Source organism: Nothobranchius furzeri, chromosome 9, assembly GCF_043380555.1.
Source record: "Nothobranchius furzeri strain GRZ-AD chromosome 9, NfurGRZ-RIMD1, whole genome shotgun sequence".
In the NCBI taxonomy this organism is placed as follows: Eukaryota; Metazoa; Chordata; class Actinopteri; order Cyprinodontiformes; family Nothobranchiidae; genus Nothobranchius; species Nothobranchius furzeri.
Genome location: NC_091749.1, coordinates 23,498,517 through 23,569,609, shown reverse-complemented (window position 1 = coordinate 23,569,609; position 71,093 = coordinate 23,498,517). Strand labels below are relative to the sequence as shown.

The 71,093-nt window shown below is 44.7% G+C and overlaps 1 protein-coding gene and 3 long non-coding RNA genes across 7 annotated transcripts; 2 read left to right on the top strand and 2 right to left on the bottom strand.

Annotated features, from left to right (window-relative positions):
- Positions 1–12,759: 12,759 nt before the first annotated feature.
- kif13ba (kinesin family member 13Ba) lies at positions 12,760–64,919 on the top strand. Of its 4 annotated transcripts, none has more exons than XM_015977303.3 (38): positions 12,760–13,058; positions 18,959–19,052; positions 30,275–30,287; positions 32,466–32,526; positions 32,850–32,942; positions 33,241–33,421; positions 33,981–34,068; positions 41,943–42,077; positions 45,613–45,725; positions 46,969–47,080; positions 47,160–47,372; positions 47,441–47,551; positions 47,634–47,768; positions 47,876–48,006; positions 48,724–48,810; positions 48,905–49,095; positions 49,176–49,446; positions 49,522–49,684; positions 49,882–50,037; positions 50,112–50,261; positions 50,456–50,581; positions 50,677–50,850; positions 54,659–54,816; positions 54,899–55,031; positions 55,104–55,259; positions 55,342–55,441; positions 61,066–61,192; positions 61,297–61,352; positions 61,423–61,547; positions 61,628–61,903; positions 61,978–62,130; positions 62,210–62,287; positions 62,363–62,413; positions 62,604–62,742; positions 63,292–63,386; positions 63,553–63,612; positions 63,849–64,404; positions 64,499–64,919. In XM_015977303.3, the coding sequence occupies exons 1-38, from the start codon at positions 12,989–12,991 to the stop codon at positions 64,693–64,695; spliced, it is 5,328 nt and encodes a 1,775-aa protein (XP_015832789.3). In that variant the 5' UTR covers positions 12,760–12,988; the 3' UTR covers positions 64,696–64,919. The 4 variants fall into 4 exon arrangements, with proteins under 4 accessions (XP_015832789.3, XP_015832788.3, XP_015832787.3 ...); XM_015977302.3 differs by having other exon boundaries at positions 63,550–63,612; XM_015977301.3 differs by having other exon boundaries at positions 63,259–63,386.
- Positions 35,394–36,633, top strand: LOC139071745 (uncharacterized). The gene is made up of 4 exons (XR_011521563.1): positions 35,394–35,489; positions 35,729–35,835; positions 36,316–36,424; positions 36,497–36,633. It is a non-coding gene; the product is annotated as an uncharacterized lncRNA (long non-coding RNA).
- Positions 37,475–38,186, bottom strand: LOC139071746 (uncharacterized). Its single transcript, XR_011521564.1, has 3 exons — positions 38,004–38,186; positions 37,792–37,901; positions 37,475–37,567 (listed from the first exon to the last, which is right to left on the bottom strand). It is a non-coding gene; the product is annotated as an uncharacterized lncRNA (long non-coding RNA).
- Positions 38,478–40,874, bottom strand: LOC129154748 (uncharacterized). The gene is made up of 3 exons (XR_008559996.2): positions 40,796–40,874; positions 39,854–39,918; positions 38,478–38,555 (listed from the first exon to the last, which is right to left on the bottom strand). It is a non-coding gene; the product is annotated as an uncharacterized lncRNA (long non-coding RNA).
- Positions 64,920–71,093: the final 6,174 nt, after the last annotated feature.

Sequence of the window (71,093 nt, the reverse complement as noted above, 5' to 3'; positions counted from 1 at the left end):
AGGCGCTATAGAACAGATCTTTTCTTCTTCTTCTTCTTGATAAGAGAATGTGACATTTCTTCCCATCCCATGCATCCTTCCAGCTGGTGCTGGTGCTACACCAAGGCTTGTAGGTGGAGGTGTGTGAGGAGCTGGTGCTGGTACTACCCCAAAGCTTGTAGGTGGAGATGGGTGAGGAGCTGGTGCTGGTGCTACCCCAAGGCTTGTAGGTGGGTGAGGAGCTGGTTCTACCCCAAGGCTTGCAGGTGGAGATGGGTGAGGAGCTGGTGCTACCCCAAGGCTTGGAGCTGGTGCTACCCCAAGGCTTGTGGGTGAGGAGCTGGTGCTATCCCAAGGCTTATAGGTGGAGATGGGTGAAGAACTGGTGCTACCCCAAAGCTTGTAGGTGGAAATGGGTGAGGAGCTGGAGTCGTCTGTGAGTTGGTAGAGGCAGACAGTCTGTGTGGTACCCTCGGGTTTTTCTCAAAGTGGAGCTTCAGGTGGTCAATGCTGATCTTGGGAAACAACTGACCTTTGGAGTCCATGATATTCACACTTTTTCCGTCAGTCTTTGATACTGTAATATAAGTTTCAGTGGGAGCACGGGCAGAACATCTTACCCTCCAGTCAGAACCCAAAAACAGCACCAGTAGGCAGCAACTTATCCAAAATATCCTTTATTACCACAACCAACAATAAGACACTACGGCCAAGTTCCTTCACAATAAAATCAGCTGAACAGCATGAATAAAATCAAGCAGTGGGTACTTAGCTGGCCCAGTCGATGCGACCCCCTCCCCGGGGTCTGAGCTTCTGACAATGTCCAACGTCCCAGGTCTCAGCTTGCGAGGACGGCGGGTAAGTCCACGGCCTAGGTCCGGCTGCCAGAGTCTGCAGAGGCAGATGTCAGCGTCGTCTTGGCACCAAACTACTCCCACCCCTTGCCACCTGAAGAAGGCATCAAGCCTCCCCTCCTAGCGCTGGAACACTGCCCACCTACTCAGCTATCTTCATCGCCGGCGGTCCTAACCAACTGCGAACTATCCCACTCCCCAGAACCGGGTGCCGCAATGACAGGTCAACCACACACACACCTTGGTAGATCTGCCACCCTTTTCTCCTTTCCGGCCCCATTAAGTGTAACAAGGACCAGCCGGCGTCCATTTGCCATGGCCCCAGAGTCTGGCAACTCCTGTCTTCTGTCTTTCACAATACTTTAAAGGGACCTAAGAATTCTAGGTCCAGCTTACCACCTTTCCTCTGTTGACTTCTCACATTCCTGCACCACACTATGTTGCCAACTTGGATGTAGACGTTGTTTTTATTTTTTATTTTTTGGAGAGCTGTCTTCTTGTTTGTTGCTGTGGTTTTTCCATGTTTTCTTTTAAAATGTCCATGACAACCCGGTGTCTTCCAATGTCTAGAGATCAGGGCCGGATTATCATTGCAGGGGCCCCTGGGCACAATGTGCTTAGCCCCCCCCCCCCCCCCCCCCCAACATTACTGCCACCCAGAAGCACTTTTTAGACATTTCATAACATTGTCAATATTAAAACTCACTTACTTATGTTGATACAAGGGTTAAATGTCTGCATGTTTTTTGTTTGTCTCCTGTTTCCTTCCTCCCCTTGTCTCCTGTCTCCTTCCCCCTCTTGTATCCTGTCTCCTTCCTCCTCTTGTCTCCTGTTTCCTTCCTCCTCTTGTCTCCTGTTTACTTCCTCCTCTTGTCTACTGTTTCCTTCCTCCTCTTGTCTCCTGTTTCCTTCCTCCTCTTGTCTACTGTTTCCTTCCTCCTCTTTTCTTCTGTCTCCTTCCTTCTCTTGTCTCCTATCTCCTTCCTCGTCTTGTCTCCTGTTTCCTTCCTCCTCTTGTCTCCTGTCTCCTTCATTCTCTTGTCTCCTTCCTCCTTCCTCCTTCCTCCTCTTGTCTCCTATTTCCTTTCTCCTCTTGTCTTCTGTCTCCTTCCTCCTCTTGTCTCCTGTCTCCTTACTCCTCTTGTCTCCTGTCTCCTTACTCCTCTTGTTTCCTGTGTCCTTCCTCCTCTTGTCTCCTGTCTCCTTCCTCCTCTTGTCTCCTGTTTCCTTCTTCCTCTTGACTCCTGGCTCCTTCCTCCTCTTTTTGTTTCCTCTTGTTGGTCTCCTCTCTTGCCTTCAGAACAACTGCTTTCTGGCCTTTCTGTTAGTAAATTCATTTACAATGTCACCAAAGTCCACATTCCTGACAAGCTGAGATTCAATAGACACAGTGACAGTGCACTGAGGCGTTGTTGAGTTTGTGTTCTCAGTTCATTTTTTATTCTTGCCATTTGTGAAAATTGTTCCCCTTCACAATTTGTAACTGGTAGCAGGCACGTTGCAAGCTTGTCAAAAGTGGGGGGGATGTTGTCTGTGCCTAAAATAATTTTATGTTATTCATCTTGTTAGTTTAATTTCCACAATAGCTGAGCAGGTGCGAATTTTAGACACGTCACGCATTTTAAACATTTTTAAACTGTTCAGAATACAAATCCAGGCTCTGTCTCGTTAGATTGGTGTAACTAAAGTTTGTACTGAATGACACTTTACATTAAACCATGTTGAAAAGGTAAGAAAGGATCTGATTAAATCATTTTTCCCCTCATTTACTGTCACGGAGTACAGCGCAGTGCGCATGGCTCTGGGGTTAATCAAGTTTAATTGTTTCTCTTTGCAACAATCTTCACAAGAAGGCAAAACAGTTGAATGGCAGCTTGCAGATATTTCCATTTGACTGTTTATTTTGACGGATAAACTCAAGGATGTTGTTTTGAAAGAATTACCCCGACGCACACTGATGCGCACACAGATGAGCTGACTTTTTTTTTTTAACATTATGTTTATTGAAGTTTATAATACAGAACACTCAAGAATAATAGTACAGTTAACATGGGATTTATATTAAAGAACATAGTCCTCAAAATAAACAACTATATATATAAAAAACAAAAAAAAACAACAGTAATAAACAACAAAAGAAAGAAAAGGGGAAAAAATCTATATATATATATATATATATTTATATATATATATAATCAGCACCAAGTATCACTTTCCAGATTAATTCACTTCATAATGTCTCAGAAACTCGATTAGAGGTAACCATATTTCTTCAAAATATGCCCCCTTTCCCCTGACAATATAAGTAAGTCGTTCCAATGCAATACATGATGCCATCTCCTTGACCCACATATGGCTTGAGGGTACATCCATTTTCTTCCAATACAAAGATATTAAGCGCCTTGCTTGCAGGAGTCCAAAATCAATTAACTTTATCTGTCTGATGCTAAAGTCACAGTTCTTTGGATATATACCCAACACACACAATTTTGCTTCAACAGGTATACTTGCTCCAACAATCTTCGATAAAGTTTGCGTGATTGATACCCAGTACTGTTGTAATTTTGGACAGCTCCATACACAGTGAAGCAGAGTGCCCTTCCCATCTAAACATTTACTGCAGCTATCTGGAATGACAGGTGACCAGCGATTCAGTTTGACTGGGGTTATGTAAGTTCTCATCAACCACTTATATTGTAGAAGTTTCATCCTCGTATTAATTGATTGTCTTTGGGCTTTTAAACATGCAGTTTCCCAGTCCACCTCCTGTATCTCCTCTTGGATGTCAGCTCTCCATGCGTCCAACTTGTCAATGGCAGATTCCTTATCATGTGTTAATAGAGCTGTATAAACTGAGGAGATATGACCTCTACCCACTGGCATTTGAAGTATAACATTCTCCAAGTGTGATAATGGTGGCTCAGAAACAATCTGTTTATATTTTGACATAATGAAATGTTTAACTTGTAAATATTTAAAAAAAAGTTTTTTGGGGATGCCGTATATTCGGCATAGCTGATCAAATGTAAGAAAACTGCCATCCTTATAAAGATCTGCCACCTTCTGTACACCTTTATCTGCCCAGATTTTGAAACCCCCATCCGCTCTTCCTGCTTTAAAACATATGTTGCCCCAAATAGGTGTGAAACGAGAGATAGAAGACTTATCTCCCATATACTGATGGGCCTTATACCAAATATCTATTGTGTTTTTTAAAAAGGGGTTATTTGTCATTTTTTTTAAATTGTTTAAGCTTGCAGAATATAAATACAAATTCAACTGAAGATTTGTTACTGATGTTTGCTCAATTTGTAACCAGGCCGGGGGTGTCTCAGTGGAAAAGTAAAACATGGCTGAGCGCAGTTGTGCAGCCCAGTAATACAGTCTAAGATTAGGGAGTTGTAATCCCCCTCTGTCATACGGCAGGTACAACAAGCGAAGTCTTAGTCTAGGTTTTTTGTTATTCCAAATAAATCTATTAAAGATACCATTTAGCTTATCAAACAATTCTTTTGGAAGAGGCAGAGGAAGTGACTGGAAGAGATATAAAAATTTTGGCAATATATTCATTTTAATCATGTTAATACGGCCAATCACTGATATGGGCATTGTCATCCATTTATTTAAAGATTCCTCCACTTCACTTATCAGTGGATCATAGTTTGTTGCTACAATGGTATCAATGTTTGGGGTGATTTTAACTCCAAGATACACAAATCCTTCTTTTGCATTAATAAACGGGGTCCGCATAATAGGATTTAGCCTTTCATCCTTATTCAGAAATAGAATTGAGGATTTTGAATCATTTATGTTATAGCCAGAGAATTGTCCGAATACCTCCATTTGTTGAATTAATTTGGGTATACTAATGGACAGCCTAGTCATAAACACTATCAAGTCATCAGCATACAGAGCCAATCTATGCTCCTGATCTCCTAACTGGACATCAAATATATCAGTTCTCATTCTAATTGTCATCGCCAGGGGTTCTATAGCTAAGATAAATAGCATTGGAGATAATGGGCACCCCTGGCGAGTGGAACGCTCCAGTGTGATGGGGTTAGAAACTATGTTATTTGTTAAAACATTAGCTTTAGGATTTGTATTCAAAAGTTTAACCCATCTGAGAAAATTGTTTCCTAATCCATATCTTGGGAGAAAAGTAAATAAATATGACCACTCTATTCTATCAAAAGCTTGACGAGCGTCAAGTGATAATAATGCTGTATCTTTAGCATCAAATTTCTCGTGAATTATATTTAGAATCCTTCTTATATTGTGAAACCCTTGACGTTTTGGCACAAAGCCATTTTGATCGTTATGAACTAAATGTGATATATAGGGGTCTAATCTTCTTGCTAAAACTTTACAAAGTATTTTAGTATCAACACTCATCAAACTTATTGGTCTATATGATGAACGCTCTGCAGGGGGTTTACCAGGTTTCAGTATCAAAGTAATCATTGCCTGCCTCAGAGTGGGTGGGAGAGCCCCATTTTGATACGCTTCTTCATACATGTTAAAAAGTGGAATTAATAATTTGTCTTGGAAAGTTTTATAAAATTCAATCGGGAAGCCATCTGGCCTAGGCGTTTTACCACTGTTAATGCTTTTGATAGCTTGAGATATTTCCTCAATAGTTAGACGTCTGTCTAATTCCTGCTTTGTGTTTTCTGTTACCGTCTGAAACTGAAGTTGATCTAAGAATATGTCCTGTTCTTCTGAGGTTTGAGCGCATTCTGATTTATACAATTTTTCATAAAATTCTCTAAAGCTGTCATTAATTTCCAATGGATCTACCGTTACATTCCCTGAGGAGGTCTTTATACTATTAATTGCTCTTTCACTCTGCATTTTCTTAATTCTCCATGCCAAAAGTCTACTGCTTTCTCTCCTTGGTCATAGTAAGATTGCTTCAGCCACATTAGACTTTTTGCTGCTGCATCAGATGATAATTTATTATATTCAGTTCTCAAACTTAGCAACTCACTTTGTTTTGTTGAGTCATCGCTAACGTTTAATTCTAATTCCAAAGATTTAATCCGTTTATCCAGGGTTTCCATTCGCTTTCTTTGCTGTTTATTCTTTGTACTCGTAAAGCTAAGAATTTCACCTCTAATATATGCTTTGAATCCTTCCCATCTCACTGAGGCAGAGGTTTGATCTGTGTTTAACTCAAAGTAGTTTTCTATATTCACCTCTATAAATTTAACAAATTCCGGATTTTGCAGCCATTTTGTCTGAAGATGCCAGTGGGGGGGGGGGGTATGAATAAACTTTCCTAGATGGATACTCAATGAGACAGCCGCATGATCACTGATCACTATGCTATCATACTGACACTGTTTGATCCTTGATAAAAGTTCCCTTGAGACAAGAAAGTAATCTATACGCGAGCGGGATTTATGTATACTTGAATGACAGGAGAATTCTATTTTATCAGGATTTAGTTCCCTCCACACTTCTACCAAATTGATATCTGATATAAATTGATTCATTAGTCGTCTGGTTTGCGCTTTATATGCATCTGAGCCTGTTGAGCGATCTATACTCGGATTAAGAGTACAGTTAAAGTCTCCACCAATTATATACAGTCCTTGCAAAGCAGATATAGTAAGAAACAGATCTTCAAAAAATTTGGGCTTATTTTCATTTGGGCCATAGAGACTCACCAAGTTTAAAGTAATAGAAAGGATGGTACCCTGAGTGATTATATATCTACCAGCAGGGTCTTTTATTATTTTCATCAGTTGGAATGGTATGCTTCTATGAATCTAAATAATTACACCTCTCGCATAATTATTATATGATGCATGGATCACCTGACCAGGCCATCTGTTCCTCACAGACTTTAATTCACAGTCTGTCAAATGTGTTTCTTGAAGAAAAACTATTTTTGATTTCAATTGCTTGATCCTGCTTAGAGTCTGCTTCAGTTTGATTAATTTCCTGAGACCCCTGACATTCCAACTAGTAACTTTTATATCAGAGATTACAGGTATATGGTTGGTCCATACTTGGAAGTTTTGTTCTGTAATATTAAGATAACAACACGTGATGCTGGTGTCGAGTAAACGAAAATAACAAGTGAACTTTGAACAAAATAAAATAGAGAAGAGAAAAAAAGAAAAAAAAAAAAAAAAAAAAAAAACTGGGATTGAACCATAACACAAGTCCCCCCCCCCCCCCTCCCTTATTCAGAATAGTAAACTAGGGGCTGTGCTATTCCACTACTAAGGGGGAATAGCTGAACTATGAGCACCCAACCCAGCGCAAGCAACAGTGGTGTCCGTCAACCATGCACACACCATATGCAAAGACATAAACATAACAAGCCCACATGTGTTAACATATCAGATCCACGGCCGTGTCCTTTTAGTGACTTACAGAATCCCTCTTGAAAAAATAAAAATTAGACCAAAGTAGATAACATTGTTGCAGTCAAGATGAATTTAACTGAGCGAAAGTACAGATTTCTTACAGCCCGTCTATCAGCTACGAGCAGTTGGTTTTGCAGTTCAAGGAGTGAAACACTCACCGCTACAGTTAGTCCTGTCCAGTGTGTCTATAGTGAAAATCCCTGGCCTCCTTTGGAGATGAAAACAGGTGGATCTTCCCATCGTGGAGGATCCTCATCTTGCATGGATTATATTGAAACCCGCGGAACATTCCTTTATCGGCGAACAACTTTCTGATCGCGTTGAACTCGGTTCGCTGCCGGATGGTCTCAGCTGAGAAATCCTCGGCAAAGAAGAGTGCGTTTCCATCGTGTTTGATGTTACTGTGTTTTGTGAAGCGGAAAACAAACTCCCGATCTTGGAAGTTCAGAAATCGGATGAGGACAGCTCTGTGTTGGTTTGGCTTTGGAGGTGCTAGAGTACGGTGAGCCCTCTCAATAATGAACGATCTGTCGGTCTCAAGCCAGCGCGGTAACATCTTCCTTATAAACTCCAACAGTGGTAGCTGACCCTCGGCGCCCTCCCGGAGGCCAAATAGCCGCAGGTTCTTCCTTCGGCCCCGGTTCTCCAGGTCGTCGGTCTTTGCCTCCAGGTAGGATATCCGTTTCATGGCCTTGCTGAGATCAGCCACGCTCTTTCCCATGAGCTCCTCCGCCGACATTATTCTGTTTTCAGCTTCCTCCAGTCGTGTAGCGTTTGCAGCAACATTTTGCTTTACCTCCGTCATGTTTTTCTCCAAAGCAGCAACTGACTTCGTCATTTCGCCCATACGGTTATCTATGCTGTCCAGTTTAGTTCCGAAAACACTGAACTCGGAGCGCAATGAGCGAAGTTCAGCTAACACCGTGCTAAGCTCACTCATGCTACTAACGCTAGCAGCTCCCTCGTCATCGTCAGGCGTTGCCAAAGTATCGGTTTTAACTGGTTTTTGGGAACCACGTTTTCGGGTGAAAATATCACAGTCCTTGAGATTAGTCATTTTTGACATTTTCCAATGACAGTTAAGTTTCTAGTTTTGGGTTGTTCTAAGTCTTTAGTGCAGGTTACACGGAGCAGCCACTTTATGCTGCCATCTTGGTCCACGGCTCCATAGTGCCCCCCGATGAGCTGACATTTTAATCGTTATGCACATCGTGGAGGTAACTAAATCAATCAAGAAATGATTCCCATCAGAACATCAGAGCTTTATACTGGACACTGTGCTCAGCGCAGCTCGCAGCGTACACGGTGGACAGTGAGCTGAAGATCTGTAGAGGGGTTCGCAGCGCAGAACCACAGCGATGCGGTAATATTTCCTCCCACTGAAGCGGTCTGGAAACCCGGTCTCTCTGAGGGATGTGTCACTTGGAAAAATGTTATCTGATTATGAAACTTTGGCTGAATAGCGCTTGTTCTCGTCTCTAATGGGCCACTCCCATCTGTACCGGGTCGGCCCGGGCCGGGTAGCCCCAGTCGGCCCCAGCCTGGCCCGGTTGATTCCACACATCCTTGCCTTAAGCCCATGTGGGCTGATTCTACCCACCAATCAGAGGCTTGCTCTAATGGAAGGTGTGAATTTGCTGTCAGCAGTGGGTGTGTTGGCCCTGGTTGGCCTGAAGCAGACCCCCTCGAGAAGAGGGCTGAGAGTGAGCCTTGGTTGGCCCGGAAAAATACCAGGCCACCCAGATATGTAAACAACCTACGCTACCCGGCCCGGGCCGACCCGGTACAGATGGGAATGGCCCATATTATGGAGACGCATGACACATCCAGTCTGTCTGAGGCAGAATAGCCTCTTCAGCTCAGAAAGCACCTGTAGAGACATTTGATCACGCACAAAGTTTATGTGGAGCAGAAGCGGTCGGGCCGCGGCAGGTGAAATGTTCCTAGCCTACATGAAGTGAAACTGTTTAATTGTAACATTAATATGTTACTGGACACACTGGTCTGGTTGGTTAGACCAGTGTTTGAAGTGGAACACACACACAAACACACACACACACACATACACACAAACGCACCAATTAAAATAATGCTGATAGCGTGGACTAGAAGACAGGTGATGGTTTACGTATTTAAATGATGATCAGGCTGCTGTAAAATATAATCTCCATCCACATCCAGACAGAATTATCCTCTATTCTTTCTCTATTTGCTCTGCTCTTGTCTGGGCTGACGTAGCTGATGGTGCGGTACCCTTATGAACGGTGAGAGGTACATATAAGAAGTGCAGGTAGAGTTAGAAAAATCTGCAGGGCCACAAACACATTAGGGAAGATGGACTGTAGACCATTTTTTAGCCCGTAAATGATCATGGTTCTATTTATATTACATTATTCATGTGGACTCTGCTGGTATTATTTAGAGCTGAGAGGCACAGAGCTCTGATTGTTGACACGCTCCAGACACATGCGTCCTGAGAACGGCCACAGTAACATTCTCAAAGTGTCGCCATCCCAAAAACAAATTTAACACGTGATCGTTTATGTCAGCTCATAACCTTTTATGTTTTCTGTCTTTTATTTGTGCCTGATGTGTTTTACTGCTGCGGAGCGGCGCATAACCTGTTTCGTCCTCCGGTGACTTCACCTCACCGGTGCAGCCGGCGCGCACTTCACTATTTTTGCAGTCGGTAGATCTTTTTTAACTGCAGTTCAAAGGTAACTCATAAGGTGAATATATATGAAGCCATGTAGCCATTTTTCTTCAGGACTGAGAGGAGATGCAGGAAGATAATAAACAGGCAGGACAGAAAAATAGTCACATAAAAACAAGTTAGTTTTTGTACCTGCTGGTTGCAACAAACAGACACCATTGAAGGTAATCAGAAGTGAGGAACAGAAAATTAAATGACTCTTTCAATGTTTGGATCAGCAGGAACTCTGAGAGGCTCCAGGCGCATCAGTGAGTTTGCAGCCACTGCGCATGGGGAGGGGGGAGAGGGCTGAAGCAGGATTAGTAAAGATGCAAAAACTACCGTTGTTAAAAGAAATGTGTGTTAACTTAGAAAATGTGGAATTTTAATTACTTCTCAACATTTTTCTCCAAGGTTAAGACTGCTGCACAAAAAAAAGACTGCTGCTTGCGTGAGCCCCCTTGGTGGCAGTGGGACCCTGCGGGCCTGTGCCCAGTTTGCCCATATTAGAATCCGGACTTGTTAGAGATACTTTCTTTTTTAAATGTTTCCTCAAAAGTGCTGTCCGCTTGTCAAAAATGAACAATATTAAATTCACTATTTGGCCATTCAACCATAAATCCTGTTTACAATTGTGTAATAAAAAATATAAGAATTCCAAAATGTGCTGTATTGGTGTAATAATGTCACCTGATAATGTTCCGGTATCTGTGACGGGTATCTCGCCTCTCAACTGATCATCAGAGGAACTTGAGAACTGGGTTGTTAACTGTTTTTTGGTACAAGACTAGAATGCCCACCAAAAACCACCGCACAGCAGCAAATGATCTGTCACCTTTGGTCTTCAGCCTGGTGAAGCCCCAGACTTAACCAGTAGGCTTTGGTCACTGGACCTCAGGGACCTGCTGGGTATATAAGGACTGAGAAGATCACCAATTTAAGATAGTGCTTAATCATATAAGGTCCTAAAGACCAGAACCAGGATCTTGAAATGGACCCTGAAGTTAACTGACAACCAGTGAAGCTGATGATCAAGAAGTTCTCACTTTATGACAATAACTAGATACAACTCTAGGTACCCCTCTGTTAAAGAAACACATCTCCACAAACATCACTCTAATAACTTGAAACTACTGGTTTTCATACTTTAAACTAATTTTTAAAACTTATTACTATTACTGTTTTTATCCAGTCCGTTAATGAACCAAGAGGTAGGCCTTATGTTAAATATTTGTTTACTAGAACCCAGGCACAGAAGTGAGATATGAGAAATCTAAACAAACCGTTGCAGTAACAAAAAAAATTGGCTCTGGTTTTGTTAGGAACATGACCAGACTTTACTCTAAGTTCAATAATCATTGACCAGTAGGTGTCAGAAACTGGTCGTCCTTGAGGGCCACAGTACATCATAAACGTGTTGAAAAGTTTGGTTCATGATGGAGAGATGCGCTAAACTTTTTAGTTTCATTACAATATTGCATCATATTTCTGAAATATGAAGCTGACACGATCAGTTTATTCTGACACGATAAACATCACATCATTATTGTTATAAATGAATAATAAAACCTGGGTGAACTGCTGTAGTTTTATTATTTTAAACGTGCCACAAACAAAAACGAGTTATGAACTCAAGAATTTCTAAATGAATGGTTTAAAAATATTTTACATATTAATCTTGTCCTTTGTAAATAGTTCATTATGCCACAACAGAATTTAATCAACCGGGTCTTTATTTTGAAAACCACGGTGGACACCGGAAGTGTCATGTGACCCACCGACCACATTTAGGAAACAGCTATTTTTTCACCGTTGTCCTTCCTTCGATGTCTCATCAAGTAAAGTGTGTTGCTGACAATATAACACATCGACTGATTTTTAACTGTTTGAATGAGATTCTGATTCCGTAATTTGCCGCTAACGGGTCCCGGCTGGTGCTGCTGGAGTCACGTTCCGTGTGGAAACAGGCGTGCGACCACAGGCATTTCCCCCTGTCTTTGCTTGCGACTACCTCTGCTGAAAAATGGATTCAACGTTAAACCACCAGAGGTGTAAAAACAGCTCATTTGAAATGTCTTACTAGAAAGGTCACCTACTGAAACAAACTATATAGAGTAATCAGACTAGTTGTGTTGGGTTTTACCATACAGTACCATTTATTTATAAAGCACATTTCAAAATGTCATACCAGCTGACTAAAGCGCTGTACGAGCACCAGGATACATGGTTGGTTATGCAGTTGTCTTTTTTTTTTAATTTACGTGAAAACAAATTGTACCAGCCGTTTTAAGTACTTATTGCTTTTTTCGTTCTTTTTTTCAGGAGGGAAGGTTGGGTGTCGTGGGTCCATATCGTCTACTTGGATTTTTAATCCGAATTCTTCCCAGTTTTCGACAGAAGCGTTTGTGGTTTGGTATTTTATTTTGAAGGGCATTGTCGGCGGAAGGGCGGATGTGCTAGCTGTTTGTAGCTCGACAGAGGCGGAGGGCAGCGGATTCCGTTGGGAAGCTGTAGATCACCGTCCGTCAGCCTGTTCTTCATGGCTCTCTCGCTGCTGTCTCCATAGGTTAACGGTGTCACCTCCGAGTTACATCCGCCCGGGTAAGTAGGTTGGTGGTTAGGTTATGTCTGGTGATGTCGTGCTGTTTAAATATCAAAAAGGCTCGGGAACTTGTCCCCTTCCTGTCTCTGGTCCTTCTCAGTTTGCATGGCAAATTAGCTGGCTAGCCGTTTTTCTCGTCTTTGCTTTGCAAATAGCAGATATCGTTTGCCATGTAGAAACATGCTTGACGTACTTCTTCGATTTCTCTTTCAGCTTTTGCGCCAGTGTGGATTTAATGTGGCCTGAAATATGAACAGAAAAGGAAAATAAGCAGTGGCGACTGGCTTCCTGCGGAATTCTTCCCAGGCGTTTCGTTTCTTCCCCCCCGTGGACATGTCTGACTTATGGAGGATAGCTGTGAGAGACTAGCCGGCGGACAGCTCGGCTAGCGCATCATTTCCAGGCTTTAGATGACCGCTCGACTGCGGAGCTGATATATTTTGGACCAGCGCTGCTTCCCTCCCAGGAGGAAGGAGTCAGCATGGGGGAGCCCAGCCTGGACGACTCCAATGTCAAGGTGGCTGTGCGTGTACGGCCCATGAACCGGAGAGGTGAGGAGGGTCCACTCTGCCCGGATTTGTGTTAATAAGAAAAAAAAATCTAAAAATGAATACAGACATGCACAGAGAGTTTGTTTAATAAGGCATGTGGGTGGCACATGAATGGTTTCAGTTCAAACAACATCTCACTGAGACGCTGTCCATGTGAAACGGCCTGTCTCTCCTGGTCAGTTTATCCTAAGAATGTGATGGCAGTCAGAAATCACTACCCATTAGCGAAATGAGCTGCTGCACTACATAAAAAAAGCTTTAGCCTGATCCAGTCTGGATGGCATGTGTTTTTACAGCACTGCCATGGGGCTTCCCCTGTCAGTCTGCCATCCAGCAAGATTTAAAGCCAAGCTGCTGTGTGAGATCTGCTGTTGTAAAAGCTGGAGGCTTTTGTCTCTTGCTGGCTAATGGGGATGCCGATAGCTTCTTGATTTCTTTTACCACTCACTGAAAGCTTCGGCTGAGTCAGTATTTCAAAAGGAGTGAGTTTTGTCTTCAACATTCATGTAAGTCAGACATTTCCGCTGCTAATGAAGCAGTATCAGTGTGGATGGTGACATCTTCTGACAGCAGAAGCTTTCTTTAGCTCCTGTTACAAATGTCTAAAGTCACCCTGCTGCCCCTGCATCCACAGAGCTTCATGGAGCTGCTGCGCTTTGGTTACATCCTTGTGTCCAATTTCAGCGAAGCATCGAAAACAAAGGAACTGTGTCACACAAGTATTCATTCACGCTCTGCTGCTTCGTGCAATTATTACTGCTGCTTTCCAACATAGCATAGGGTGGCTCAGATGACATTTTCTGGTTGTTTGTGCCGTGAAAGGATGAGGAGGAAAGCTGTAGGCACAGTGGTTGACCGGCAACTGGCAGAATGAATTTCCTATGGGCAGTGCCTTACTAAGAGTTTCTGCAGGTCTTCTATCTGGTTCTCACACAGGCTAGAAGTCTTTCATCATATTTCTAAGACAGAAAAAATGGCCCCTTAGTTGCTGTTTTCAGGTTTACACCAGCTTTTGTATTGCTCTGATTAACCTTCAGCTTTCTTCTGTCTTGTACTGCTGCTCCAAGATACAAATGGTTGTAGTGGAAGAATTACAGGTTTTTTGTTCACATTTTTCCAGAGTGAGGTGATGCAGACCTGCAAATCTGACAAACAGGGAGCTATAACCCAGAGGCCAGTGTCCCAGTGTATACCAGGTTAAGAGGAGAGGTGGCGTTGCTGCCTGGCTGGACAAAGACAGGAAGGGAGTGAGTCAGAATGAGTATTTACTAATGTTGCATAATGCTCCATGTTCCCATGGTGGTGGCCTTCGAAGAACAGAGCAGCCTTGGGCATAGCAACAGCAGCACCAAAGCCAGTGAACTTCCTGGCTGGTTCTGGGGTCGTCGTGCCAAACCTCGCTGTGGTCGGTAGCTCAAGAACGAACCGGAGAAAAGGCCAGTGGAAAGTGGGAGCTGGTTATGGAGCAGCCAGAGGCCCGTAACAATGGCTACATTTATCCTCTGAACCATACTGAATCACACTTTTCCCCCAGGCTGATCAGGAAGTGTGACTGGAGCAGTACAGCAGGGGGCATGTGGGTATTGTAGGCAGAAGTAAAGGTAGAAACAGAAAAAAGTAGATTTTTTTTAACTTCAGGCTCTCTGTAAACCAACATTATTGTCAGTGTCGTGGTTTCTGTTCGGTGTTGTAGTGACCGATAGCAGCTGAATGGGGAAAATCCAGAATACACCCGAGTTCTCGAGGTTCTAAAGATGTTCCTGGGTCTGGGCGATATGGCCTAAAATCAATATCACGACATTTTGAGGATTTCACCTCGATAACGATAAATGGACGATAACTACAGGTATGCGCAGAAACAAAAGTTGTCCACTAGATGGTGCTGTCATATGTATTATGTTAAATCACAATTTTACTTGACTCAAGGTGGTACAACTTCTTAAAAAGACATGAACGTTGCCAACCTACACACTTCTTTTCATGTTTTAATTTTAAAACGTATTGACATGCCCTGTGATGGACTGGCTCTCTGTCCTGGGTGTACCCCGCCTGATTGCCCATTGACCGCTGGAGATTGGCACCAGCCCCGCAGCCCTACGTGGACAAGCAGGTTCAGAAAATGGATGGATGGATGGATGGATGGATGGATGTATTGACATGGGAATGTTATCTCGATAAAAGTCAGAAATTTCAATAATGATACATTTTCGATTTATCACCCAGCCCTAGATGTTCCTACTAGAAACATTATTATTTGATGCTCTATGCTTAGCAACAGCTATGCTCCATCACCAGTGATGCCAGTAACACATTACTTAATAGCGCATAACTATAAAATGACTACTTTTTCAGTAAGGACTAATCTAACACATTACTATTTCCATATCAGTAATCTAATTAAAGTTGCTTGTCAAACACACTATGCGTTACTGGTTACTATTTTTGCTTAACTGTTTTTATGATTTCCAAAGATGGCAAAATCAGCAGTAGGATTAGCTTGTAACCAACAACAGCATGCATAACAGATTCAGAACTAGCAGCGTACTGAGCTACTTATTGACCGAACAGCACCGCTGTCCCATTCCTTGGAATGGATTCGCTACTCACGGTGGAAAATTAATGCCAACCAAAAATGGCACCACCAGAACACTGAACAAGACTAACAACATCCAACACAACGCTGGCAACAAAACCCCAAATAAACACACCAGAGTAGAACAAACAACTGGAAGCATGGCTACCCACAATGCACCTCGCCCACTGCCTCTCCCATAGTCACTGTTGTCACTAGTGACCCGCATACTGCGGAACAGACAACAGGAGAGGTGCATTGTGGGTAGCTTGTTTTCGGTTGTCTGTCCTATTTTAGTGTGTTTTGTTGGAGTTTTATTGCTAGGCTTGGATTGGCTGCTGTTTGGTGTTCGGTGCTAATTTTCGTTGGTGCTTATTTTGCACCAAGAGTAGCGGTTCCCTTCCGAGGAATGGGACCCCGACGCCGTTCGGCTTTTCAACAATGTGGCTCAGAGTAATCTTGGGTTACAACAAGGTTGTGCATGCTAGCGGATGCTAGCTTTTAGCATACTGTCTGGCCCAAGCATTGCATTGGCATAGCAAAACTGAATGCTGGTTTTATGTTGAGACAATGGGTTTATTTATTGGCAGCTGCTGAGAATAATTACTAACTTCTAATCTAATTTAGTTACTTTAACATAAAGTAATCAGTAAAGCAACTAAGTTACTTTTGGAAGGAGTAATCTTTAGTCAGTAATAAATTTACTATTTCAAGGTAACTGTGGCAACACTGTCCATCACACAGCCTGGGTCATCAAATGGCCAGTGACAGGAAAATTTGAATCTGGCTAGTTTTACTTGCTCATTAGCTTGTCAGCCAAATACTGAATTATCTGTATATGATGAGAAAAGCTCTAATGTCTGATATTTAGGTAAAAATACAGAGACTGCAGTTTATAAGTGTTGCAGTCTGAACCTTTCTTTTGTCAGCAAGAGTACAACAAGCAGTCTTTGGATCAGATCATTGCACCTTGAGCAAAAGTGTTATGTAAAACTACGTGTCCTGGATGCAACTTGTCTGTTCAGATGCTTGTGATGAGCAGCTGTCATCTTCACTGTGTCTCACAAGAACGACCCTGCCCTTTGGTCGTCACATCTACGTCATAAAAGAATCTGCACTCTGTCTGTAACACAGACAAAAATAGTTGTAGTTGAGTAGAAACCACTGATTGCTTCCTGTCCTGACTCGTCTAATCAGGAACAACGCCCTCGCATGCTCTTGTGTACAAACTAGGATTATTATAGGCACCTTTTTGTTTATGTTGGGGAAATTTCATACAGCCTCCAAACACATGGCTAAATGCTGATGAATATGATGATATTCAAATTAGTTGGCAAACAGCACACCTTATGATGCAAATGCAAGCAGGTTGACTTGTGGGAAACATGACTTGCATTTTTAGGAAACGTTTATTAAAAGCCGGTAATAATAGGGGTTCAAGTTGAGCAGGATGGATGATTGCTTACATGAGGGCTCCGCACAAGTTCCTACAGCTGAAGGACAACAGTAAATATCCTTAAGACAAACACTAATTTGCAGCTGAAAGGGGGCAGTTCTCACACTGACCTATTTAACTCAAAACACCAAGAAAAGTAAGCATCACACCTCAGCTGGAGTGGGTCGGTTTTTTGTATGATCTTTGGGGGTAACTGGATGCATCAGTTTAAACCCAAACTACACTAATTTAGTTAAACACATACATGGGACAACTACACTGAAAACAAACAAGTGAGAAGAATTAGGTTTAACAGTCGTTGACAAATGATTCGATTAGTGTGAAGAAGGAAGTTCCAGCAGAAGGGACAGACGAGGAGCTGGGCTGGGCGATATGGCAAAAATAGAATATCACGATTTTTTATCCATGAATAGCATAACTTCAATTGTGTATTAAAGAAGAGAAACATTGAATAAACAAACATTTATTCATATTAGGGATAATCAGCACAGTGCTAACACACTTATATTTTAAACTCACACCAGAGATGATAAAAGCCCTGAGAGAAACAAATACAAAAATCAGTTTTTCTCGTTTTTCAAGTAACTTAACATAAATTAAAATCGTAAACATATTTAAAGTGCAAACATGTCAATTGCAAACGTATTGTGCAAACATTAACTTGTTCAAAATACTATGTAGCTCCCAGTTGCTCATGTAGTGGATAGTTAAGCTCAAATACGGCTCTGATGTGCGGCTGGACCAGAGATCGCTTGTGGTAGCAAATAACAGGGCATTCTGAATATTTTCTGCAACAAGTCTCTAAATAAAGTAAAATTTTCCAGTGCAGAGTGGAGACAACCCATAGAAGCACTGATTTGATCTCATTTCAGAGAAAAATAGAACAGGTTAGATGTACCTAATAAATAAAATTACTAAAAAACTCAGAAATCTTTCTTTGCTTCACTGTTCTGGTGCTGAGAATATCACTAATGTGGATCAAAGGAGATACACGGATGAATGCATTCATCCCCCCCACCACAGCTGGAAAAATTCCTAGGGGAAACACTGTCTCTCGGTCTGCTCTGTTGCCTCCTGCACATGAACCGAGCGCATTGACTGTTAAATAAAAGTTGCGCGACATGATCAAAATGTTGCGCAACACAACAAATTGACAACGAAATGCCTCGCCAACGCACTTCTTCATCGATTTGTTGTTCCAGCCCTATTTGATAACTACTCAAACATCACTAAATTCAGCCAGATTATTCTTGTAATCCCAGACTTCACATCATTTCCAAAACACCTTATTAGACTCTTAATAACATCCAAGGTCATGTTTCATCAGAGTTGGTAATTGTCTCAGTTGATAGTACCTTGAATAATCATTCCCCTTCAGTTATTAGTCGTAGAAATATAGTAGTAAATAGACTATATTTTTGCTTCTGTGTCAAATTATTAAAAGTTTTGGTTCCCTGGCTACCCAAATTACCCATTTACAGAGTCAGCCGGATATTAAAGGTTCAACAATATTAATGATTCATATTTTTATGGAACATTATACTTTGTTGAATACCTTTCATATTTTTTTTGACAATTCATTTGTTGTGACCACTCACAAAACATTACATAACCATGTGACCATTTTGTAGATGAACACACACACTCAAAAAATGTATAAGATCACGTCAACAGAATTTTTGTATAAGAATTTTAATTGAGTGTAGGCCGAACAATCACAGCTCCGGACTACACCATTTGATGATGTGATCTTTGTTTAATTTGTCTTTATGAAGAAAAATGTGCTTCCAGAATTGCTTGTGAAGGCCTGCTGTGATTGGTAACTGAGCATCAGTTTTGTGGTTGTAACACGATGTGTTTTGTGATCTTCAGAAAAGGAGCTGAACACAAAATGTGTTGTGGAAATGGCAAAGAACCAGACAATCCTCCATCCTGCTGGAGGGAACCTTGGAAAAACCGACTCCAGGTAAGTGTGTTGGTCTTATTGCTAAGCAATAACGTTTTTAAAAACGTATGTTTATTAAATACCTACTTACTGCTTATTTTCTGCACTGCACTGGTGTTTCTATATCATCCTAGAAAACACATCTGGATAACCTATTCTTTATGAAATGGTTCATCATCATCATCATGGTGGCTGTAAACAACTCCTAGCCTGTCCTAACAATCAGCCAAACATGCTCCAAAAACTGTGGACGCTAGTTCTTATTCAGTCTTGTTTCACATCGTTGTTGACTCAGATTCTATAGTTTGGCAGACATGGGAACTGATATGTGACAGTCTCTTTCTCTCATGATCCATAGTTAGGCATTAATATGGAACTACAGATGTGGCACCACATGCTTTTACCCTGCAGACACTTTGATGGTAGATGTGTATTTTTTGGTCATGATTCCTGCTCTCTGAGGCCTAGTCCACACGTAGCCGGGTTTAAAAAAAAAAAACGAATATCCGCCCCTCCAAAAACTTGCATCCACACCACCTCGTTTAAAAAAAAACTCTGTCCACACGTACCCGGATAAATACGTTGTTAAGGACATGCCAGACCTGTAGGCGGCAGTACTTCCCCCGTTCTTAACCTCGTCCTTCGTCTGTGCTCTTCCGCAAGGAGCAGTAATTCAGCTTGCAGAAACAAACAAGCAAAAAGCGCTTGGACAATTGATAAAGCGAGCGCAGCTCTGAGGGCATCCATGCTGTCGGCTAGTGTAAACACAGGTCGCACACATGATGTCAGCATTTTTTTGTCGTGGAAAGTGACGTTGCGGACCTTAAAACTCCGGTTTTGTCCGTCCACACGCAGACACCCAAAACGGAGAAAACGCAGATCTTCACTTTGGCCGGAGTTTTTAAAAAGATCCGTTTTCATGTGAAAAAACTCTGTTTTCGTGTGGATGACAGGCCAAAACGTAGAAAAATATCTACGTTTTGGCAGATCCCCGGCTACGTGTGGACAGGGCCTGAGACACACAGACGCATGTGAATGTTTTATATTCTGTTCCCTTTTTATTACATGATCTCACGTTTCTCTTTCTAAAGTCGTTGACCTCTTAATGTAGTTTTTGGCAGGAAGTGGACAAACCAAATCTGTTGGATTTCATCCCACGTCACCTGCTACTTCTCCCTCTCTTGGCTTTTAATTCCTCATCTTGTTAACCAGCTGTTGTTATTGAGTTCTGCTGAATTGTACTCGGTTTCGAGTCTTTTAATCTTCCCACTGAAGGAGGCTTAATGATTCATTAGATCCAGTTATAAGGCAGTGCAGGAATGTGGTCTGGGCTAGCAGGTTATAAAGGTCATTCCAACTTTAATCCTAAAGCTGCCTTTTTCTGTCGTGCAGTGATCCAGATTCAGCTTTTCTAGCACAGGCCAGTGATGTTGAAGGAAGCCAGCTGCGATAGAACAAGGATCCCCCTGTGGCTGGTGGAGCGGACTGCTGTCTGCCTGATTAGAATCAGTAGAAAAGGCTAGCTTCAGGCGCAGACATCAGCAGCAGGTGTTTATGTGGGTGGGTGTTAGAGATGCCTGGAAAATGGACTGCAGTATTGAGACACGGACAATTGTGCGTAAAACCACAGCGTCTGCTCTGATCTTTTCTTTCCTCACCCTTCGTCCATTTTTGCAACTTTTCATTGCCTGGCTTCCTCCTTTTTTCTCTCAACTTTTCCGTTTCCATGGCAGCCCAGTGGGGGGTTAACTCTGGGTTGCTGCTGATGAACGGGGAGCCCCTTCCTTGAGCGAGGAGAAGATGCAAGAGGGGGAAGAAGCTTCATTTACTCAAGCATCTGTTGGCAATAAACTTTCCTTGGTGACATTTATGGAGGACTGAACAAGAGCGTAGCTGTAGGCGCTCTCTCTGTTGACCTGTGACAAAGAGGCAAGGCAGCGACAGCAGGATGAGACGACTGACTGCTGCTCTCAGCGTGCAGATGCTGTTTTAATGTTTGCTTGTGTCCAGCTCACAATGACAAAGTATTTTGCACAGTTGTTGGTGAAATGACCAGACTGGGTTCATAGAGGAAGTGTGTGTGTGTGTGTGTGTGTGTGTGTGTTTTACAGGTACATGTTCACTTAAGCAAACTGTCACTGGGTAATCTTTTGATAAACGACTCATCTGTAAAAGAGAATGAATATAAGAGAGAGGGTGGCTAGGTTACATTTCAGGGTTTCCCCCAGTGCTTTATAAGTCTGACATCCGCTAGGCTTTTCTTGGTCACCCACCAGGTTAAGCGTCACTTATTTATTTATTTTAAATAGCTTTTAATGCACAACATTACCATTTAAAAAAGGGGGTCTTTAACCTGCAAGTATGAATTTAACTGCATCAGGTGATGCAGATGAGAGCGCAATAGCGCCCTACACCTGACCTCTCAGTCAGGTGTGCATTTCCAGCACGTCCTTGAGGCAAACACCTGTAGCCGCGATGGTGAACATCGAACCAGCAGATTCAATCCAATATGATTAGCTGACCCTAAATTAAGTGGATGGCTCTTCAAGACTGAGTATGATAAACATGTCAATTAAATTTAAAAAGTCCATGTCTATATAATATAATATAATATAATATAATATAAAGGCTAGAAACAGACTAACAAAGGCTAGCATGAAGATCTGCAGCTTATTTGTATAGCAGGCAAATGAAAAGAAGAAAATATTTCCTGTTTCACAGTCTGTGACATTTGACTTTAAAGCAGAGGGTACTTTAGAGAGCGCACTATGTGGCCGTTGTATGTATGTGTGTTAGAGGAACTACAGTCAACAAAATGCGCACTCCAGTGACGTTCAAACCTTTTTATTATTATTTACTACTGTCTTATACTCAAGTAACATAAAAAAGCTGTGTTTGGTGGGAGAGTTACCATATGGGCATCGGCCGATATTTGTCCTTAGTAAAGCCAATTTAAATTCAGGCACATCCTCAGGTAGCCTGGTGTTGTTGCAGAATTTAAAAATCAATATTGGCCGACTTAACTTAGTCTGGGGCCAATGATGGTCAGTAGGTTAGTTGGGGAGAGCACTGGAAAAACCTGTGAAATTTTGTATTCCGCCCACCAAACCACAACGTCCTGTGTAGAGGTCAGCAGCACACCTTCCCCAGTATAAATAGTGTTGGTAGAACACTGCTTTCCCCTCCTGAGGCACTGGATGGTGGGCCAGAATCTCCTCACAGCCGTGCGAAAAATCTTGTTCCATGGTCTCACCAAACTCCTTCCACATCTCCCGGGTTTTTGCCTCCGTGACCACCCAAGCTGCATCCCTAACCGCCGGAGTCCACCAGTGGGTTTGGGGGTTGCTGCCCTGACAGGCACCAATGACCCTGCAGCCACATCTTTGGTTGGCCGCCTCAACGATGGAGTTAAGGAACAGGGCCCATTCAGACTCGGTGTCCCTCGCTTCCCCCGGAACGTTTTGGAAGTTCTGTCGGAGGTCAGCTCCTCCTGACAGGAGACTGCCAGGCATTCCCAGTAAATCCTCACAATATGTTTGGGCCTGCCAGGTCTGACCAGCATCTCCCCCCACCATCGACTCTAAGGTATCCTGGTGCAAAGAACACTTATGGACACATTTATGACTGGTGTGAACATGGTGTTCATTATGGACAATCCATGACTAACACAGAAGTCCAATAACAAAACACTGCTCGGATTCAGCTCAAGGGGGCCGTTCCTCCCAGCTACATATCTCCAGGTCTCACTGTTGTTGCCCACATGAGCATTAAAATCCCACAAGAGAGTCACTGGAAGGAGCCCCCTCCAGCACCCCCTCCAAAGTCTCCCAAAAGGGCGGGTAGTCTGAATTGTAGTTTGGTGCATAAGCACAAACCACAGTTTGGACCTGGCGGAGGGAGGCTACCCTCCCGTTCACTGGGGTAAGCCCCAACGTACAGCTACCAAGGTGGAGGGCAACTAGTATGCCCACCGCTGCTCTGAGCCTCTGAGTGGGAACAACTCCAGAGTGGTAGAGTGTCCAACCCCTTTTAAGCAAACTGGTTTTGGAGCCAGAGCCTTGCGTCGAGGTAAGTTTGACTGTATCTATTCAGAACCTCTCAACCTCGCACACCAACTCAGGCACCTTCCCTACTAGAGAGGTGACATTCCACGTGCCAAGTGCCAGCCTCTGTAGCCGAGGATCAGACCGCCAAAGTCTCCGCCCTCGGCTACCACTCGTCACACACTGCGCCTGGCGCCTTTGGCCCTTCCCATGAGTGGTGAGCCTGTGGGAAGGGGGACCTACTTTTCCTCTTCTGGTTGTGCCCAGCCGGGCTCCATTGGTAAAAGCCAGGCCACCAGGTGCTTGACAACGTGCCCCACCTCTAGGCCTGGCTCCAGAGGGGGGCCCTGGTGACCTGCATCTGGGCGAGAGAACACTGTTTCCATGTATATTTTTCATCATAAGGGGTCTTTAGGCTGCTCTTTGTCTGATCCCTCACCTAGAACCTGTTTACCATGGGTGACCATACCAGAGGCATAAAACCTCAAACAAGCTCCTACGATCATTGGGACACTCAAACCCCTCCACCACGGTAAGGTGGCAGCCCAGGGAGAGGCAGGATTGAGTATCTGGCTGATTAACTGTTGCTTTCCAATGAGGTTGTTTTTGCTAGTGTTTTGCCATGGTAACCTCAAGACTGAGCCGGTTATTTGATGTGTGGTGTCACTTCCCTTTGGGGCACATTAGAAGAATAAGTAATAAAGAGACTATTTTGTCTGGTGCGTAGCCTGGCTTTATGGAGACCTACTTTATAGAACAATAAGACTTTCTGAAATGATAATTACCTAAAACATTTTAAAAGCTTTTGACCAAAGATTCTGCATTATTGAATCCCTCAGCTATGGGAACAGTGTGTAGTGGTTCTCATCATGTTGACACATTTGTGAAAATACCTGGAAACACTCCAGGAATAAACTGAAGGAATCATTTTTATAAACTGACGACCAGTGAATAAGTGTCGTCTTTTTTTAATATATATTTTTCTCTTATGTTTTGACATGAGGACAGATATTTTTCCATATCCAATTTACTGAAAACCCCCTTTTCTGTTTTTTTTTTTTTTTTTTGCCTAAATGACCAGACAGGATCTTGCATTCAGTTCATGGGTCAGGGCACTTTGTACTGGTCTCAGATAAGCAGACGTTTAACCTCCCTGCAGCTGCATGTTCCGTTTGCTTGATGACCTGACGATGTTTGCTGTGGACCAGTGGAATTGAATGTTGACATACTCTGACAAAGATCTGTCTCATGTTAGTGATGCAAACACAAGCAGCTGAGTTTCCAAGACGATAGACGAAAGAGGCTGTTTTGTCTGCAATTGATGCTGTGTGTGTGTGTGCGTGCACGCACGTGTGAGCGTGCATGTGTGTATGTGTGCACCATATTAAGCAGCTCTGTGTTCCGTCTAAATGAGCCCTGAGGCTTTTACATGTCCTGTTGTCATGCACCATTTGTGTGTAGCGTGTTACACCCGTGACCTTTATTCTTCAGCTTAAAATTCCAGTCTCAGCTCCAGCCTCACCTCTCAATCCCATCTACCTTCAGCCTTCTTTCCATTTTACACTCCTTGTTGCTTCCTACACAACCGTGGATGCTGCGGTGTGAGAATGAAGGGGAAAAGAAGAATGGAATAACAGTAGAGAAAGAATGGGGAGGGGGAAAGCAATCATGCGTTAAGTTATTTTTTAAATGACGGCGACAGGCTGAAGAGAGAGGAATGAATAGAGTAGTTTCAGGGCAAAGAGAGGGCGGGTTAACCACTCTCCTGACCGTCTCGTTCTGTCTTGTGATTGGTCGGTGAGGCTCCCAAACTCTGTTAATAGGTGTTTGACCGCAAAACATGGGTGACCCCTCTCTCCTGTAGCCTCTGAAGCAACTATGACAGCTGTCATCAATATGCATGTCAGAACCTGCCATTCTAGCTTCTTCCCTTAAAGGAGACGTGACTGCAGGGAGATCGTCGACGGGGAGGGCCTTCAGACACACAAATATCTAGAAAGCAGTTGGCCTTTAGCAGATGATGGGATGTAGGTTAATAAGGCTGAAACCCTTTTTTTGTTGTGTTTGCATTAAAGCACAGCTGTGGTGGAGAGAACATGGTAATTGTGTGGTTATTTTAAAAGCTGCTGGAGTCGATTACACTGCAGAGAGGAGTATTTTCATGTGTCTGCTCTGTGAGTCAGAGGTGGAATGTCTGAAATATGAAGTGTTTCAGATTATTGGCTGGTTTGTGGAAGAGCTGCAGCATTGGTGGCTTAGGAAAAATGTGCATGGGTAAAAAGAAACAGGTGTCTGAGGGGTTTGGCTGTTTTCTCTTCTGAGAAGAAGCCCTCTGAGTTTAAACTCATGCAGAGCTGATCCAAGCACACGAATGATATACCTTTGAGCAAAATTTACACTGAGTGTTCACACGCACACTTTTAGCACAATCAAATCTAATTAGATGTTTCTTTGTTCAGTTTGGTTTTTCTCTTTCATTTCTTATGTTATGGACTTTTGTATCAAAGTAAAATTGAACACCGAGTAATTAAGGAGCAACGTGTTCGAAACAAACCAAAAAGCAGATGTGACTAACTGACCAACTAAGTGAGAAGGTTATAGCAGTTCAGTGTGTCTGCTCAGAGATTCAGATCAACATGAGTGGTTAAGTATTTACGTCATTATTTAAGTATTCTACTAAACTTTGATGGCATTGATGACCAGCTGTCTTAGCTTTGTCCTGATCTCTTATTTTGATACATTATGAAAAACAATAAAAACCGTGACAAAAGAGAGACCAAAGGAAGAAAAGATTTGAATCGGCTTCAGAGGTTGACTGATTTTGTGTTTTCTCTTGCTGATGCCGATATGTAGAGGTCACAGTAAGCCGGTGGTTGATCCATGCTGCAGATCTTTTGGGAAGACTTGCTGAAACCTAGACATATTCCATCTTATTTGCATGTTAAATTGTCACTAATATCATCAGTTGATGAACAACATTTCTGAAGCTGAATCAGTTTTTAAACACCGACTTTAACCAACTGTTAAATAGGGCTGGGAACCTCAGGGTACCTCACGATGCCATACATTTCGCTGTACATGTCTCACAATGCAACATGATCACGGTACGGCGATACTGCACAAGTTAGCCTACAATGTGTATAACCTTTTACCTTTATTTTGCCCTGAAATGATTAAAGTACAGTCAGTAAATATCAACTGCTTTTAAATGTCTTACAGTCAGAATCAACGTAAACACTAATATAAGTGCCTTACAGTGACACAATATTTGTGCAACATAGAGCAAATAAAGGACTTTCAATTAAACAAAATGTTGTGGTTAAGTGTGTAAAATAATCAGCTGCAAGCAGACATTTCTGCATTAAAGAAACCATAAAAACAAATGTTTCTTTCCTTATACAGCCATTAGTTCTCTCCTTCAGCCCTGGCCTATTTGTACATGGCAGGAATCGTTGACAGTGAAATGTCTGTGGCTCGGTAAGATATATCTGGGTTCAGCGATGTGCATCATATAGCAAAGCCCGCCATTCTCAACAGTGCTTTACGGGCAAAGAGACTAATTTATGCCGTTTATGCGTTGCGCGTCTCCGTACCGACGCAGAAGCATAAACTAGGTTTTACAGGTAGATGTACAAGAAGGTGGCATGTGTTACCAGTGTAGCTTCAGTAGAATTAAAAGGGAGCTTTGCCTGGAAAAAGTAATGCCAGGCTGTGCAGGAGAGACAACGGGCACAGCCTTTTCAGTGAAAGTTTCTAGTGTACCTTTGTGAGGCAGTTCTTGCATGCTGCGTCATTTTCATCCAGCTTTGTTTCATCCACACAACTAATCCAAAGTGAGCCTAAAATTTAGAACTTGCTGGTGAATCTTTTAACAATTTCCTTTCCCCACTGTGCAACTCCACCATATTGTTCCTGGTGTTCTTCCTGCCAGGTGTTTTTAGGTCATTCTCATGAGGAGCGCCCCCTAATGGACTTCTGTGGTAATGGTTAAAAAACGATTCAGGGAAAAGCCTACTGGTACTCGTTAGTGAGTTGAAATATTGCGATATTTCACAGAATCTGTATTTTGTCTCACCCTTACTGTTAAATCTTTATTTTGTGCACTGCTCAGTGTTAAAATCAGACATATATCTGATCAAACTAAGCCATTAATTGACCAAGTAAAAATCATTTTTACAGATTTCATGATGCAGATTTATTCAGGAACGTAAATATACATTCAAATTAAATTTGAACTGGGCTGCCTGGGGATGTGCCCGACTTTAAATCAGCCTTATCAAAGAGGTATATAAGTAAATGCTTATATATAAGAAATTATAAATATTGGCCTGATATATTTGTCTGCCCGAATCAGCTTTATTATCATTGAAGTGTAGATTTCAAGTAGGGTTGGAAAGAATAACTGGTTTGACTATTAACCACAGTGTAAAACACTGCTGCGGTTAACCCACCGTAAAAATGTCTCCAACACCGCAAATAAAAAAAAAAGACATTAGCGGAGCTAAGTGAAACTGAAGGAACGCACGCAGCAGAACCAGCATCAACAACCTCCGGGACTGCTCCATTTCCACCCAGGAAGCGCTTCAAGTCTCCCGTGAGGGGATATTTTAGACTCCCAAAGCTGCTAAAAGAGAAATTCAGAACGATGGCTCGTCCATCTGCAGAGCTGGCGGAAAAGAAGTTGCAACACTCTCAATTTATCATCTTTGACATCCTCACGGAGACAGATTAGCTCCAACTGAGTCAGATTATGCTAGTGACTAAACGGATCTGTCTACAACAAGAGGTATGGCAAGCCATTTTAATATTTAGTCGACCACACCTCTCCAATTCCTGTTCTAAATAGCAATAAAATTAATTTATACATGTCCAAATAATATTCTTACTGGTGACATTTGAAAATACATGAACAAGTACAAATTACATTTAAGTAAATATAATTAATTGTGTGGTTCACTGAAAAAACATTTTTTATGATAATTTCTGATAATCCGTCACTCTGAGTTTTTCATTATGGCTGAACATGAAAATAGTCACATACACCTATCTCCTGCATCAGCTTCTGATTGGAAACCTGACAGATCTACATTACACTGTCACTTAACATTCATGGACTCGTCTATCTTGACTTATGACGGGGAGGGCTGTTTTTGGTTTAGCATCCAGGAAACAGCAGAGAACATCTCGACTAGTAAAAGCTAACCGCTACCATTAACAACTCCACCACACAGCAGAACTCATCCAGGCTTGTGTTATTTGTGGAGATAAAACATCAACATTGCAAATCAGTAGCAGAGTGAATTTTTCCAAGCAAAATCTCTGAAAAGGAACAATAGATATATCAGGGGTTCAAAGCCTTTATAGATTGTATTCAAGCCTTTTATCAATTTATAGAGTGTGTGTGATTTATATGTGTTAATACAGATGTGAAATCAATTCATGTAAAATAATTGTGAAACCGTTATTATTTCTCAGACTACAATCATACCACCAACATTTATAGTTGTTGCATCCCTAGTTTCGAGGCAGTTTTTCTTCATGAATGAGTGAACTGAAGACACATTGCTGTAATTCAATTCAATTCAAGTTTATTTATATAGCGCCAAATCACGACAAGAGTCGTCTCAAGGCACTTCACATAATAAACATTCCAATTCAGGTCAGTTCAATAAGCCAATCAGAAATAATGTTTCCTATATAAGGAACCCAGCACATTGCATCAAGTCACTGACTAGTGTCAGTGACTATACAGCAATCCTCATACTAAGCAAGCATGCAGCGACAGTGGAGAGGAAAACTCCCTTTTAACAGGAAGAAACCTCCAGAGAATCCTGGCTCAGTATAAGCAGCCATCCTCCACAACTCACTGAGGATCGAGAAGACAGAGCAGGCACACACACACACACACACACACACACACACACACACACACACACGCACACACACACACACACACACACACACACACACACACACACACACACACACACACACACACACACACACACACGCACGCACGCACGCACACACACACACATCATTTATACCAAGTAGTGTTTCTATGGCTACATTGTGATTTCTTAGTAAATATTCTATTTGGTGAGAGATAAACTTTATTGCATTTATCCTAGTGAATCTATAATTAAGCGGGTAAACTAGTAGTAGCACATCCAACGTCAAAGAAAGTAAAATGTTATTATCAGGAGAGGGAGAATGATTAATTGTGTAGTTTCCTGTTACCACTTCAGTCATAAACTCTTTCATGAACAGCGTTTACACCTTTACTAACATTATCACCTCAAAGCTTTGTGCAGTATCGCCAGAGGATTTTGTAGTGGTTTTATTGTTGCTGACAGACTTTTTTTTTTTCTTTTTTACACTTGCAGCTGTTGTGGTGCTTTCAAACATGAAAAAGTGGTTGATGTGCTCCCCACAGGGAATAGTCAGTGAGGTTGTCGCTCATGTACGAGTCATGTCCAAGTTCACTGCTGGTTGCTATGCCACCAACGATGTGCAGGAAGTGCGTAGTGTTACCAGCTGCAGACTTAATTGCAGGATGTATCTGCCAGAGGACTGCCCTGGTATTGAATTTACCAATAAAGAAAAGAAGCTGTTCAGCGGATGTAGGTTTATGCTGAAGGAAGAGAGATGGAGAGTGTAACCTTGTTCACCTGGATACAGTTACAGCTTCAGTGCAAAGACAGTCACCCCATCAGCAAGCTCTTCAACAAAACCTGGAAAGGACAGTGATTGGTTTATGCACACATTCTCTTCTGTTTTCACTTTCATTAGAGGCTCTTTTCCCCACGTTCGTCCAGCTGTGTGTGACCATGAGCCACTAACCGTTGTGCATCATTATCTGATTCTGGCCCCCTTTTAATCACACACACACACACACGCACGCACACACTAGAGGTGGTTTTTGATATGAATACAATGTTAAGACCTGCATACACACATGATTATTATGTCTTTAGATAAGTGGTCAAAAGCAGACATTCTCGTGTCGCGGCTCCAGTGTTTCTTTTAGCTTTGCCATCTGTGTTTCCCTCTCTGACTCTCAGCTCTGTGAAGTGTGTGAGTGTAAAAGAGCTAAATGTTAGCTCCTCGTGACCAGCAAGCGGAATTCTTTATTAATGCGCTCTAAATGTCCTCTCTTTCCCATGGTCCTGTGGACTTTGATCTTCCCAACGTCATCAGGAATCAGTCCAAGGTAACGGCACACGCCAGCACATATGCTTTCATATTGATGATGAATCTCTGTATTAAACAAAGTCATCTCTGGATTCCCATTAACAGTCTAAACTGAATGCCAGTATTAAAAGTTGTGATTTGGAATATTGTGAAAACAGTCAGCCCCTCGTTTAAATGATCAACTTAAATACAAAAATAAACTTGGTCCCTGTAATATTTTTGATTTTGTTCTTGGTCATTTAACTTCACAGTTTGTCAATATTTTCTGTTTCTGTCAGCCAAGTTTTATAACATGTTTTGAAACTAACTTTTGTTTTGTAGCATGTAATTCATGTTGTGTAACAGGTAACTTTAATTTTTTTATTACATAATTCTCATTTTGTAACATGCAACCTTTGGTACATAACATGAAACTTTCATTTTGTAACTTGCAGAAATAATCAATGTACAAGTTTCAAATCATAACTTCCAAAACGCACATCTCCGTCTACAGTTACAATATTTATATCTATGTGCTACAAAACATTTCTAGCTTCCTTTTCTAAAGAACCAATGAGAGGCTTTGTCTGACCAGCCAATGATGAGTCTTGGATTCCTGTCCAATCATGGCAAGAGGGCAGAGGTCTTTTGTGCTGCTTACAACCAATCTTGCATATATTCTCACTCTTTACTAGGAGTTGGTGGTCATTTTTAGAGAAATTAAACTGATGCAAATAAAGAACTTACATTTTGAATTAGAACAGGACAAGGCATGGCATTGGTTCTTTGAGGAAGAAAGCTAGAATTGGGACAATACGTTTTGTACATATAGACTTAAGTTTTGTAACTGTAGACTGGAATGTTCGTTCTGAGAGTGTCAATTTGAAACTTACAAAAGGAAAGATTCATGTTACCTGTTGAAAGTTACATGTTTCAAAACGAGAATTACATGCTACAAAACAAAAGTTATGTGCTACAACTTACAAGACGAAAATTATGTGTTACAGAACAAAAGTTATGAAACGAACGTTATGTGTTACTAAACAATAGTTATGCGTTTCTAAACAATAGTTATGCGTTACTAAACAATAGTTATGCGTTTCTAAACAATAGTTATGCGTTACTAAACAATAGTTATGCGTTTCTAAACAATAGTTTTGCGTTACTAAACAATAGTTATGCGTTTCTAAACAATAGTTTTGCGTTACTAAACAATAGTTATGCGTTTCTAAACAATAGTTTTGCGTGTTACGAATCAAGAATGAGGTGTTACAAAACGAGAGTGACGTGTTGCAAAACAAAAGTTATGTTTTTCAAAATGAAAGTTACATGTCACAAAACGTGGATTACATGCTACAAGATGAAAGTTAGTTACAAAACATGTGACAAGTTAAAAAAAATTGGTACAGTTTACATGTGATATTGTCCCAATCCTAGCTCCATAATCCAGCCCCTAGCGAATTAGGGGGGAAACTGTAATTTTTGCCCTTTACTCCAAATGCAGTGATGTCACTTATGACTACACACATGGACGTAATTTTCACTTTAGATGTGGGGGGGGATCTTTACAGTATGTTCTAATATGAAACAGGCTTCAACACAAACAGTTGTTTTCTGCTTGGTCCTAGAGCTCAACCAGTGTCACTTTAATATTGCGTAATATTGTTTTTGGATGGTAAAAAGTGCAGGGGTCAAAACTTGACTTTGTAAAAAGTGGGGGGGACATGTACCCCCCCCCCCAAAAAAAAATTACGTCCATGACTACACAAGCTTTCTTTTGTTCTCAGCCTTTTAAAGTTGTTAAAAAATGGATTTAGAAAACAAACCTATTACCAATCACATCATACATCCAAGATAATTAATGTTAGCAAAAAATCAGTTAAATTATTTATGAATCTAAAATGATTTTAGTCCTCGTGATGTCACAATTAGAATATTTTTGGTGGATTAGGGTCTGTAAAGCGTCTTGGAGGTGGGAGGTGTGTGTTTATATCTCTTAATAACGCCACTGAGTGCTGTTTATTTTATCACAGTCATCTGAAAACACTTTACATGAAGTTTTGGTTCTTACCACAACAGGTGAGGCAGACACCTACATTTTAATCAGGCCCTTATAAGAACAGTAACCCACTAGAGCGGACTCAGACAGGCAAGGCCATCAGCTCGGGCTTTTGTTTTTCAGACTCCTGTGCATCTCAAGCTTCTTTTGTTCCTTCAGGTTTTTGCTTATGATTATTGCTTCTGGTCCATGGATGAGACTGATACGGAAAGATTTGCAGGTCAGTTGAGTGTTTATTTTTATTGCTTAAAATAAGAAGTCAAACAGAATTGTGTCCATTTTATGTAGCGATGCACCAAAATACTGGTTAGTCCTTCCAGTTGGAAGTTTGACTTCAGTAATTAAATTAATCAGAAATGTGTTAAAAACGATTGTTAACTTCAGTTCTTGTAGAAAAAAGAAAACTCAGAAAAGGTTGGTGAGAGTTGTACAAGAACTGGAAATCAGTATTGGCCCTCAAAAGCAGAATCCGTTCTTCTGTAATTTCACGACATAATTAATGTTGGCTTTAAATGACAACTTGTGTGTGGATGACTGTTTCAGGTCAGGAAGTGGTGTTCCAGTGCCTTGGGGAAAGCCTTCTCCACAACGCCTTCCAGGGCTACAACGCCTGTATCTTTGCCTACGGACAGACTGGTAATTTCCTGCTAGACACCTTATTATTTAGTCTTCAGTCTGATGAGAATGTTCTTTGTTTCTATATTTGAACAGGGCTGTTTGCCTAACAGGAGGTGTTGGTTGCTGTAGGTTGTAGAACAGTCTTTTTGTGGATGAGTGGTGACGGGGTCAGAGATAATCAAGCTACAAACGTGTTGGACATTAACGGAGGTGTTGGTCATAGACGGGGTCTCCCTATAGAAGGCTGATAGTTTCTGCTTCTGGTTGATCGTACGTCCGTTTCTCCCTAGCGCTTAAATCTGTTTGTATGTTGAAGGTTCGGGGAAGTCGTACACCATGATGGGTTCTGGGGACCAGCCGGGCCTGATTCCTCGCTTGTGCAGCGCTTTGTTTGAACGAACCAAACTGGAGCAGCGGGAGGAAGAGAGCTTCACTGTCGAGGTGTCCTACATGGAGATTTACAACGAGAAGGTCCGAGATCTTCTCGACCCTAAAGGGTAGGACCCTACAACACTGCTTTATCCTGTTTACAATCCAGTGGAGTATTAATTTAGTATATTATGCTGACCATGAAACCACGCCTAGCATATTTCTCTATATTGAGTGATGCTGTTTCAGGTTAACTAAGCACTAATGTTCTCAGAGCACAGTGATGGCTCCTGCCGTCTGCTGTGGTGGGCAGCGGTCAGTGGATGAAAGATTAGCGGTCTGCCTTGATTGTTAATGTCCAGCAGGTCAGCAGTAAATCAGCCCTTTAGGCCTCCGTCTGCTGGCCCAGACGCCATAACCTTTGACCTTCACTCAGAACAGGACCTTTAACCTCGGTAAAATAAGCCAAAGAGAAGCACACCATCTGACAGCCATATGCGCCGTTGCTGTGAATCCACAAATGATGGAGTTGTCCAGCCAGGAGCATGTTTCAGTCAGGGTCAGAGCACCGAGTCTGTGAGCTGGGATCATCTGAAACTCAGCTAGGAGAGTAACCACTGAGCGTGGCTGTGTGTGTGTGTGTGTGTGTGTGTGTGTGTGTGTGTGTGTGTGTTGTTTTGTGTCCAGGGGGAGACAAACTCTGAGGGTGAGGGAACATAAAGTTTTGGGTCCATATGTAGATGGCCTGTCTCGGCTTGCTGTTGCCAGCTACAAGGTAAAGATGTTTATTTCTCCCCTTGCTCTCACGTTGGGTTTTCTCTGTCATCGCAGTGATGATGTTCTCTTTTGACTACGTCCGCTGGATTATCTCACTAAGGTTTTCTCTGACGTGGAGCTCACAAATGGCTTGTTTTAGGGGGGTTATACAAGGCTGCACCTGCTGAAATTACTCAAATGCTTTCTCATCCCCAAGTTTGACTTGTTGACCCTCAGTGCTTCAGTGAGCTTATAACTACAGATACATCCAGTAATTATTCCCAGAGGAACAGCGGAGTTATTTAGGCATACAGGGAGGGCAATGCGCCGTAGGCTGTGGTAAACCACTCTCACATGCACAGCTCTGGGTTCCAGCTGTTTGGTAAAAGTCTGTGCAGATGTTCCTACCATCGGCCCTCGTCTGGAATATCAGCGATAAATATGTGTGGGCTCTTTTCTCTCCTCCAGGCCTGAGCACAACAATAACAGTTCTGATCTATACTGATTAGTGTCTGCGCTGATTAGCATCACTAATGTCGAGCCCTTTGAGATGCGAGTTTTCGTCCGTTCTAACAGTTCGATCCTAACGGACTTGGAGTAGCTGAAGACTTCTCTAGTAAAGCTGCATTGTAATTTAACAATGCTCTTGATCTGGATGCACATCAGCAGCCCCACACACAACGGCGTACATCAGATTTGGTCAAACTTAAAATTCTTTGAATGAAACGCCTAAAAATCGACATCATTTTGACGCCTAGACGTAGAAACACGATGCATTATCAAGTCAAGTAACAGAACTTATTTTATGTTCAGGGTTCAGAGGCTAAACTATGGGATTAGATTTGTGCCAATAGGATCAAGAAAAACACTTTGGAGAGCAAACAAATGTTAAGACATTGAGAGAAAAAACATTGGTTTCAAAAGAAAAACTTACGATCTGAATCAGATTCTTAAAATGATCAAGAAAAACACTTTGACGGTCAAACAAAAATTAAAAAATTGACAAAACAAAAATATTGACTAAAGGAAAAAAACATGTTTCAAAAGTAAAACTTACTATCTGAATCAACTTCTTAAAATGAGTAACAAAGTAGGTTTCCTTTTTCTGTTTGCCTCTATGTGTTTTTGTTATCAATTTCCTTAGTTTTGTTCTCGCTGCTCAGAGCTTTGCTCTCACTACCAGATTTGCACTTACACTGTCTGGCTTTCTCCTTTGCAATCCCTGAGTTTTTGGTTGCAATTCTGACACAACCCTTTTGGGTGGGCGGGACTTCTGAGAAGTCCTCTCCCATAGGACAGTGGTTTCTCTTGAGTGACAGTTCAGTGACCTGGAAGTGACGTAGCCTCCAAGACATTTTTTTTTCTACCTGGTCAACAACATGAATTTTGAGCCCCAAACACATTATTTCTGCTGTCTGTGGTGTCTACTGAGGACCTAAAGTGAGTAATGATAATATATTTTATCTTTTCTTAGTTAATCTGTAAGTTAAACCACTTTTTAAGTTGGTTTTAAGCAGACGTTAGCTCACTAGCTAGCTGCTAAGCAAGCCATTGTGCTAGCCTCAGGACAATGGTCTATTGTTCCAGAGACGTATTAAAAACTCATCTTAACATATTCATTACTGGTTTCATGGAATAAATTATTGCAGTTTATGTTAATAAGTTTGCTAATTTTTCAGGAACCTGTGGCACATCAGAGACTTTGCAGCTATTAGAGCTAACCTGTGTACTGCTAACTTGCTACACAGGAAGCAGCAGAAAGCTGAGCTAACAGGCTGTTTTGCAGGTAAATACTCTTTTAGTGGAACTGCAGGATTTTCATGGTATAACTCAGAATCTACATGAGCTATTGTGGGAAGACTTTTAAACTACATTTACATGTATATGCATTTTTTATTCCATGTTACTTGGATGGGCTAAACAAGTTCATAGTTCTGCCTGCTCCTTTTTCGGTGAAACGAATGGATTATATGATGTAACTCTCTAGTAAATCTATAGTAACCATAGTCTGGTGACTAGTGTCTAGTTTAGCTACATTTAGCTTAGCTGGAGTAATATAGTAACTCTGCCTCAACTGGTGACTTTTCTACTTCATTGTCAGCCAGACAAAATGTTGCTGCAGAGAAACGCCCAAGGTACTGACCCCACAATAGAAAATCATAATGTCCACATTTATTTCCCACAATCTCAAACGTCACACTGAAATTAAACTTTTAGCTCTGATTTAATTATTTCCTTATTGATATCAGTTTTCCCTTTGTTGTAGGTAATCCTCGGGTGTCAGCAGGAGGAGGTGACCACCTGCATAACGGAGCACCCTGGTTCTGAGCCAGTTGCACCTTTGTGCTGCTCTTTGGGGAGGCGATGCTCAGCAGGTTAAACAACTGTAAATTTGATTTTGTTCGTAGATTTTTTTCTCATACATCACCAGTTTTTCTTTCTTACAGACACATGCCTCCATGTGGTCAGGTGGTGTTGGTGTGATCTGGGAGGGCACACTCATGTCGTCATCTCCTTGTGCCGTCTCCAGGATCCTGATGGGAGTTCTCTGTGCCTATAAAGCAGGGGTATTTACTTCTGGGCCTGGAGGGCCGGTATCCAGCACGTTTTAGTTTTAACTCTGTTTCAACACACCTGATTTCAGTCAGCAGATAATTAACAGGCTTCTGCAGAGCTGCTGCAGAGGTAATTCAACCCCTGATTCAAGTGTGTTGGAGCAGGGAAACAACTAAAACGTGCTGGATACCAGCCATCCAGGACTAGAATTGAATACCTCTGCTATAAAGCCTTCCTCCCTCCTCCGGACTTTAAACATTAGTATTTTATTATGGATTACCTGATTTAATAAATAAATCTCAATTTATAAATTTCCTGTTTTGGTGCCTGTCCATAAAATCCTGCATTAGACACCGAAAGCTGAATGGATGCCTTTCATTCACTTTGACATTCAATGTATTTTTAAAGATACACTTGAAATTAATATCAGCTGTTTAACAGAGTGGTGCAAAGTAATTGCTGATGTCATGATTTTTGCAACAACCTGACCTTCATGCAGAGAAACTCAGGAGACAAATGAGCTAAAAACAGTTTATTAAAATGTTTGACAGATGACTGAAGAGGTAACAGCTGGAGATCAGGAACCAGAAGCTTCTGCGAGGAAGAGCAGAGGTTAGTAAGAGGCAACAGGTCAGGTTTTTCTTAGACTGTGCAGGTAGCTTACAGAGACTGAGAAACGCCACAGAGATGGAGCCACAGGTATTAGTGTTTAAAGATCAGAAGGCCCTGAGATAAAATTGAGTGTTAGTAATGACTAAAGAATGACTTACAAAAGGAAAAGTTTAGGTACTTACGGTCTGAAGCTGTAGCGCAGACGGGAGACAGCAGAATGGTGGAGAAACAACCAGAAGTCTGGGAGAATGACAGCATGAGTTGCAAGCGGGTGAGCAGAAGGTAGTGGGTAAGCCGACTGCCAGTATAGTTGTGTGATCAGGAGCTTCAAGGAAAGAATTCCCATAGATCTGCATAGAACATGAGAACGTAAGTTTGAAAAACGGCAGAGTCATGGGCTAGATATGGGTTAAAACACTGATGAGTGACCAGCTACCAGCTTTTATTCAAGGATGGGGTTACAGGTGTGTGAGGATGTGCCTGCCCCATGAGAAGAGTTTTCAGGTAAGCCTCTCCATGGTGCTCTGCAATGGTGACTAGCAAGGCTAAGGAAGAGATTAAAGGGAACACAAACCCAGGACTCCGACCCAAACTCCTGACAGCAACACAACGACTCCTCCAACAGGCGGTTGTTCCTCGGGAGTACAGTCACACGCAGCTGCCCGAAGTTCAGCATCAGGCAACCTGTAGGCGATGTAATCATACGTGGCTTCTGAGCATGCAAGTTTATTCTAGCTGTACAGCGTACAACAATAATAAAGATTTATATTGTGTTGTGTTGCTCACCTTACAGGTTCTTTTAAAATCTTAACCTGTGCCTGCTTACAGACGGTCTTTTGAACTAGACACAGAGAGGTTCAGGCACAGGTACTTAGTCAGACTCCTGATATGGTAGGGCATCCACCACCACAGACTCCTGATATGATAGAGCATCCACCACCACAGACTCCTGATATGATAGAGCATCCACCACCACGGACTCCTGATATGATAGAGCATCCACCACCACAGACTCCTGATATGATAGAGCATCCACCACCACGGACTCCTGATATGATAGAGCATCCACCACCACGGACTCCTGATATGATAGAGCATCCACCACCACGGACTCCTGATATGATAGAGCATCCACCACCACGGACTCCTGATATGATAGAGCATCCACCACCACAGACTCCTGATATGATAGAGCATCCACCACCACGGACTCCTGATATGATAGAGCATCCACCACCACAGACTCCTGATATGATAGAGCATCCACCACCACGGACTCCTGATATGATAGAGCATCCACCACCACGGACTCGAACAATAGGTCCATATGCTTGTCAACTGGAAACAATGGAAAAAGATTACCATTAGTACAGATATTTATCCATAACCATCACTGTGGGTTTATTATACATCCTATGAAATACATGAGGTGGGATTGGTCTGCAGTAGGGATCTGTATTTTTGACTGAATTTATTGTAGGAATATTCAATAAACAGTCCAAACTGATACTTAACACATGTAACATGACTTCAGCCGGGCGTACACTGTGCGACTTTTTCACTTTTTTGAGCCGATTTTCCAGTCGTGCAAGAATCCACGACATCGGGGTGAGTTTTGCGCCGAGCGGTCGTGTAGTGTACAGGGGGTTACGAGAGGCAATTAACACCAGGTGACCAGCTGCCGATAAGCAATCGTGAGCTCGCACGGACTTCTGGCGTGTTTAATATTTAGCTCGTCCCTCGTGAGGGTATCGCACTGTTGAAGCGGCGCTGCGAGCAGCTGCGACCCAAAAAGTATCAGAACCGCTCACGGCCCATGCGCAATCCTGCATCAACGCCGCTCGCTCGCTATTTCCCTAATAACACACGTTGTTCGTTTTTATTTCTACACGTTTTTTTTACTCACAAAGATTGTCAAGAAAGCGTGTTTGTCGTGTTCATGTCAAATTAAACTGATCACAAAACACAGATTTACTTTCTTTATTTCGTTTTCCTCATCCAACCCCCATAAATCCCTGTGTGTCCTCCTGCAGCACTCCCGAAGGACAACAGGCAAAACAAGACAAAAACGTCTGACGTGTTGAGTAAAAACTGCTATTTTTAGCACATTTTTAGGGCCGACGTGTTGCTACCAGACGTACAGTATGAGCAGTCAGGTCGCATCCGAGAACTGGGTCGTACAGTGTGAGCGCCTGACTCGTGAGATCTGCCCTGCGAGGAAGTCGTACAGTTTGAGCTGAAGCTGAACGCTGCGAGTGAAAAAGTCGCACAGTGTACGCCCGGCTTTATCTGAACCATAATAGCGAGATTTAAATTTCAATGGTGGAAACAAAACCCAATGCACACTGCTGCCGACTAGCGGTCGACATTTAAAGTGCACCAAAAACAAAGAAAATACACAAATGTTTGCATGTAAATTCTTCCAAAAACTAGATACACTGCTTTTGAAAATGGATGTAATATCTCAGGAAAAAATATCACGATATATTGCCATATCGATATTTTAGAGACACAGTTTGATAATATCGATACAATATCACTGGGAAAATATATTGCGATATATTGTCATATTGATATTTTCTTACATCCCTTGTCTGCAGTGTACTTTGTGTACACTATGGTGTGTCTTAGCTCACCAGCTGCAGTTGATGCATGTGGCCGTGTAGCACTTCCATTGTAATGCAATGCAGTAGTTTTCAATCTAAAAAGAAAGAACAAATAAATAAAAAATCAATCAATCAAAGCTTTATTTATAAAGCACCTTCCGCAACCCTGTCAGGAAGCCCAAAGCGCTGAACATGGTACAGTTGTAGGTAAATATATTGAATAAATCAACAATAAAAGCAATTCAAATTACAAAATACAAATTACAAAATACAAAATGGAAATTACAAGATAGATGAAACACTCTGGTACAGGACAAATGTGTGAAACACATTTGGATTGAGTGGATGGATTGAGTGAACCAATGAAAACTGAAATAAATTCAACATAAAAGAGGGCCATAATCAAACATGTTCTGGAAACGCCAAGCGGAGGAGGTGTGTTTTTAGGTGATTCTTAAAGACTGGCAGAGAGGGGGAAAGCCTAACTGAGGGTGGCAACTGGTTCCAGAGTAACGGTGCTAGGACTGAGAAAGCCAGTCTAAAATAGCTTTTAGGCAAAAATATAGATTTTATGTAAAAATTAAAAGCATGTATTAAACTCATTATTGATTATCTGCCTTGGATAACATTCTTTTGATGGAGAATATAGAACACGTGACAGAAAGCACATTGAATCTGATTTGTCTTGTTCTGACAAACAAATGTCAGATCTGTATACTGGAAAGAAATTTATTATCAAACATTCTCACTTAGATAATTATTCAGTCAGAGTTACATCATATAATCCATTCGTTTCACTGAAAAAGGAGCAGGCAGAACTATGAACTTGTTTAGCCCATCCAAGTAACATGGAATAAAAAATACATTTATCTGTATGTAAATGTAGTTTAAATGTCTTCCCACAATAGCTCATGTAGATTCTGTCTGAGTTATACCATAAAAATCCTGCAGTTCCACTAAAATAGTATTTACCTGCAAAACAGCCTGTTAGCTCAGCTTTCTGCTGCTTCCTCTGTAGCAAGTTAGCAGTACACAGGTTAGCTCCAGGTTCCTGAAAAATTAGCAAACTTATTAACATAAACTGCAATAATTTATTCCATGAAACCAGTAATGAATATGTTAAGATGAGTTTTTAATACGTCTCTGGAACAATAGACCATTGTCCTGAGGCTAGCACAATGGCTTGCTTAGCAGCTAGCTAGTGAGCTAACGTCTGCTTAAAACCAACTTAAAAAGTGGTTTAACTTACAGATTAACTAAGAAAAGATAAAATATATTATAATTACTCACTTTAGGTCCTCAGTAGACACCACAGACAGCAGAAATAATGTGTTTGGGGCTCAAAATTCATGTTGTTGACCAGGTAGAAAAAAAAATGTCTTGGAGGCTACGTCACTTCCAGGTCACTGAACTGTCACTCAAGAGAAACCACTGTCCTATGGGAGAGGACTTCTCAGAAGTCCCGCCCACCCAAAAGGGTTGTGTCAGAATTGCAACCAAAAACTCAGGGATTGCAAATGAGAAAGCCAGACAGTGTAAGTGCAAATCTGGTAGTGAGAGCAAAGCTCTGAGCAGCGAGAACAAAACTAAGGAAATTGATAACAAAAACACATAGAGGCAAACAGAAAAAGGAAACCTACTTTGTTACTCATTTTAAGAAGTTGATTCAGATAGTAAGTTTTACTTTTGAAACATGTTTTTTTCCTTTAGTCAATATTTTTGTTTTGTCAATTTTTTAATTTTTGTTTGACCGTCAAAGTGTTTTTCTTGATCATTTTAAGAATCAGATTCAGATCGTAAGTTTTTCTTTTGAAACCAATGTTTTTTCTCTCAATGTCTTAAAATTTGTTTGCTCTCCAAAGTGTTTTTCTTGATCCTATTGGCACAAATCTAATCCCATACTAAACTTTTGAGTCACGCCTGCCAAACTGGCAGGTGCTGTTGATGTGTATTTGTTTACAAGTGGCTCTTTTGTCATGATTTGTGTCTGTTGTATTGACATTTTTAAAATAAAGTTCTGTAAAGTGATCGTTAACTGTTGTATTTCTTATAATAGCCGAGCCACAAGAATTTTTCTTAGATTATTGTGTGTATTATAACGTGTTGTTCGTTACTTCAGGATATTGAGTCTCTGATGTCGGAGGGGAACAAGTCTCGCACCGTGGCCGCCACCAACATGAACGAGGAGAGCAGTAGATCACATGCTGTCTTCAACATCATCCTCACACACACACTCAAAGACCTGCGGTCTGGGGTAAGCCGTCAACACACACCGCTGAGTAAAACAGATATATATATATATATATATATATGTGTGCATTCGATTTGATAAATGTATAGTCTGTAGTAAAGAACAGCTTCCTGCTCCAGGTATGTGGGTTCTATCTGCACCATAGGCCCCGCCCCCCCCCAGAGCTGCAGCAGGAGCCCGTCTATGCTCTGCATTCCTGCCACAGATTTAGCTCAGCTCATGTGATTATATGATTGGTCATGCTCACGGCTGCTTGAAACGGCACAGGCCAGACACCAATCACACCTTTTCTCTCTTCACACAGTCACACACCTCTCACAGGCCAGCTATTTGTGTGGAGGCTCTGTCTTTACAGTCGTGTGTGGAAAGCTGATCCTGCACCGAATCAAAGCCGCTCTGCATCACACTGTTCAGTCACATCAGGCGCGCTTGGATTTCCTTCACAGAGCCTTCAGCTGTCTGACGGCAGCACAATCATGAGGGTTATAAATGGAAATGGGACTCTTTGTAGGCATATATTTCATCTTTAAGATTTCAGGCTGTGTTATTGTCAAATCAGACCGTTTCTGGTAAGCTTGTGATCAAACAGCCTGTTACCAAACCCAGTGATGTCAGCAGAGTGACCAGAACCTCCTTGGGAAAAACAAAATCACTAGTTTTCTTTCCTCAGCGACCCGCTTAATCCTCCCTGCTCCTGTTTCTTGCTACCACCAAATCCTGTTAATAATTCACAGGCATGACTGAGTTAGTCAGCGGATACAGCCTGCTCTGTTTCCAGTAGACTCGCCCAACACCAGGGCGTACGATGGTTCAGCGGGGACCCATCCCTCCACTAAAAAACATCTAAGTGGGTGTCACTGTGGTGGTGTGAGATGATTTTCATCCTCATTAGATGACCTCCTCTTGCTGGACCCACCAGGCTTTTGTGTTGCGGTGTTCTGCTGCTGAAAGGAGAAAGGAAGAAGATGTGTTTGTGCACGGCTGTTATCCATGCTGCAGCCCCAACTCTCTGAAACACTCTTCCTGGTGACACTTGCAGAGCATCGTCTCTGGAAATGTTTATAAAAAAACTCCTTGAAATGCTACTTGTTCACCAAAACAGAAACATGAAGTTAGTTTTATTCCCTCACAGGCCTCTGAACTGACTTCTGTGGTCACGTTCCTTATTTAGGTGTTTTAGCACCGTCCTATATCCTCTTGTCTTTCATCTCCAGCTTTGAGTACAGTTACTGGTAATGTGAGCGTCGGAGCCCAGCTTTTCACAGCAGAGCTGATTCTAACAGGCAGTTATGGGATGGTAAGGATATTAATGAGCTCACATCTGCGTCACCACCAGAGCTCACTCAGTTTGCACTTTGACCTTGTTTGCTATCGAACCTCAGGTTGTTGCTGGTGACATCACCACGCCCTGTAATGTAAAGGATAAAACATGGTCTGTAGTCGTGTGATGGTGGTGTGGACCAGATCAGAGGATTAGCGTGTGTAGTTAGATGTTCATGTCGTCACACGTGTTCTGAGCAGGTGCTGCTGCCAAGTAGGCTGACACATTCTGCCAGCTGATCTGGTTACGGAGACAGGTAGCTGCTCTGCTTACAGATGCTTATTTAGCCAGATAAAAAGCCATGTAGGCTGCTGGCATGACCCTAATGATCAGACTCTGAACAGGTGTGTGTTCACAACAAACACACAAGACACTTATTGTTATGGAAGCTTGTTCTTGTTTATTCTTATTGCTTTTTCTTAATCATCTGCTGTGCTTTCTGATGTGTTTAGTAACTGAGTTTACACTGTAAAGGTTGGAAGCTGTGGATGTTTGAGGCCGAGTCGAGTGACTGCTGCCTGGAGTTGGTCTTTACTCTTCAGCCCTACTTGGTTCTTGACCAATTTAATTTTATTATTCAGGTATTTTCTGTCTGATGTATCCTAAGTAACCACAGCATCCTTTTGTTTTACTCTGTTGGGTAAAGAAGGCTAGAGGCTGATATTTAGCTAAAAATGCTAATAGTGAATAAAACAAATAGTCTGCTCTAAAATGATCTGAAGCTACTTTTTAAATTGCCCACAACTGGATATTATAGTGAAGTGTATTCATCCACTGTGTGTACGACTCATCTTCACTTATCTATAATCTATGGTGCTGATCTGTAACTGGCAACAGCCACGAAACTCACACAGCAGGAGTGAGATGTTTGTTTTGAAACATGACCTGCAGTACCCTAATTTGACCACAGGATGTCATCATGCACCTTTATGTGAGTTTTCCCACAGATGTGTCTGTTGGGACTCAGTGACAGCTCCAGGGATTGATAGAAATACGAAGTCACATTTTTGTTGTTGTGGTTTGTCTGTTATTCAGGACAGTGCAACCCTAAGACTGTATTCTTAAGAACCTTCTCACTCCTCTTCTAGTCAGTCCAGTAGATGCACCAGTTCAGGACACGAGGCCTGATCTTCACTCTTGCGCAGTTCTAAGCCGCTGATCCTGGTATACTCCAGAAAACTATACATTTTTAAAATATGGTGTTTTTATGAACTAGAAATGTTTAATTCTGGAGGTAAAACGTTTTATGTAGAGGATCTATTGATGCTAGCGTAAAGAGCATTTAGCAACCGTGAGTTTACAGAGCAGGATTGTTCGTACTGCCGTTTGCGGTCCATTCACATTCAGAAAAGAAATCTGATATTTGAGTTTGATGAGCTGATCACTGATCAGGCTGATGCTGGTCACCAGACCACTTTTATGCATTTCTGAAGTTCGTTTGGCCGTACTGGAGAAGGAAACGAGACAAACGGAGTCCGCTGTTGTTATCGCTGCTGAGTCGGCATGTGGTTTCTGAACCAGGCTCGGGTTTACTGGGAGTGACTTCTTCAGCCACCATGGATGTTTTTAGACCTGTGTGTGTGTGTGTGTGTGTGTGTGTGTGTGTGTGTGTGTGTGTGTGTGTGTGTGTGTGTGTGTGTGTGTGTGTGTGTGTGTGTGTGTGTGTGTGTGTGCGTGCGTGCGTGCGTGCGTGCGTGCGTGCGTGCGTGCGTGTGTGTGTGGGAGAGAGAGGGAGAGAGAGAGAGAGAACACATCAGGCTTGGTTAAAACTCCCGTGTCTGCCTAAACATAGAGGTTGGGTAGCTCCATAGAAACCGTGTGTGTGTGTGTGCTGATGTGCTGCTTTAGTTTGTCAGCAGGTCCTGTCAGCTGCTGAGCAGTCACAGATGGGATATAATATCCTTCCCAGGAAATCACAGACGGAAGCTTTCAGGATGAGACCCGGAGATGTCATTACCTGCTCGGTAGAGGAAAAGTGGAAAAGGCTTCTTTCAGAAGGAGAAAGCCTTAAACACAAAGTCCCTTCTCCAAACAAGAGGTGTTTGTGAACAGCTGGAGGGAGTGCCAAGTGTTTATTTCCACAGGAACCGGACAGTAAAGTTCTAGAACCGAGCATTGCTGCAAGGCGCCAGCTGAAGCTGCAGCATGGGTGCAGAGACAGAGGTGTACAACAGAGAGACTTTTCTTCACGGCTCCGTTCTCTCCTTGTGTCTGCAGACTAGTGGGGAGAAGGTGAGTCGGTTAAGTCTGGTGGACTTGGCTGGAAGTGAGCGAGCAGCAAAAACCGGTGCAGCAGGAGAGCGACTGAAGGAGGGGAGCAACATTAACAAGTAAACACACTCGCAGTACCCGTGTTGGTACCTGCAGTTAAACAAACACATCCCATCTCTGGTCACTGAAAACAGGGAGCCTAAGTCACGCCCATCTCCCTCTCGACCACGGGTCCCCGGAAGAACGAAAAAATGAATGCAAGTCAACGGGGTTAAAGACGCTATTTTCTAATTCCACTTCTTATGTGCCATGGATTTCACATATGATGTCCGTGAATTTTAAATATCCATTTTGATACTAAGAACGCGCTTATTTTCGAACGGGGGGAATCGTTATTTTAGGTTTTGTGTGAAAATAAGTGCAGGACTCCAAATGCACTTCACGAAAGTGACGTCATCGAACCAGACACGCAGAAACCTGAGGGAGAAGGGCTGTAAGTTCAACAAACTTCAGGTCCTTCCCACAGGAGGAAAGAACCACCATGAATCTGGCCATGTGGTAAGTAGCAGCTACGCTAGCGGAGAAGCGATTCTCATGCCGATGTGGTCGTGCTAATTACGAACTTTTACAAGCTCATAAATCTCAAAGTACGTGACTGGCGTGGTCGAAACACCACCATTACTTTTCACTTAAATATAAGTACGACATATGTGTGATCCATGGTCTAAGGCAAAGCGCATTAGAAAATAGCGTTTTTAGCCCCACTTGACTTGCATTCATTTTTTGTTATTCCGGGGACTCGTGAGCCGACCGGCAAGGGAGGAGACCTAGGCTCCCTATAGAGGTCGACCGATAAGTAAAGGTCATGGTCATGGCCGATTTTTGCTGCCGATCTTTTGGGCCGATTTTCATGGCCAATATCCAGACATTTTCCACCTTGTTTTCATGCTAAAATGTCACTAAAAACATCATTTGGTGCACAAAATGTTAGAAGTTACATTAGTTTGTGAAAACTGAATTTAAGCAGCTGTTTGTGCTGTGTTAAAGACATCAAACTGAAATTAATTTAGAAAAAAATAATCAGCATAACTAACCAAGTATTAAATATTCACAAGTGCTAAATAAAAGTAATTTTAATTGGAAATCATTTTTAGAGCAGCTCAGCCGCAGCACCAGGCTGCCCCGGCTTGTGTCTGAGTGTAAATCTTTACTGAGGAGGCTTATATTAAAAATGGCGTATATCGGCCGACTGATGAATCGGTCTACACATAGTGGCAAACACACTCAGCATGTGAGTGCTTGGTTTCAACATTAAATTATGACCAGATATTAAAGTATTTAGTGTTTGTGTTGTTTCGCCAGGTCCCTTACCACACTGGGTCTGGTGATCTCGGCGCTGGCTGAACAGGGAACTGCTAAGAACAAAACCAAGTTTGTTCCTTACAGAGACTCTGTTCTGACCTGGCTGCTGAAGGTAAACCGACACTAAACACACGGCATGTTCAGTCATTCGCTTTAAGCTCCCTCGTCCGTTTATAACTGCTCGTCTTCAGGACTGCCTGGGAGGCAACAGCCGCACAGCCATGGTTGCAACCGTGAGTCCCGCAGCAGACAACTACGAGGAGACTCTGTCCACGCTGCGCTACGCTGACCGAGCAAAAAGCATCGTCAACCACGCTATTGTCAATGAAGACCCCAATGCTCGCATCATCAGAGAGCTTCGAGAGGAAGTAGAGAAACTGCGAGTGCAGCTGACCCAGGCAGAGGTGAGACGGCTTCAACCCCCTTAAGGGTCACGTTTAGGAAACTTCCTCACCTGCTGTCTGCGCTGCAGTCTCTGAAAGCTCCGGAGCTGAAGGAGCGCCTGGAGGAGTCTGAGAAGTTGATCCAGGAGATGACGGTCACCTGGGAGGAGAAGCTGCGTAAAACTGAGGAGATAGCGCAAGTAAGTTATCACCTAATCCGTCCGCTGCGTGAAACCAGCCAGAACACTCGCCCGGCTAACGTCCAAGGCTTTGTGCTTGTAGGAACGTCAGAAGCAGCTGGAGAGTCTGGGAATTTCCCTTCAGTCTTCAGGGATCAAAGTCGGAGACGATAAAAGTTTCCTAGTAAACCTGAATGCTGATCCCGCCCTTAACGAACTGCTGGTGTACTACCTGAAGGTGCTGGCACGCGTGTTTAATCTGGCTTCATAACTCTAGCATCAAAGACATGACCAGGATGGGTCTGTCTGCTGCAGCGGGGGACTTATTGTGTCGTCTTGTCTCAGGAACACACGAAGGTGGGCTCGGCGGACTCCCAGGACATCCAGCTGTGTGGGATGGGCATCCTGGCAGAACACTGTGTGATTGACATCACCGCGGAGGCTGCTGTCATCCTCACCCCCTACCCCAGCGCGCGGTAAGGAGCAGTAAGGGAACCGGATCCGTGGTTTTCTCACAGCTCAGTGGAAGTGCCGTAGAAATCATTGACATGTTGCATCAGTCAGGATTTAAAAAGGTCGTCAACAAACGGCATGGTATGGATTTAAAAACAATAACTAATAATCAGAGTCTGATTTAACATGAAAACATTCAAATTTTGTCATACTGAGAGAAATAAATGATCAGTTTAAGTGTAATCAGTCCCCCCGAACAGCAGCTTTAATTCAGTACAAACACCAGATGTGTTTGTGAGTAACTCTGTTTGTTCTACTGACACCATCCGTCTTCATAATGAGGCCAGGAGCTTCAGCAGCCTGAGTCCAGACCAGAGAGGCAGAAGGTCCAACATGGAGCCACCTCAGCTCCACACAGCTGTCAAAACGTGGAAATATAAAAACGCTTGTTTGTGCACGAATAGTGCTTTCTGGTACTTCTGGGTTCAGCACATGAAACATCTGTGCTGTGGTGAGAAACCTGGCTGCGTTTGGTGTAAACAAACATGTTACCTGAAAAACACAAATGTTCTCGTCATTTTGTCTCTCAAGTCTAACAGAGCTGATGAGCGCTCGATGAGCGTCGAGGAACCGGATTACTGTAGCTGCTGACCTGCTGACAGATGTTTTTATTTATAGTGGAGGATAAACAGCCAGGTCCTCTCCAGCTGACGCCTGTGTTTTGTTTGCCTGGGTTGTAGAACGTGTGTCAACGGTTCTCCTGTCACCAGTACTCTGCAGCTTCACCACGGTGACCGGATCCTCTGGGGGAACAACCACTTCTTCAGGTTAAATAGTTTCAAACCTTCAGCTTCTTTACAGATTAAACTAGTTGTTGCTGTTTCACCTTTTCCTCTATTAAACGTGGGTTTTCTCTTCTAGGATAAACCTGCCAAAGCGGCGCATGCGAGGAGCAGAGGAGGAGGAGGGGGAAGGGGGTGTGATGAAGAGCAGTGGCAGCAGTGAGCAGCTGGATGCTGACGGAGACACAGCCAGCGAAGTGTCCAGTGAAGTCAGCTTCTCTTACGAGTTTGCACAGACGGAGGTCATGATGAAGGCTCTGGGCAGCAATGGTGAGCCTGTCGTGTTGGTTTTATCGTCCTCCTTATTTCCCGCTGGTGTTTAGTGACTCGTATCCACCGTGTTCGCTCAGACCCCATGCAGGCCGTCCTCCAGTCCCTGGAGAGGCAGCACGAAGAAGAGAAGCGCTCGGCTCTGGAGAGACAGAGGCAGATGTACGAGCAGGAGCTGCAGCAGCTCCGCAAGAAGCTCAATCCAGATCGTCTGTCTACGGGTCCGTCTGGAGGACAGACGCCTGGACAGCAGGGGCCAGGACAGCAGTCCCACTACCGCAGCCTGGAGAGGCTTAGCGTTGGAGGGATGAGCCATTCTGCCAGCAGACTGAGACAGTGGAGCGAGGACAGGTGAGTGTGTGTGCACCACGCTTCTTACAATTATAACACAAATGGAAGCTTGATGTTTTTCTGTCCCTCCTGCAGGGAGGCTGTGTTGGTGAGGAGTCTCAGGAGACTGAGGGAGCAAATAGTGAGAGCAAACCTTCTAGTCCAGGAGGCGTGTTTTATCTCTGCCGAGCTGGAGCGTCACACAGAGTACAGAGTCACCCTGCAGATCCCGTCAGAGAACCTGAACGCCAACCGCAAGGTCTCACAGCAGGATGAGCTCCTCACACAAGCCTGCTCAGCCAGTGGCCTTACAGCCCTTAATGTGTGTGTGTGTGTGTGTGTGTGTGTGTGTGTGTGTGTGTGTGTGTGTGTGTGTGTGTGTGTGTGTGTGTGTGTGTGTGTGTGTGTGTGTGTGTGTGTGTGTGTGTGTGTGTGTGTGTGTGTGTGTGTGTGTAGAGGGATGCAGTGCTCAGTGAACCAGCGATTGAGGTCAGAAGACGGTGTCGAGGGAAACAGATCTGGAACTTGGAGAAGATGGAGAACCGCCTGGTGGACATGAGAGAGCTGTACCAGGAGTGGCAGGACTACCAGCACCACCATCAGGACAATCCAGTGAGTCAGAACAACCAGTCCGTCTTAAATCACAGAATCTTTAAGTTGTTGTCTAAACTCCCCCCTGCATCCAGGCGATGCGGTTGTACTTCCGGCGGGCGGACCCATTCTTTGATGAGCAGGAGAACCACAGCCTGATCGGTGTCGCTAATGTCTTCCTTTCATGTCTCTTCTACGATGTGAAGCTGCAGTACGCGGTTCCCATCATCAACCAGAAGGGAGAGGTATTATCACAGCATTTAAAATAATCTAATCAGGGCAGCAAGGCTCTGGGTTATCTCCAGCCTGATGTTTAAAGCTACAGTGTGTTGCTGTAAAGAACGAAACCCTCAAACATCAGAAGGAAAGCCATTCAGGCTGATTCTCAGGCTCTCGGTTGGGCTAACTGCAGCTTTTCCTTCCTCCTGCTTGCGGTCAGGTTTCTGGGCGCTTGCATGTAGAGGTGATGAGAGTAGGAGGAGGCTTAGAGGAGAACATGGCAGGAGGAGACGATCCTGACAACAGCCAGGACTCAGGATTTGAGGATCGTAAACTGGTCTGCATGGTGGGGCTCAAGCATTCTCAAAGAACTGTGGAGTGTCAGATTTTTATCTTATTTCTGCTCAGTTGATGGATTTTTAATGTGTGCTTCTTGTGCAGATAAAGATCCTTCAAGCCACCGGTCTTCCTCAGCACCTGTCCAACTTTGTCTTCTGCCAGTATTCTTTCTGGGACCAGCCTGAGCCCATCATCGTGGCCCCTGAAGTGGATCATTCAGCCTCGTCGCCCAGCACCAAGGACCCACACTGTATGGTGGTGTTTGACAGCTGCAGGGTGAGCGCATCTTAGCTCTCATGTTCTGTGTGAACTCAGCTCAGTGAAAATCCTGTCAGGTCTTTGCTTTTTGAATTTGGATCTGAAAACTAATTTTCAGATGGTTATTTCATTTATTAAGGGAAATAAGTTATCGTAGCAAACCTGGTTCTAACCCTAACCCTAAAAGATCTCAAAAAGCAACACACCCTTCCCTGTTCTGAATGAACCCAAGAACCACCGAACCTCAGAACAACATCTACAGCTCTGCAGGTCTGGTTTAGGTCTGAGTTAGGGCTGGGCGATATGGCAAACATAGAATATCACGATTTTTCCAATATTTGATCACGATTTCAATTTTATCACAATTTTTTATCCATGAATAGCATAACTTCAATTGCGTATTAAAGAAGAGAAACATTGAATAAACAAACATTTATTCATATTAGAGATAATCAACACAGTGCTAACACACTTATATTTTAAACTCACACCAGAGATGATAAAAGCCCTGAGAGAAACAAATACAAAAATCAGTTTTTCTCGTTTTTCAAGTAACTTAACATAAATTAAAATCGTAAACATATTTAAAGTGCAAACATGTCAATTGCAAACGTATTGTGCAAACATTAACTTGTTCAAAATACTATGTAGCTCCCAGTTGCTCATGTAGTGGATAGTTAAGCTCAAATACGGCTCTGATGTGCGGCTGGACCAGAGATCGCTTGTGGTAGCAAATAACTGTGCATTCTGAATATTTTCTGCAACTCACTTTGCATTCAGCGTACATGCGTGGAATGGCGGTGTTCGAAAAATACTTGCGGCTGGAAAACTCGTAGCGCGGATCCAATGTTTTTATCATGTTCTTAAATCCCACTCCTACTGTTCGCACGGGACACAAATCTTTAACCAAGTGGTACGTCACTGCATCTGTCACACTATTCCATCGTCTGTTGTCTCTGTCGTAGGGAGTGAGTTTTGTGAGTGTTTCTGTTAGCGTTTGCTGCCTGGAAGAAGCACTAGCCGCTGCAGCCGCAGGCTTTTTAGCTTTAGCTGCCAGCTGGCTCTCATTGTATTGTTTGGGATGGCTTCTTTTCAAGTGATTAAACAAGTTTGTGGTGTTGCCATCACTTGCCTTGACGCTCTCCTTGCAAATGACGTTTCGCTGCTCTTTGTCATCTGGTGAAAAACCAAACCAGTTCCATATAACGGACGAGGCGTTCCTCTTCGGAACGAAAACCTCGTTGTCGCTCTCAGCCGCGGCCGAAGCCATGTTTGTTCACACACAGGTGAAAACAAGCGGGGCACTAATATATTACTATGACTCACTCTGATTGGTTAAGGGTCAAACAGAGGCGTGTCATTCGCCTGAGGTAAGTTCCCCCACTTCCCTTTTCATTCAGAGGCAGAATTTCAACAGCAGAGCTGTGAATCGTGATAAAAAGGTCTCTCAAAAATGACAGACCGTCAGATGTGTAGATCGTAAAACGGTCTAAAATCATCATATCGCCCAGCCCTAGTCTGAGGTCATAAATCAACAATTAGAAAGAGACAGGAAGGCAAAAATGGCCTTCATAGAAGAGGTCAAGGTAAAAAGTTCTGCTGACCACAAATAACACAGACTCGTCTCGCATTGCTTACTTTAAAAAAAGAAGTAGAATAATCACCTTCTGCTGAACTAAGGATGCTTTTAAATCAGCAGAAATCTCTTATCCAGGATTAGTTGGTGCTGGAGAAGGACCAAAAGCTCTCCTCTCTGTGATTCATCTCATTCCTTAAAGCTCCAGAAACATGTTGTATCGCTGGTTCATCTTCTTCTTCCAAACAGGATTTTCGGTGGTTTCTGGCATGTTTCGTTGCACTGAGGCACTCTGGTAGAAACGTTCGACTTGTGGACTTTGAACCACTTTTATTTTCCTAGATGTGGCTTGACTGTGACCATCTCACACAACACTCCTCTAAGCAGCTTGAAGTCATCAACACACCTCTTACTTGGTTTAAGTCTCATCTCTCACTTCATTCCGCTTAAAGAGCAAGTTAAATGAGTGTCTAATCCGGCTGTAGACACGTAGTCAATAATTAGTGTTTTAGTGCGTCTTAGTTCACATTTAAATATCCTGCCTATAACTGTCAGTGTTGCGCCCTCTTCAGGTAAAACTCTGTACTACGTTTGAATTTACATCTGGCATCGCAGTTGGCTGAGAGGTACTCTATGAAGTTAGCTGGTCCATTACGATGTCACAATGTTGTTGTGAGCCTGTTTGGGTGTGTAGTTGTTAGCGGCGCTGCCCTCTCGGTTTGCCAGGCGATGCCTCCTTGTGGTGCATTTTTTAAACAGGAAATGGGAGTGGAGTTGGACTCTGGTAGGGGGTGACTTGCTCTCTAAATGTTTCAGTCCAAGTCGGCTCTCGTCACTTCTAGTGCTCCCCCTGGTTTTCTCCTGGGGCCTCTTCTGTTCATTTATCTCCTTCCAATTGGTTCAGTCTTTTAAAAGTTTAATATTAATTTTAATTTCTTTGCATTTAAACCAAACCCACCTCCTATGTCCCTCTCTGATGGTCTGCATGAATGTAAACTTTGACTCTCAAACTGTTTCCTTAAGTGAGCAGCAGTGAATCGAACTGCTTCTCTGCTGCTCTTTTAGTCCACCTCCTTGGGTTAAGACTCGGCGTCCTCGTGGACATCTCAGCTGCCTGTGCCCCCCCCCCCCCACCTATCGCATCTCTCCCACCAGCTGGTTTCCCGCAGGGCTGGGCAGTACGGGAAACATTCCTATCAGGATATTAATTTTCATATCAGTCGATATCGATATATATCACAATATAAATCAAACCACTGTTGTTGTCGATCTTAAATGCTCTCTGGTAATTTTGAGCTAAATTTTAAGAAGCTGCTGTTGTGGATCAATAAAAGGTTTATTTTAAACTAAAATCTGTAAGTATTCGAGGAGAACAGAGCTCCACGGGAGAGGATTAGGACCACTGAAAATAAAATAAAAATAATTCTGACTTTTTTCTCAGAAGTAAAATAATAAAAATCTGAAATGTCTCAAATCCTCTTAAAGTTAAAGTCCCATTAGTTGTCACACACACAGGTGTGTGTGCGAAATTTGTTCTCCACACTTGACCCATCCCCTGGGGGAGCGGTGAGCTGCAGACACAGCCGCGCTCGGGAACCATTTGGTGGTTTAACCCCCCAATCCAACCCCTTAATGCTGAGTGTCAAGCAGGGAGGCCTTGGGTCCCATTTTTTCCAAAGTCTTTGGTATGACCCGACCAGGAATCGAACCCCTGATCTCCCGATCTTAGGGCGGACACTCTACCACTAGGCCACTGAGCTGAAGTGGTAGAGTGTCATAGAACTCAGTTAAGCAGGCATCGAAATACAAACTCTCAAATGTTTCTGCTTGTTTGAATATAGTTTCTTTAAGAATAAACATTAATGCTGAGGAAAAAACTGTTTGATTTCTGTGGAAATTCAAGCAGCGTTGAAACAAAAGCCGTGTGACTCCATTCCAGCCACTGATTGGGATTGGCTGTTCATCTGTCCTGCATGTCGAGGTTCTGTCCACCCATTTGAAAAATATTTTCTATAGTTCTTTCACTCAGCCCTGGTTTCCTGTTAAACATCACTTCAGATTTCAGAATTCATTCATGCTGGAAACCCGCTGATGTGGCTGGATTCCAGTTATCCTGTGAAGAGCCGAGCGACAAAGCTCGTCCTCAGGGATCAAAAAGTCTCGGTCTGATCAAAAAGCAGAAACAGAATTATCCTGAAAGGGGGTGAGTACTGGATGCTCCTGGTAACTTATGCCTCCTGGGACCTGCAGGAGCTGGCAGTGTCTGTGACGGAGGATTTCATCGAGTACCTCACAGACGGAGCAGTGGCCATCGAGGTGTTTGGACACAAACAGTCTGATGCAGGGAGAAATCCGGCCCTGTGGGATCTCAGCATAATTCAGGCCAAAACACGCACGCTACGGGACAGGTAGAAACACAAACGCACCCTGGCGCTTTCAGTCTTGCTCTGAAAAGGTGTGTCCATGTGTGAAAATGTGTTGGTGTTGCAGGTGGAGTGAGGTCACACGTCGTCTGGAGTTATGGATTCAAATCCTTGAAATAAATGAGAACGGGGACTTTGTGCCTGTGGAGGTGGTTCTGGCTAAAGATGTGTGCACTGGAGGGATCTTTCAGCTCAGGCAGGTAGGGAGCCTCACCCAGCCGTGGATCGATGCTGTAAAAGCAAACCTCTCACCTTCTGCTCCTCTTCTCCAGGGTCAGTCCAGGCGAATCCAAGTGGATGTGCGTTCAGTTCAGGACTCGGGCACGATGCCCCTGATAGCAGAAATCCTGCTCGCGGTATCCGTGGGCTGCGTGGAGATCCGAAACAGCTCAACCAATCAGGAAGTAGACGAGATGGACAGCTATCAGGTAGACCACCGTGGTGCTGCTCGCTCTGTGTTTGTGGATGAACTTGAACTGGAGCACGGCAGTAATGGACAAAATGTTTTAGGAAAGAGATCTGGAACGTTTGCGGCGGCAGTGGTTAGCTGCTCTCACCAAGAGGCAGGAGTACCTCGACCAGCACCTGCAGAGCCTGGTTAGCAAAGCAGGTAACAGTCACATGTTTGTTTGTTTATTGACATATTTTACAAGGATTAACCCGCTTGAGATGAGCCATCTCGTTTTCAAGCGGGTCCTCCTCCTTTTCAAGCAATAAAAAGAAAGATAGTCAATATAATAAAGACAAATCTAGAACGTTAAATATAAACAAACAAAACCATAAAAAAGCTCCTAGCAGGGTTGAGGGAACACCTTCACCAGTTGTCTATGTTTACACCTAATGTTAATGTTGATGGTTTACACAGTGGACTGAATTTAAATTAGATCTGTGAGTGAGTGGGAGGGTGATGATGGAGTGAGTGAGTGGGAGGGTGATGATGGAGTGAGTGAGTGGGAGGGTGATGATGGAGTGAGTGAGTGGGAGGGTGATGATGGAGTGAGTGAGTGAGTGAGTGAGTGGGAGGGTGATGATGGAGTGAGTGAGTGGGAGGGTGATGATGGAGTGAGTGAGTGGGAGGGTGATGATGGAGTGAGTGAGTGGGAGGGTGGTGATGGAGTGAGTGAGTGAGTGAGTGAGTGAGTGAGTGAGTGAGTGAGAGGGTGGTGATGGAGTGAGTGAGTGGGAGGGTGGTGATGGAGTGAGTGAGTGAGTGAGTGAGTGAGTGAGTGAGTGAGTGAGTGAGTGAGTGAGTGAGTGAGTGAGAGGGTGGTGATGGAGTGAGTGAGTGGGAGGGTGAGTGAGTGAGTGAGTGAGTGAGAGGGTGGTGATGGAGTGAGTGAGTGAGTGAGTGAGTGAGTGAGAGGGAGGGAGGTGATGGAGTGAGTGAGAGGGAGGGTGAGTGAGTGAGTGAGTGAGAGAGTGATGATGGAGTGAGTGAGTGAGTGGGAGGGTGATGATGGAGTGAGTGAGTGGGAGGGTGATGATGGAGTGAGTGAGTGGGAGGGTGATGATGGAGTGAGTGAGTGAGTGGGAGGGTGATGATGGAGTGAGTGAGTGAGTGGGAGGGTGATGATGGAGTGAGTGAGTGAGTGGGAGGGTGATGATGGAGTGAGTGAGTGGGAGGGTGATTATGGAGTGAGTGAGTGGGAGGGTGATGATGGAGTGAGTGAGTGGGAGGGTGGTGATGGAGTGAGTGAGTGAGTGAGAGGGTGGTGATGGAGTGAGTGAGTGGGAGGGTGAGTGAGTGAGTGAGTGAGTGAGTGAGAGGGTGGTGATGGAGTGAGTGAGTGAGTGAGTGAGAGGGAGGGAGGTGATGGAGTGAGTGAGAGGGAGGGTGAGTGAGTGAGTGAGTGAGTGAGTGAGAGGGTGATGATGGAGTGAGTGAGTGAGTGGGAGGGTGATGATGGAGTGAGTGAGTGGGAGGGTGATGATGGAGTGAGTGAGTGGGAGGGTGATGATGGAGTGAGTGAGTGAGTGAGTGGGAGGGTGATGATGGAGTGAGTGAGTGAGTGAGTGGGAGGGTGATGATGGAGTGAGTGAGTGAGTGAGTGGGAGGGTGATGATGGAGTGAGTGAGTGGGAGGGTGATGATGGAGTGAGTGAGTGGGAGGGTGGTGATGGAGTGAGTGAGTGAGTGAGTGAGTGAGAGGGTGGTGATGGAGTGAGTGAGTGGGAGGGTGAGTGAGTGAGTGAGTGAGTGAGAGGGTGGTGATGGAGTGAGTGAGTGAGTGAGTGAGTGAGAGGGAGGGAGGTGATGGAGTGAGTGAGAGGGAGGTTGAGTGAGTGAGTGAGAGGGTGATGATGGAGTGAGTGAGTGAGTGGGAGGGTGATGATGGAGTGAGTGAGTGGGAGGGTGATGATGGAGTGAGTGAGTGGGAGGGTGATGATGGAGTGAGTGAGTGAGTGAGTGAGTGAGTGAGTGGGAGGGTGATGATGGAGTGAGTGAGTGGGAGGGTGATGATGGAGTGAGTGAGTGGGAGGGTGGTGATGGAGTGAGTGAGTGAGTGAGTGAGTGAGAGGGTGGTGATGGAGTGAGTGAGTGGGAGGGTGAGTGAGTGAGAGGGTGGTGATGGAGTGAGTGAGTGAGTGAGTGAGTGAGAGGGAGGGAGGTGATGGAGTGAGTGAGAGGGAGAGTGAGTGAGTGAGTGAGTGAGTGAGTGAGTGAGTGAGTGAGTGAGTGAGTGAGTGAGAGGGTGATGATGGAGTGAGTGAGTGGGAGGGTGATGATGGAGTGAGTGAGTGGGAGGGTGATGATGGAGTGAGTGAGTGGGAGGGTGGTGATGGAGTGAGTGAGTGGGAGGGTGGTGATGGAGTGAGTGAGTGAGTGAGTGAGTGGGAGGGTGATGATGGAGTGAGTGAGAGGGAGGGTGGTGATGGAGTGAGTGAGTGAGTGAGTGGGAGGGAGGGTGGTGATGGAGTGAGTGAGAGGGAGGGTGGTGATGGAGTGAGTGAGTGAGTGAGTGAGTGAGTGGGAGGGAGGGTGGTGATGGAGTGAGTGAGAGGGAGGGTGGTGATGGAGTGAGTGAGTGAGTGAGCGGGAGGGTGATGATGGAGTGAGTGAGTGGGAGGGTGATGATGGAGTGAGTGAGTGGGAGGGTGGTGATGGAGTGAGTGAGTGGGAGGGTGATGATGGAGTGAGTGAGTGGGAGGGTGATGATGGAGTGAGTGAGTGGGAGGGTGATGATGGAGTGAGTGAGTGGGAGGGTGATGATGGAGTGAGTGAGTGAGTGAGTGAGTGAGAGGGTGGTGATGGAGTGAGTGAGTGAGTGAGTGAGTGAGTGAGTGAGTGAGTGAGAGGGTGGTGATGGAGTAAGTGAGTGGGAGGGTGATGATGGAGTGAGTGAGTGAGTGAGTAAGTGAGTGAGTGAGAGGGAGGGAGGGTGATGATGGAGTGAGTGAGTGGGAGGGTGATGATGGAGTGAGTGAGTGGGAGGGTGGTGATGGAGTGAGTGAGTGGGAGGGTGGTGATGGAGTGAGTGAGTGAGTGAGTGAGTGAGTGAGTGGGAGGGTGATGATGGAGTGAGTGAGAGGGAGGGTGGTGATGGAGTGAGTGAGTGAGTGAGTGAGTGGGAGGGAGGGTGGTGATGGAGTGAGTGAGAGGGAGGGTGGTGACGGAGTGAGTGAGTGAGTGAGTGAGTGGGAGGGAGGGTGGTGATGGAGTGAGTGAGAGGGAGGGTGGTGATGGAGTGAGTGAGTGAGTGAGTGAGTGAGTGAGAGGGTGGTGGTGGAGTGAGTGAGTGGGAGGGTGATGATGGAGTGAGTGAGTGAGTGAGTAAGTGAGTGAGTGAGAGGGAGGGAGGGAGGGTGATGATGGAGTGAGTGAGTGGGAGGGTGATGATGGAGTGAGTGAGTCAGAGGGTGGTGATGGAGTGAGTGAGTGGGAGGGTGGTGATGGAGTGAGTGAGTGAGTGGGAGGGTGATGATGGACTGAGTGAGAGGGAGGGTGGTGATGGAGTGAGTGAGTGAGTGAGTGGGAGGGAGGGTGGTGATGGAGTGAGTGAGAGGGAGGGTGGTGATGGAGTGAGTGAGTGAGTGAGTGAGTGGGAGGGTGATGATGGAGTGAGTGAGTGGGAGGGTGATGATGGAGTGAGTGAGTGGGAGGGTGATGATGGAGTGAGTGAGTGGGAGGGTGGTGATGGAGTGAGTGAGTGGGAGGGTGATGATGGAGTGAGTGAGTGGGAGGGTGATGATGGAGTGAGTGAGTGGGAGGGTGATGATGGAGTGAGTGAGAGGGAGGGTGGTGATGGAGTGAGTGAGTGAGTGGGAGGGTGATGATGGAGTGAGTGAGTGGGAGGGTGATGATGGAGTGAGTGAGTGGGAGGGTGATGATGGAGTGAGTGAGTGGGAGGGTGATGATGGAGTGAGTGAGTGGGAGGGTGATGATGATGTGAGTGAGTGGGAGGGTGATGATGGAGTGAGTGAGTGAGTGGGAGGGTGAAGATGGAGTGCGTGAGAGGGAGGGTGGTGATGGAGTGAGTGAGTGAGTGAGTGAGTGAGTGAGTGGGAGGGAGGGTGGTGATGGAGTGAGTGAGAGGGAGGGTGGTGACGGAGTGAGTGAGTGAGTGAGTGGGAGGGAGGGTGGTGAGTGAGTGAGTGAGAGGGAGGGTGGTGATGGAGTGAGTGAGTGGGAGGGTGATGATGGAGTGAGTGAGTGGGAGGGTGATGATGGAGTGAGTGAGTGGGAGGGTGATGATGGAGTGAGTGAGTGGGAGGGTGGTGATGGAGTGAGTGAGTGGGAGGGTGATGATGGAGTGAGTGAGTGGGAGGGTGATGATGGAGTGAGTGAGTGGGAGGGTGATGATGGAGTGAGTGAGTGGGAGGGTGATGATGGAGTGAGTGAGTGGGAGGGTGATGATGGAGTGAGTGAGTGGGAGGGTGATGATGGAGTGAGTGAGAGGGAGGGTGGTGATGGAGTGAGTGAGTGAGTGAGTGAGTGGGAGGGTGATGATGGAGTGAGTGAGAGGGAGGGTGGTGATGGAGTGAGTGAGTGAGTGAGTGAGTGAGTGATTGAGTGAGTGAGTGGGAGGGTGATGATGGAGTGAGTGAGAGGGAGGGTGGTGATGGAGTGAGTGAGTGAGTGAGTGAGTGGGAGGGTGGTGATGGAGTGAGTGAGTGAGTGAGTGAGTGGGAGGGTGATGATGGAGTGAGTGAGAGGGAGGGTGGTGATGGAGTGAGTGAGTGAGTGAGTGAGTGAGTGAGTGAGTGAGTGGGAGGGTGGTGATGGAGTGAGTGAGTGAGTGAGTGAGTGGGAGGGTGATGATGGAGTGAGTGAGAGGGAGGGTGGTGATGGAGTGAGTGAGTGAGTGAGTGAGTGGGAGGGTGGTGATGGAGTGAGTGAGTGAGTGAGTGAGTGAGTGGGAGGGTGGTGATGGAGTGAGTGAGTGAGTGAGTGAGTGAGTGAGTGAGTGAGTGAGTGGGAGGGTGATGATGGAGTGGGTGAGAGGGAGGGTGGTGATGGAGTGAGTGAGTGAGTGAGTGAGTGAGTGGGAGGGTGGTGATGGAGTGAGTGAGTGAGTGAGTGGGAGGGTGATGATGGAGTGAGTGAGAGGGAGGGTGGTGATGGAGTGAGTGAGTGAGTGAGTGGGTGGGAGGGTGGTGATGGAGTGAGTGAGTGAGTGAGTGAGTGAGTGAGTGAGTGAGTGAGTGAGTGGGAGGGTGATGATGGAGTGAGTGAGAGGGAGGGTGGTGATGGAGTGAGTGAGTGAGTGAGTGGGTGAGTGAGTGAGTGGGAGGGTGGTGATGGAGTGAGTGAGTGAGTGAGTGAGTGAGTGAGTGAGTGAGTGAGTGGGAGGGTGATGATGGAGTGGGTGAGAGGGAGGGTGGTGATGGAGTGAGTGAGTGAGTGAGTGAGTGAGTGAGTGGGAGGGTGGTGATGGAGTGAGTGAGTGAGTGAGTGAGTGAGTGAGTGAGTGAGTGAGTGAGTGAGTGAGTGGGAGGGTGATGATGGAGTGAGTGAGAGGGAGGGTGGTGATGGAGTGAGTGAGTGAGTGAGTGGGTGGGAGGGTGGTGATGGAGTGAGTGAGTGAGTGAGTGAGTGGGAGGGTGATGATGGAGTGAGTGAGAGGGAGGGTGGTGAGTGAGTGAGTGAGTGAGTGGGTGGGAGGGTGGTGATGGAGTGAGTGAGTGAGTGAGTGAGTGGGAGGGTGATGATGGAGTGAGTGAGAGGGAGGGTGGTGAGTGAGTGAGTGAGTGAGTGAGTGGGAGGGTGGTGATGATGTGTGTGTGTTGTGTACAGAGAAGACGGAGGATGACATGGAGAGGGAGGCCCAGCTGCTGGAGTGGCGTTTGACTCTGACTGAGGAGAGAAACGCCGTGATGGTGCCCTCTGCTGGCAGCGGCATTCCCGGCGCTCCTGCTGAGTGGTACGAAGCAGTCGCTGATGCAGACGTTTGATGTGTGCTTGCAGATGTTTAACACACTAGGATAGGATGGAGGCACACATGTAAGAAACGGTGTCTATTCACAGGGCTCCTCTGCCTGGCATGGAGACGCACATTCCTGTCCTCTTCCTGGATCTCAAACGTAAGAATGTTTTAGGTAAACGTTCTCCTCTCACACGTTCACTTCTAAAGCACGGGTGTTGCTCCTTCAGCTGATGACCTCAGCTCCCTGGACCAGTATGAGGTTCCTGATGCAGGAGGCTGGGACGCAACCCTGAGTGGAGAAGACGAGGATGACTTCTTCGACCTGCAGATCGTCAAACACTATGATGGAGAGGTGAGGGACCTGCTGAGGCTTGTTTACTGAACATTCAAACGCTCCAACACCTAGCAGCAACACATCTCGGTGACTCACAGGTCAAAGCAGAGGCATCATGGGACTCTACTGTCCACGAGTGTCCTCAGCTGAGTCGCGGGGGGCCGTGGGCCGAACAGCGCGTCTACTTGACGGTTCGGGTGGTGGTGCAGCTCAGCCACCCTGCTGACATGCAGCTGGTTCTGAGAAAGAGGATCTGTGTGAATGTTAACCCGGGTCGCCAGGGCTTCGCCCACAACTTCCTCAGGAGGATGTCGACCCGCAGCACCATACCAGGCTGTGGTGTCACCTTCGAGGTGGTCTCCAACATCCCAGGGGTAAGGCTGCTTACGATGCTGACCTGTAGTAGAGTGGTGGTTATGAAACCTCTACGATGTTTGTTTTACATCAGGACGCTCCAGGTTCAGAGGACAGGGAGATGCTAGCCCGACTAGCAGCTAGCGCACACAACAGCCAGTCGGGTGAGGACGAGGCGGCCATAGAGAAATACCTCCGCAGCGTCATGAATCTGGAGAACATCTTGACCCTGGATAAGCTCCGACAGGTCAGCGCTCCTCAGAGTCTACATGAGACAGATCCACACATCTGATCACACAAACAGCAGCTTTCTAACCATGTTTCAGGAAGTGGCTGTGAAGGAGCAGCTAGCTGGCAGAGGGAGGAGCGGCAGGAGGAGTCTGAGCTCTCCTTCTGTTCACCGGGTACAGATCATCAGAAAATCCTGCTGCTGGTAGAGACTGGTGTGTGAGGAGCTCATGGTGTGTTTCTTGTTTCAGCTGTCAGGAAGTAGACAGGACCTGTCCACCACTTGTCTGCTGGAAGATAAGGTGGGTCTTGCCTGGCTGCTCTGCTGTTTTCTAGTATTCTGTTCGAGAACTAAACCGTGAATCAGAGGTCGTACCTGAGGTGTGTGTGGACATGGCAGCTGCTTTGCAGCGTGTGAAGTGTTTAGAGGGGGGGTTAGGGCTGCTGTGGACCCTGACCTCCAGACTCATGGATCCTCTGTTGGTTCCTCAGGGCCGATGGGAGAGTCAGCAGGACATCTTCATGCCCTCTCAGCTTCACCGCACCCTCCCACGGCCGGCCTCATCTCCATCTACCTACTCCCCCTCCCCACCCTCCAGTGCCCCCCCACAGAACCAGGAAACAGAACAAGGTGTGCGTCCTGTGTCCTCTCTGCCCCACATTCTCCCTCTCTCCTCTTCTGTTTTCTGCCTGAGCTTTACCTCCTCTCCTTTCTCTAATGCTCCATACGCTGTTAGAGGTTTTTCTTCTCCTCCCTCCATCTCGGCTCAGAAACGTGTTTATCTGCCTCTTCCTCTTAAACTTATTTCACTCGTTCTTCTTTCAAATGTCTCCGTCTGTTTCTGTCCACGATGTTTGGTGTGATGATGATAACGACTCATCTGGCTGTGACATCTGTCGGATTCATTTGGAACCGGATGAATCGACTAGAATAACATCTGTTCTAGTGATTGTTGTACGCTGGTCTGAGTCAGCCGTCTGTGTTTGATCTGCAGCTTCCTGTCAGGATTTTTACCATTTTCTGATCTCTTATTGTCTAAACCTTCCACACTTCCTCCACCTCCTCTTGTTTCCTTTGCTTCCTTCCTCTCTCCTGCCTCCACCTCCTCGCCTTCCTTCCTCCCTTCCCACCTCCCCACCCCCCCAGGTCGCTCAGGACTTGCTGCCTCTTATCTTTCAGTTAAGGCGCTGGTTCCACAGATGCCCAAGCTGCTCAAGTCTCTGTTTCCAGCTCGGGACGATAAGAAGGAGCTGCGGCCTTCGCACAGCCAGCAGGTCAGCAGCAGGAGAGGCTCCTGCAGACTCTCCTTAGACTCGGACCGGTTTAGGGCTGCATGTTTTTTGCTGACGTGTCTATGAGCAAGGCACTTTAACCCCAGTGGAATTTGAGCTAAGTGGTACGGTGTGTATAATGACTGATTTTCCTCCTGTCCCTCAGCAGCATGTGGCGCGCGTCATGACGTCATCAGCAGGGGAGGAAAACCGGGTCAAGCCTGAGACGGTACAGCCTTGCACCTTTTCATTTAGCATCACTTAGAGTCAATGATTGAACTGATGAGTTTGTAGAGTTTCTGTTAACCAGGAGCTGAAGTCCAGCGTTCCGTTAGAGTTCTCCCACTGCTCCGTAAATGTTGGATCAGAGGAAGTTTGTGATGTCGGAGGTGTTTATTTACGTCTTTGCCTTGTTGTCTCTGCATGCTCTCGTCTGTCCCTCTGTTCCTGCGGGGTTTCCTGCAGGCTGCTGTTCTACGGCCACCGGCCAAAGACAGACGGACAGAGTTTCCAGACGTCCCTCCTCTTCCTGTGCATGACCCGCATGACTCCGCCCCCCTCAGCCCCCTCAGCCAGTCGTCCAGCGGCTATTTCTCCACTAGCGTTTCTACGGTTACCCTGTCTGACGTTCTCCAACCCTCCTCGTCATCTTCCTCCCTCCTGGGTGCTGAGACCGCATTACCCACAAACCCTCAGCAGCAGGGTGCTGACAGGAACGATGTTGTGACCTCTCCTCCTCAGTGTGGCGCCTCCATCGGCTCGACCAATCACAACGTCACAGCAGAGCTCCCCTTCACCCAGCAGAAGCTGGTAAACTCAGGAGGAGGCGAAGGCTTCCACAAGCTGGAGATCCTTGTGGATGACGATGATGAGCGTAGTCATGACAACGTGCTCCCTGACTGGCTGACAGAAGGCACATACGTCACAGTAGGAAGCAGCAAGGCCGGGACGGTCCGCTACGTGGGCACCACGCAGTTTAATGCTGGAGTCTGGGTGGGGGTGGAGCTAGATACTCCAGTAGGTAAGGCTTCCGTTGATAGGGCCAGGTCGCTGCCGGGTCAGGCGTGGTGCTGAGCAGCTCCTGGTGGATGACCCAGAGTTTTCTCTCCCTACAGGAAAAAACGACGGCTCAGATGGAGGTCATCGCTATTTCCACTGCAAACCGGGTCACGGTGTACTGGTCCGCCCAGATCGGCTGTCCCGCCGAGATCGGACCAGTCGGGACTTGCCTCCCTCCGCCCACATTCCCATCCTGAGAGGAGAAGCCATCGTGACACGGAGAGCGGACAACCGCAAGTCCTGGAGCAGCTGAGACGAGCCAGATCTGATCCAGAGTCAGCCTTCAGCTGGACACCACACACACAACTGTGTAGGAACATACTGAAACACTAACAGAACACACGTAGCGTTCCTAAAAGACTCATTATGGAAGCAGTGAGTGAGAAGGATTCACAGAACCGGGTTTGGGTCAGGACCCGCCCTCTCTGAGCTGATGTGCAGGGATGCAAACGCACCACTTCCTGCATCAGAGACACCATCTGTGACGAGTCCAAAGGGGAACCTGCTGCTGGTGTGAGAGATTTTAGATTTTTGTCTGTTTTGTTCTAAAGGTTTTATCTTCTTTGTCAAGAAGTAGAAACAAATCCAAACGTATTTGATGAGAGGTGTTTGCATCCCTGCTTATCTTCCTGGTATCTCTGAGACTCCACATCCCAGAATTCACCACTGCCACCTTCTGAACTCCGCTGGTCCCGTTTGTGGACTCGTAAAGATTCGTCTTTCCCTCCTGGACTTTATTCTTCTTTCCTTTGGAGACTGATTCTCCCAGAACGTGCCTTGGTCATGGTCATGGTCTGGTGTGTGTGTGTGTGTGTTAACGAGAAAGCCTCGTGCTGAGTGTGAGGTGATCTCAGGGACTACAGAAGGGGGAAGGTGTGTGTGGGTTTGTAAATGTTGTACAGTCTTGCTTTGTGTGCACAAGTGAATTCATGCTGCGGTGTCAAACGATGGAGCGGTGTGGTTCTGGAGGGTCGCTCCTCAGAGGTGGGGTAGATTTTTGCACTGGAGACGTTGGAGGAAGAAGCTGCATGTGGTCAGGGTGTTGTGGGGATGCAGGAGGCGTAGGGCTGCTGGGGGACCAGATGACAAATCCTATTCTCCGGGCACGTGAGCCGACTCCCTGCTGCTGCTTCCTGGTGGAGGAAGGAAAGAGGAGGTGTTGAGGAAGAGTCAGTCTGCTGGGCGTGGTAACGTCGGGAAGAGAAGACATTTGAGTCTATGCATCTGATGTTTTTACACAAAACCTCGTTTTAAACCTTCGTTTTTAGACACGGACACAGCTGGGAGTAGACGATCACACACTCCTGACACTCGGAGAAGGAAACACTTTCAGAGGTTTTAAACAAGTTTGAATTGAAATCTGATGTTTCTGATGACATCACTGGAGGAATCTACCTGTGTGTGTGTGTGTGTGTGTGTGTGTGTATCAGGCCGTCGGTGAGTCCTGCTGAGGTTGGAGAAGAGGGGCGTCGTGAGTGAAAAGCTGCATGTCCAAAGCTCTGTTAGTGTCCAGAGAGGAGTCGGTGTTCCCAAGGAAGGTTTGGGAGTTCCTGTGGGAACGCTGTCTGTCAGGAGCCCCGGCTTTCCTTTTCTCTGTCATGTTTTCTTCATCTGAAAGGTGGAAATGTCCTATTTATGTTGATGTTTTTACAGTCATGACGCCTTTTCATTTGAATTGCACAAATCATTATCTGGAAGTTGCTGCTATTATTATTGTAAATGTATGAAAGAAGGACTAGTGGGTTTTGGCTGGTGGAGGCTTTGGTTCAGTGGCCGATGTATGAGGAATCGGGAGCGTCAGAGATGCGGCTAGAGCGGGCTACGAGTCCAGAACCACCTCTAGGCTGATTTCTGCCATCATCAGAGTTGGGATTCAGTTTAAAATGAGACTAAAGTCTAATGTAAACGTAGTCTAGGTTATTATGTTGGGACTAGGAGCCCAGGAGCCTTCTGATTGGTTGGTGACTGCCTGGGAATTGTTGATGGGCGGGTTGGGACGTGATGTGGAGCTCGGAGAAGTTTTCTGTTCAAAACAAGTGATGATGGAGGGCTTGGGGTTTTGTTTCTGTTGTGTGTGTGTGTGTGTGTGTGTGTGTGTGTTGGGGGGGGGGGGGGGGGGAGATCACTTCAGACTTGTTTTTGTTGTTGTGCCTCAGAAACCATGTGACCAGGTTATCTTCCACACACGTTCATATCAACTCTTTTGCACAGAGACGATGGAAGCGTTCACGTTCCTCTGAGGAATAAAACACATCTTATTGGGTTTATGTTGTTTGTTTTTATGATGTTCTTCATCTGAAGGGCCATCCACGCTGTTCCTGACCTAGTTTAGGTAAAGACGACTTCTGAGGGATGTTCTATAAAATCAGAGCTAAGCTCGTCCAGCAAAGCCCTCCTTTTTAAATGCTGCTCAGCGTCTGTAGAGCATCAAAGCATATTTAGGTTTGAAGCCAGCGTTGTTTATTTATGGGTTCCTGTTAGAACCCGTTTTAGTCGTTTTTTATTTCAGATTGGACTGAAGCCTTCAGCCTCTTATTCCATGACCTTTTTGTTGTACGCTATCATGAAAAGTGCTTTGTTTTTTCTTGACTTCTGCAGCTCGGTGCTCACTGCACTGGAGGAAGTGTTGCCTTACTGTCACCAATCTACCATTCTGTGTTCACACAAGGCTCAGAATCTGGTCAAAGGTCAGGTTTATTACTGCCTCTTCCAGTGGAGGGAACACGTTGCCCCCTAGTGGAGACTATAAATTCACCTCCGTACACAGCCAGGAATCTACCCTACCATTCGATTAAATCCAACCTTTTCAATTCTATCGGTGACTCTTACTAAATGTCCTGCCGTTGTAAGAGTTTCCCACTCCTATCTACCTCGTTCCTGCTCCGGCCACCAGGAACACCCTGCTCCCTTCGTCCCAGACATCTTTTCTTCTCCAGAGCTTCAGTGTTTTCAAACACTGAACTGAACCACACAAATAAGCAATACTTGGCTGTGAGGTGGTGCAGCATCTGATCCTTTCCACAGCGCTGCTCCCCACTAACAGGTGTCACCACACAGATACCTGGTCGGTGTTTTAGGGACGGTTTGGTGCTCGTTCAGGCAGGAAGCTGAATCCTGCGGATCTAAAAACCTGTAACTTTTCACACATGTAGCTGATGTTAAAGTTTAATATTCAGACTTTAGTTTGTTGTGGCCTTGACCCAGTCAGCAGTATTATTACATAGTCATAACAAGTCACCAACATGATCTACGACCATCATGTCTACGCTTGAGCATCACCACAGTGGTTGTGTATGTGTGTGTGCATTAAGACTTATGAAAAATCTGAGCACAACTTTGGGTTTTGATTAATTTAATTATTTTATGTAATTTTATGCTGCAATCCAAAGAATAAACATGTAATATAACACGTTTATTATTTTTAATCTGAACAGTAAACTGATGAGGAAAATAAAGCTGAGAGTACATGTTCTTTGTTTCGAGCCAAACTTTGTAATCATTATAAAAATGAGTGAAAGTGTTTCGTGTGTTCACTTTATTACAGTTTAATAACTAAAGAGCCTGGTTTTCTTTTCCTCAACTTGACCCTGAAAGTCTAGCAAGGTGAACTGGTCCAGACGGACACGACCTCATCACAGACTCTCCTGTTCTACCACACCTCAAAGGTTCTGGACTGACACCTGGTGAGTGGAGTCGGGTTCTAGAAAGCAGTTAGAGGTGATCCTGCTGGAAGTAGCATGGGCCCGTGTGGGCAGCAACGATACTCAGGCAGGCTGTGGTAATTACACCAGGCTCTGGTGGTTCTGAGGGGGCCACAGTGGGGCCAGAACACCACCAGCACCGCAGCAGCTGGTCAGACATTCATACCAGTGTCTGCATCATTTAAATAGGTGGTCTGTTTGTATAGCACCATAAAAGTTCTACAACCCAAGGTGCTTCACAGCACGTTCAGTCATCCACCCACTCACACACTGGTGGTGACTTGGGGCACGCTGACGGTAGCGAGTGCTGAACACTAGCGCCACCGGTTCCTTCGACCACCACCGAGAAAACTTGTGCAACCAGTACGGTATGGTGGGAATTTCCTCGAGTCCACGTCAAGGTTGTCGTCTAGCGTTTAGTGGACCATACACTTCTAGAGTGAAGTTAAAGGATCATGTAGAAGGTCTACGACCTTTAACCTGCTGGTCCAGGTCCAGCAGGTACACATCCAGACACCAAGCAGCACTGTGACTCGCCTGCGTTAACATGTCTGTGGTGTCGTTTTAGTTGAGGACAGTTTCACAAGTTTGATTTTTAAAACTTCAATCAGCTGATCAATTTATTCCTGCTTTTCTGGATTGAACACACAAGAACACACTCGATGGAGTCTAATGAGTTTTTTATTCCCTTGAACTTTGAATATCAATAAAAATACCTTAAAATAGCAAATTAAGGTTTATCCAACAGATGAAAAAGTAACAAAAGGCATTTGTAGAATCTACATGCCAGTTACACAACAGTCTACTTGTCCAAAAAAGGCACTAAATCCTGAAATAGAAAAGAAACTGAAGTGATGCAAACATCCAGCTGAGGACTGACATTTCATACAGAGGTTAGTAGAAAGCTCATCGCCAGAGAGACAGGAGAACCTGCATTCAAGCTGGTAAATGCAGCACTTCCTGTCTCTGGCAGGTCATTTAAGGATGGAAGGTACCAAACCTAGATGGCGTCTGCATAAATGAAGATGAAGCATTTCTACCGTCACAACACTAAACAATGTAGGGGAGCATGGCGACTTCATTTGATTCTCCACAGCTCAAACCAGATCAACATCTCTGTCCTCTTCGGACCCGCTTCACATCTCAACTCTGGCAGGAGAGCTGTGAGGTTTTGGCAAAGATGAAGTCAACGGTCAGAGCGGCGTTTCCAAACCAAACAAGGCGGCAGATGGCGTTCAGACAAGTAACAATAAAAACATCAGTAACATGTCGCAGTTATCGCACAGTTGGAAGAGCTACGTTTGTCTATTACAAGGTTTTTTTTTTCCACAATCTCTTTAGAGTGATTAGATCACACGTTCTGGCACAAAACGAGGTAATCGGGAGTCGAACTCCAGACAAAAAAATAACCCAAATCAACAGGACTGATATTAAAGGTTGAGAAAAGTTAGCTTAATACTGGTGAGGAAAACGGTCATTTTCTTGTAATTATGCAACACTTCAGAGGGTCCTGCATAATAGTGTGTTTTTATTTTATACATTTTTCTCTTTTCAACAAGAAAGGGAAACGAGAAGGCAATAAAATAATCTGATAAAATAATCTTTGTTTTGTTCGTCAGGGTGAAATCATAGTTACCCCCAAAGTCGTGATCTAGGATGAATCTACAGACTCGCAAACGTTTCTGCTTGGCAGATGAAATGTTCTGGCTGTAAAACTAAACTGGTGACAGAAAACTACGCAACACCAAAGCTCGGCTGGCCCCGACGGTCGGGGCCGACCACTTGAGTTAATATCACAGGAGGAGGGAAAGGTTTCAGGTCAGTTTTTAGGTCAAGCTTCCCTTTTCTGTTCATCATTTTCCCTTTTCAACAGAAACCGACTCAGCAGCCCAACCGCTGAGTCACACAGAGGCAGCATGAGCGGAAGGGGGTGTGAGGAGTAGCTTATAGCTGGGGGGGGGGGACATTTGGCTTTGAATGGAGCCACTTTAGTACGGTTGGGACTTTGGAGTGCTGATGAACCCAGTTCAACACAAAACCACAGAGGAAACAGCGATTTAGTCACAGTTTAGAGTGGACCCCACCGTATGGATCCCTCTCGTTGTAAAGCTAACTTCTGGTTCATGTTGGCAGAAAAGCCCCCCCCCCCCACCCTCACCAGTTTAGCCTTCAGGAGGGGCGGAAGTCACACAGAAGGAAAGACTAAATAAAGGCATGCTTGAAATGTTTTTGTTGTTTTGCAGAGATTCAGCTCTGATGTGCTTTCAGGCTAAAGCTAGGTGGAGTTTTAGGCCCAGAGATGGAACCGGGCCCACCACAGGTGTCTACTGATTGTGTTTGACACGGTCATAGGAGCAGAAACCAGGCTGAACCGCTCGATCTGAGACTCTTCACTGACCTCCTCCTGCTGCTGCTCCTGGGATCCTTTCATCAAGCAGCTCTAATAGTGTCTTTTTAAACGTGGGGTCGTGTTTAGAACACGCAAACACACCAATACTAACATGTGGGCAACGCGTTTCACTCATCAACACATCTGATGCGTCCGATCGGCACATCTCTTTAGAGGCGTCCATGACTTTCATACATGTAAAACAACACTTCAGCTAATGTTTCCACTCACCTCACACTGATGCTTCATCTCAGTGTGTGTGTGTGTGTGTGTTAAAGGTATTATTACCATCAGCTGTACTGTTTCAGGACATGAATGTGTGTGGTTCTCATCCGCTGGCACACTGGCAGACAGACAGAACCGGTTCCAGGTTTGCGGTCAGACAGACGGGTGGACTCTGGGAGACGTTGGTCTAACGAGGAGCTGAGAGTCTAACGGGTCTTTTGTTTTAACCAAGACCCTGCTCTGCTGTGGCTCCAAGCACACTGAGCCAGGCTGAAGACATGATGTCAGAGACCATCAGAGCCTGGATCGCTAGGGGGCGGCGTCACTGGCTTCTCC

What these genes read in the sequence shown, in the direction of transcription:
- kif13ba (XM_015977300.3), top strand. Translation starts at nt 12,989, where the DNA reads ATGGGGGAGCCCAGCCTGGACGACTCCAATGTCAAGGTGGCTGTGCGT. An exon ending in CCTCTTCCTGGATCTCAAAC is followed by an intron (nt 61,353 to 61,422) that starts GTAAGAATGTTT and finishes TTGCTCCTTCAG; the next exon opens with CTGATGACCTCAGCTCCCTG. An exon ending in TCAAACACTATGATGGAGAG is followed by an intron (nt 61,548 to 61,627) that starts GTGAGGGACCTG and finishes GGTGACTCACAG; the next exon opens with GTCAAAGCAGAGGCATCATG.